This window comes from Coptis chinensis, chromosome 3 (genome assembly GCF_015680905.1).
Source record: "Coptis chinensis isolate HL-2020 chromosome 3, ASM1568090v1, whole genome shotgun sequence".
NCBI lineage: Eukaryota > Viridiplantae > Streptophyta > Magnoliopsida > Ranunculales > Ranunculaceae > Coptis > Coptis chinensis.
Window position 1 is genome coordinate 92,153,900 of NC_141458.1, and position 71,117 is coordinate 92,225,016.

The 71,117-nt window shown below is 37.5% G+C and overlaps 5 protein-coding genes and 1 long non-coding RNA gene across 14 annotated transcripts; 5 read left to right on the forward strand and 1 right to left on the reverse strand.

Moving 5' to 3' along the window:
- The first annotated feature begins 1,170 nt into the window (after nt 1–1,170).
- Nucleotides 1,171–10,816, forward strand: LOC147511654 (ABC transporter G family member 42-like). 5 transcript variants are annotated; one of them, XM_086603305.1, is made up of 22 exons: nt 1,171–1,552; nt 2,552–2,761; nt 2,887–2,971; nt 3,264–3,423; nt 3,497–3,573; nt 3,677–3,730; nt 4,076–4,166; nt 4,432–4,733; nt 5,095–5,693; nt 5,836–5,996; nt 6,074–6,183; nt 6,388–6,541; nt 6,756–6,905; nt 7,031–7,206; nt 7,286–7,618; nt 7,745–8,035; nt 8,109–8,192; nt 8,306–8,439; nt 8,558–8,785; nt 8,909–9,080; nt 9,818–10,072; nt 10,241–10,816. In XM_086603305.1, the coding sequence occupies exons 1-22, from the start codon at nt 1,203–1,205 to the stop codon at nt 10,508–10,510; spliced, it is 4,446 nt and encodes a 1,481-aa protein (XP_086459431.1). In that variant the 5' UTR covers nt 1,171–1,202; the 3' UTR covers nt 10,511–10,816. The 5 variants fall into 5 exon arrangements, with proteins under 5 accessions (XP_086459431.1, XP_086459432.1, XP_086459434.1 ...); XM_086603306.1 differs by having other exon boundaries at nt 7,031–7,179; XM_086603308.1 differs by having other exon boundaries at nt 1,450–1,552; nt 2,565–2,761.
- Nucleotides 10,817–28,405: 17,589 nt separating this feature from the next.
- On the forward strand, nt 28,406–29,293 carry LOC147511655 (zinc finger BED domain-containing protein RICESLEEPER 2-like). Its single transcript, XM_086598530.1, has one exon. The coding sequence runs from the start codon at nt 28,406–28,408 to the stop codon at nt 29,291–29,293; it is 888 nt and encodes a 295-aa protein (XP_086454656.1).
- LOC147511656 (zinc finger BED domain-containing protein RICESLEEPER 3-like) lies at nt 29,279–30,960 on the forward strand. The gene is made up of 2 exons (XM_086599402.1): nt 29,279–30,525; nt 30,652–30,960. The coding sequence occupies exon 1, from the start codon at nt 29,312–29,314 to the stop codon at nt 30,377–30,379; it is 1,068 nt and encodes a 355-aa protein (XP_086455528.1). The 5' UTR covers nt 29,279–29,311; the 3' UTR covers nt 30,380–30,525; nt 30,652–30,960.
- Nucleotides 30,961–40,308: 9,348 nt separating this feature from the next.
- Nucleotides 40,309–44,675, forward strand: LOC147511657 (NADP-dependent malic enzyme-like). 5 transcript variants are annotated; one of them, XM_086603311.1, is made up of 13 exons: nt 40,370–40,499; nt 40,620–40,724; nt 40,825–40,890; nt 41,117–41,211; nt 41,330–41,401; nt 41,568–41,601; nt 41,694–41,792; nt 42,805–42,852; nt 43,116–43,214; nt 43,302–43,391; nt 43,472–43,549; nt 43,867–43,957; nt 44,130–44,675. In XM_086603311.1, the coding sequence occupies exons 3-13, from the start codon at nt 40,828–40,830 to the stop codon at nt 44,306–44,308; spliced, it is 948 nt and encodes a 315-aa protein (XP_086459437.1). In that variant the 5' UTR covers nt 40,370–40,499; nt 40,620–40,724; nt 40,825–40,827; the 3' UTR covers nt 44,309–44,675. The 5 variants fall into 5 exon arrangements, with proteins under 5 accessions (XP_086459441.1, XP_086459436.1, XP_086459439.1 ...); XM_086603315.1 differs by having other exon boundaries at nt 40,309–40,724; nt 41,518–41,601; XM_086603310.1 differs by having other exon boundaries at nt 40,362–40,724.
- A 2,676-nt stretch (nt 44,676–47,351) lies between these two features.
- LOC147511658 (uncharacterized) lies at nt 47,352–50,002 on the reverse strand. Its single transcript, XM_086598532.1, has 6 exons — nt 49,879–50,002; nt 49,558–49,752; nt 49,124–49,509; nt 48,788–48,943; nt 48,031–48,492; nt 47,352–47,624 (listed from the first exon to the last, which is right to left on the reverse strand). The coding sequence occupies exons 1-6, from the start codon at nt 50,000–50,002 to the stop codon at nt 47,352–47,354; spliced, it is 1,596 nt and encodes a 531-aa protein (XP_086454658.1).
- A 10,635-nt stretch (nt 50,003–60,637) lies between these two features.
- LOC147511659 (uncharacterized) lies at nt 60,638–62,200 on the forward strand. Its single transcript, XR_015217047.1, has 2 exons — nt 60,638–61,536; nt 61,617–62,200. It is a non-coding gene; the product is annotated as an uncharacterized LOC147511659 (long non-coding RNA).
- The last annotated feature ends 8,917 nt before the right edge of the window (nt 62,201–71,117 follow it).

Consider the following 71,117-nt stretch of genomic DNA (forward strand, 5'->3'; position numbering starts at 1 on the left):
TGTTTGGTAAAATTTTTTAGAAACCATTATCTCATTCTCAAAATGAGATATTATTAAAACATAAAAAAAAAAAAAACAAAAAAATAGTTTAAAGAATGAGAAACAAAATTTATGGACCTTTCCTCTATAAACGAGTTACCATATTTTACTTCTCTTTAGTTTTTGGCAATTTCTATTCCTATTTTTGGTTTAGTCATAAAATAAAAAATTAATTTATATTTGATTGTTTGGTATCATCATTTATTCCATAAAAGTTTATCTCAAAAATATTTAAGTTAAAATTGATTTTAAAAACATAATTGTTTATACTAATAATGTTTGTAAACACCCCTTAGAAATTAGTAGTTTTGAAATTGATTTATCGTTTTTGAAATTAGTAGTTGCTAATAAAAAACCAGAATATAACACTCCCACATGGGGTGCTAGCTAGAACCAGTCCATAGTTCGAAGGATAAGCTCCCATATGTAATATGCTAATATGCCCGTCTGGCCATGCCATCATTTCCCAACAACTTGGCTCCCAAAGAGACTCGAACGTAAAACCTCCATGAGTGCTAAGAAGTCGACAAGTATATATTCGAAGGTTTTTGTTTCAACAATAGATTTTTCTTCGTATCATTGCAACACTTGGACAAGAATATATGTACCGTGATAAGGAAATCAATTCAAAATTTGAAGAGGGAAACCATTTCATAATCTAATGGCATATTGGCATTAACGCAAAATCTTTGAAAATCTTACGGCATAGCAACACTTGGACAAGAATTGTAGCAGTGAGCACCTAATATATTTTCAAAGATTACGTAAAGATTCACACTAAAATCTGCCGTGTATTTCTTTCTAGATTAAATTTTTGAGTGCAAGTGCATCTCTTCTCTTCTTTAATTGTCAAGATCATGGAATTGAAATACGCATCTGTGAACCTTCAAAACTATCGCAATAATTTTTATTTAACACTTTAATCAAATTAAGAATAAATGACCACCCAAGTTAATTTCTAAAAGTACAAAGTATCTCTTACTAATTTTTCCCGGCCTATATATTTTGTGGAACAAGCAAAAAGAAAGACACTTTTACCTTTTCACCTTTTCACTTTCAAAACATATATAAGGACTTGTATCCCACTCTGTTTTCTCTAAGCTCTACACCACTCTGTTTTCTCTCTTTCTTTTCTTTCCTTCTTTTTTTGATCATTTTCATTAATGGAGGGGTTGGAGAGGATGTGGGATTCAGAGATGAGAATAAGTAGGAACTTAAGTAACAGGAGTTGGGGAATGGAGTCGAGACAAAGTCGACGTGTTGATGATGATGATGACGAAGAATCACTTAAATGGGCTGCTTTGGAAAAGTTGCCTACATATGATAGATTAAGGACTGGTATAATGACTTCCATTTTGGAAAATGAGAACCAGAGGACTAAGTTAGTGCACAAAGAAGTTGATGTTAGAGAACTTGATGTAAATGATAGGAAAGCTTTTATTGACAGAGTTTTTAAAGTTGCCGAGGAAGATAATGAGAAGTTCTTGAAAAAGTTTAGAGATCGGATTGACAGGTATACTTCTTTCTCAATATGGATGTCTTTTTTTCAATGTATCTGTGGAACATTTTGTGTTTGATTGTCTACATAGTATCTACCTTCATAACATATCCCATTTGTGTGTGTGTGATAGCGGAGTGGGGGTATAGTGTTTGCATTTTAACTTGTTTTACCTTTGGCTTTGGCTTTGGTTTCTAATTATGTGGTTTATTTAAGTGTAATTAGTGAAAAGTTTGTTTTGTCTTGCTTTTTTTTTTAACAAAAATATAATCCCTAATTAACTGTTGTACTTCATATATTCCCTCAAATTTGCAATGGAATCCTTAAATGTTCTTCTAACAAAAACGATTTGAAACAATGAATTGGTTAGGTCCTAGTTTAAGTATTTAGCCTTTTGCTCCTTGACAGCGCGGTCTTTTAGGGAGCGTTGGCCGGTTAACATTTGGTATCAAAGCTGTTCTTTTGAACCTTGGGAAGGATGGTGCCAAGTGACCAACTATTAAAATATTCATAGGTAAGGTCAAGAGGAACAGTACCATGGAAGCGTGGTGGAACTTTAGAAATTAAGATCCTAGGTTACGCAATTAGCTTTCCACACAGGGACAACTCCATATAACCTTATGATTCTATATTTCAAAATTGAACTTATAATCTATATTTCAAAGATTTCAATTAGCCTCCTTTGACAACTTACTTTAACCATGTTTGAAATGATCATGCAGAACTTTCCTATTTAATATCTTCCACTCTGTTTTAGACTAGCTCAGAACCCTATGACCACTGATCCCATTGATAGGTCTCCTAATCAAAATTTAATTTTACCCCTCTTTTGTTACAGATTTTTGGCTTATTTTGTGCTTTTTGTTTGAACTTATTGCTGATGAGCCTCTACTGTTTCCCCTCCTCCAACTCGAGGGAAGCATATGGGGTATAATGGAACAAGTCAAGCCCAGATACATTTTTCATTAAAATATATATGCGCTGATGGTTTTTTTTTTGGGGTATTCTTGCAAGGGTTGGAATCCAGCTTCCTTCAGTTGAAGTAAGGTTTGAGCATCTAACGGTTGAGGCAGATTGCTACGTTGGAAATAGAGCGCTTCCTACGCTCCTAAACAGCACTCGAAACATAGCAGAAATGATACTTGAATTATTTGGAATCAGACTAGCCAAGAGAAAAAAGCTCACCATCCTAAAAGATGCCTCTGGAATTATAAAACCTTCAAGGCATATAAGCTCAAAATCTCTCTAAACTTGTTTACTTTCTTTATTGACTGCCAATTTTATCGAATATGCATTTCTCTTGCACATGTTGACACTGGTACTTGATCGAACTTATGCTCTTGTTATAGGATGGCACTTCTATTAGGACCTCCATCATCCGGAAAGACAACCCTATTGTTGGCTTTAGCTGCAAAATTAGATCCCAGCTTAAAGGTAACTTTGCAAACCTGATCTTCTCTTATTATTTGAGTTGGATAAGTTGAAACTAAAAATAGAACGTGTTTTGCATTATGATCTGAAGTCTTAGTCTGATTCATTGAAAAGTAAAAACTAACAATGTGATGATGTGGCTCTCTTTTCGATTCTGCTAAACTTTGTTGCATTTCTATGGGAAGACTTTATGGATTAAAGGTGAATGAACTCACTGCTTATGTTGAAGTCAGCTCGGTTAACCACTGGCATGTTATATATGTTTTATGTTCCTCTTTTTCTGGTTGTGAATCAGGTGAAAGGAGATGTAACATACAACGGGCACAAGCTGAATGAATTCGTACCCCAGAAGACATCTGTGTACATTAGTCAGAATGATGTTCACACACCAGAGATGACTGTTAAAGAAACTCTTGATTTCTCCACGAGATGCCAAGGGGTTGGAACGAGATACGGTAATCTAAACGAAAGTTTCCACATATCCCCTTTTCTCAATTCGGTACACTAGTAAAGATGTTACTATAACAGATTTGCTAACTGAGCTTGCAAGGCGAGAGAAGGCTTCAGGAATTTTCCCCGACGCAGAAGTTGATCTGTTCATGAAGGTACACTTTCTCTACTTGTGTTATCTCACCTTCTGCTTCAATGCAAAATGTTTAAACCTTCAGATTCCAACTCCATCTTTGTCTTCAATTTGTCGTATTTCAGGCCACCGCAATGGAAGGAATAAAAAACAGTCTTCAAACCGAGTATATTTTAAAGGTACATCACGCTTTTCAATTCTCATAAGCAAAAGTGAATATAACTATGTTGTAATCTCAGAATCAAGATGCAAACTTATCATGTTCTCAAGACTCTGTGACATGGCTGCATGGATGTCATATTAAATCAATTCAGCCATATATTTACTAACATAGTATTCACATACAACGGTGCATGTTAATGAAAATCCAGTGAACGATCACTATATTTTGCGATATCTGCCGATTTTTTTCCGTGAGCGACATATAGTTATATTATAAAGGGTTGAAATGTATCCTGTTAAAACTTCGTTGGCATTTAGCTTGCCGACACTATAAGTATGTAACTTCTGTTGTTCACAAACAGATACTTGATCTTGATATCTGTAAGGACACAATCATTGGAGACCAGATGATGAGAGGAATATCAGGTGGACAGAGAAAGCGTGTCACAACAGGTTGATTCTATCTTTGGTTGAAAATCTGTAAGGTTGTTCAGCTATTTCTGTTTACAGTCTTTTATGCAGTAAGATAATTTATTAGGAAAAGGGTGATAGTCTTCATAAGAAGTTCATAGGATACAATAAGATAGTTGTTGGTTATCCATGCACTAAGTGTAGATTTATGGATTTAATCCAGGGGTGCCATGTGTAATGTGTTGACACATAATGGAATTCAGTGGTTATTCCATACTTGTTATACTGAAACCTTTTCATTAACACAGGGAGGTGATCGTCGGCCCCACCAAGACTTTGTTTATGGATGAGATATCCACTGGACTGGACAGTGCTACGACACATCAGATAGTCAAGTGCATGCAGCAGATCTCCCACCTCACTGAGAGCACAATTTTCATGTCTCTCCTTCAACCTGCTCCAGAAACATTTGATCTCTTTGATGACATTGTCCTTCTTTCTGAGGGTCAGATAGTTTATCAGGGTCCACGAGAAAATGTCCTGGAATTCTTTGAAAGCTGTGGGTTTCAGTGCCCCGAAAGAAAGGGCGCTGCTGATTTTTTGCAAGAGGTAAACATATATATTAGTCCGACTCTTGTATGAGCCATGGCTCTGAGCTATATCTAGCCATAAGTTTAAGGACAAATTCACTATTCTCAGTAGGTTTAAGAACAAGGTTTCCCTTCAACGCCTCCCTATTCCATCATCCTTTCATGAGTGCTGCCACCATTCTCCGTGACCAAGAATACTCAGAATAGAGTATGTTATGGGAATATCGGTGATGCATATGCTTATGTCATATCTCTCGCATGTTATGTCTAAAATTATGCCAAAGTAGGTCTAATATATGGTTTCAAAAAACTCCCACATGATGCACATATCTTCTTTCATGACTGGATAGAGGAATCAATAACATTTGTATTGGTTCCAGGTTACATCAAGGAAAGATCAAGAGCAATATTGGGCAGATAAGAGCAAACCATACCGATACATATCAGCCACTGAGTTCGTCTACCAGTTCAAGACATCCCATATTGGGCTACAACTCTATAGCAACCTATTGATCCCATACGATAAAAGTAAGAGTCACAAGGCCGCTCTTGTGTTCACTAAGTATTCCATCCCGAAAATGGATCTTCTCAAAACTAATTTTGGCAAAGAGTGGCTCCTTATCAAAAGAAATTCGTTTCTTTACATTTTCAAGACCATCCAAATCGTTGTTGTGGCATTCATTGGATCAACATTATTCTTGAGGACCAACCTACATGCTCGGAACGAAGTAGATGCATTCATCTACCTTGGTGCACTTACGTATAGTTTGATCACCAACATGTTCAACGGCTCTCCAGAGATCAATATCACCCTTTTAAGGCTTCCAGTGTTTTATAAGCATAGAGATCTACTCTTTTATCCAGCTTGGGCTTTCACCCTTCCAAACTTCTTACTCAGGATCCCGATTTCAATAGTTGAGACTTTTGTTTGGATGGCTGTGACGTATTACTCCATTGGGTTCGCCCCAGAAGCTAGCAGGTAGCTGAGTTCGCCAGGGAATTCTTTGTGTGTTATGAAACAATCTATATAGTAAACAACAGCCAGTTTTCATTTTACTTGGTATTTTTCTTAGTTGAGCACAAAAGGGAAGATTTCTACAATTCCCCCTCTTCTTTTGCAGGTTTTTCAAGCAATTTTTGTTGCTGGTTTTGGTCCAACAAATGTCTGCTGGGCTCTTTAAGTTCACAGCAGGACTTTGTAGGACACAAACAATCTCCAACACAGGCGGATCACTCGCTTTTCTTGTTGTGTACTTGCTTGGTGGCTTTTCCATCCCTCGAGGTTAGCCTTATCTTTGTATTAAATGACAACTTATATGTCGTCTGATACCCTGATGTAATCAAATATGTTTGTTGCAGATAGAATACCTCCTTGGTGGATCTGGGGTTATTGGTGTTCACCTCTGTCGTATGCTTACAATGCTATCTCTGTCAATGAGTTGCTCGCTCCAAGATGGATGGACAAAAAGGTCTGGTACTCATCAATTTTTTTTTAGTCATTCACTGGGAAGAATTAGAAAACAATTCTAAGCTAAACTTGTAAAAATTCATCCCCCAATATGGTTCTATATGTTTAATTTACTCTTATACTGTGACGGTTAAATTTGGTCTAGTTGTCCTTTTCCTTATAACGCTAAACATGCATGTTTACCAGGGTTGTAATTGTATTACAGGATTCCAACAACGTTACGACCCTGGGGGTTTCTGTACTAAAAACAATTGGTGCCTTTCCGCATAACTACTGGTTTTGGATAGGGGCAGGAGCTCTTTTGGGTTTCACTATTGTTTTTAATGTTCTCTTCACTATTGCACTTATGTACCTAGATCGTAAGTTATTTATCCATATCTGTTTTGAGTATATAGATTATTCACTAGTTTGTTGGTTATGACGATGGTACTTGAACAAAATTTAAGAAAGTCCATTATTACCACCAACTGCCGTCTACTATAATGTTGTTTCCGTTGTTCTCTCCTTTTTTTATATATATAATTTTTTTAAGAATGGAACTTCTCAGAATGTGTCTCTGCTTCTTTGTTATAGCACTGGGAAAACCGCAAGCAGTTTTATCTGAGCAAGTGTTCAATGGGATGGAAAGAAACCAAGAAGTAATGGAGGAGGCAATGCTCGAAATGTCAAGGCCGAATAGACAGGACTCTCGATCTTTAACTTCATATGAAGATAACAACATAAGTAAGAATTAGAAGTGTTTCCGGCCACTATCTTTAATGCTCATTAAATTGTACGAAAATGTTGGTTTCGAATTGGATTCTGGTTCTGATTCACAACCTTTCTTTCATAAACTTGGACCCTCTTAGGAGACAAGAAAATCCAATACCTGGGCAGTAAAACTTATTCTCGTGGACTACTTGGAAACACTGATTCATTTCATGAGGCCGGAAGTGGAGTTGCTTTAAATAGAGGAATGGTTCTTCCATTCACACCTCTAGCCATGTCCTTTGAGAATGTAAATTATTACGTCGACATGCCTCCAGTACGATGTTCTTAGTCTTTTCCATTAGTTTTTGTTTTCAATTAGGAATGAAGAACACTTACTTATTTGAGTTCGTTAGGAAATGAAAGTACAAGGAGTTGCAGAAAACAGACTTCGGTTACTAAGCGAAGTGAGCGGAGCTTTTAGGTCTGGTGTCTTAACTGCTCTGATGGGAGTCAGTGGCGCTGGAAAGACCACTCTACTGGATGTTCTTGCTGGAAGAAAAACTGGGGGATACATTGAAGGAGATATTAGAATCTCTGGCTTCCCCAAAAACCAAGCTACCTTTGCAAGAGTCTCAGGGTATTGTGAACAAAATGATATCCACTCACCTCAGGTTACTGTGAAAGAATCAGTGATATATTCTGCATTCCTTCGTCTCCCAAAAGAAGTCCGCGATGAGGAAAAGATGGTAGGACCATGGTCTTCTCATTTTTGTGTGCATTCAGATTTCAGAATTGCAATGAAGTAACAGAATTGTATTAGCTATGGTATAAAGTACATAGAAAGAAAAGTGAATGACTAAATTGCATTGTAGGTTTTTGTGGAGGAAGTTCTGGAACTAGTAGAGCTTCACAACCTCAAGGATGGTTTGGTGGGGATTCCTGGAATTAGTGGTCTGTCAACAGAGCAAAGAAAGAGGTTGACGATAGCTGTAGAGCTTGTTGCTAATCCTTCTATAATTTTTATGGATGAACCAACATCGGGTCTTGATGCAAGGGCAGCTGCCATTGTCATGAGAACAGTGAGGAACACAGTAAACACTGGAAGAACAGTAGTGTGTACAATTCATCAACCTAGCATCGATATTTTTGAAGCTTTTGATGAGGTCAGTTATCTCTCCCCCGCTCACTCCAGTGCTAACATGAAGTTGTTATTAGCTAAAATAATTCTCTCGCCAGATTTTACTAATGAAAAGAGGAGGACAAGTTATATACATGGGGCCTTTGGGTCATAACTCTCGCAAGATTATCAATTACTTTGAGGTAATCATGTCTTTCATTTTATTTGTGAAAAGAAAAGCTGGTACTTGTTTGGAGCATATATATTTGATGAGAACATAAGCTGACCCTGTATGTCATCTGTTTACTCGTTGCAGGCAATTCCTGGTGTCCAAAAAATCAAAGACAAATACAATCCCGCGACATGGATGCTGGAAGTGAGCTCAATTGCAGTTGAAGTTCGACTTGGGATTGATTTTGCTCAGCACTACAAATCATCCGCTTTGTATCTGTAAGTTCAGCTGTTCAAATTTATCAATTTAAAAAGCTCCAAGGGTGACCAGTTCCCTCCTTTAGTTGTGGTAAATTTTGTGGACTTCAGCTAACATTTGTCTGTCGATTATAACCAGGAGAAACAAGGAGCTAGTTAAGGAGCTGAGTGCCCCGGCCCCTGGAGCAAGAGATCTTTATTTCCCCACACATTACTCTCAACCAATGTGGGGACAGTTTAAATCCTGTTTTTGGAAGCAGTGGTTAACTTATTGGAGAAGCCCTGATTACAACCTTGTTAGGTTCTTCTTCACTTTGGCTGCAGCGCTCCTGATTGGAACAGTCTTTTGGAGGATTGGCACCAAAAGGTCAGCTTTGAGTTCTCCTACTCAAGAATTTTGCTGGACTTATATTCAGTAGAAACAAATGCTCAATGGTTACCTTTTGTTAAAATTTTCTGGTTAAAGGCATGCTATCTGTTTCTTGCACAGGGAGACCTCAGGTGAACTCCAAATCGTGCTTGGAGCCATGAATGCTGCTGTCCTTTTCATTGGTATCAATAATTCTGCTACTGTGCAACCAATTGTTGCCATGGAAAGAACCGTATTCTATCGAGAAAGAGCTGCTGGGATGTACTCTGCCTTACCCTATGCCATTGCCCAGGTAAGCTTTACTAGGTAATCCAAGTAAAATATATCAATGTCAGAAATTGTGATTCTAGCTCAATTCAGTCATTCAAGTCTGATGTTGATTTACCTAAATATATTGTTGAAAGAAAAAAAAAATCCACTTTTTTAAAGATTCATTTATATATGAGTTTTTGTAGTAACTTAGTAAGTCACTAAATTTACAGACTCATAAGTCTTATTCCATTTATACATTTATCCGGGGTTTAGAAGTGACACAAAGGATATGCCTCATGATTTTACTTAAGATGAAGTATGACCAAGATGTCTATGAAGCGTACCCACAAGGCTGTATACTTTGGACCGATGACTGCTTATTGTAACTGTAAGATTCCAATGCTTTTTAGCATTTAAAACATTATTTTATTCTTGTTTAAACTAATCTCAATTCGTATCCAAGTCCTAGCTAGCTAGTAAATTGTGAGATAGGGTCTCAGGTCTTAGTTCAAACTTATTGTGAACCTCTATAAATCAATCCACCAGAATAGCTCTCATCTTAACATTAATGTCTGGCTGTCAGTCGTACTCCTGAATTCTACCAGTATTCTGGAGCATAAATCATAAAGACTTGTATCCGTTATATTCCATAACAGAACTATATATGCACATTACATGACCATCAAAACAAAATTTTACCTCTGCGAGCCTATAAAACTTGTATTGTTAAGTGTATTTTCTACTTATTGGTTTTTGAACAATGATATTGTGATGTAGGTAGTCACAGAAATACCTTATGTGTTCGCCCAGACCACATACTATGCAGTTATTGTATATGCTATGATGAGTTTCCAGTGGACAGTAGCGAAGTTTTTTTGGTTCTTTTTCATCAGCTTCTTGACCTTCCTCTACTTCACTTACTACGGAATGATGACTGTTTCAATTACACCAAATCTCCAAATTGCATCCATCTTTGCGGCAGCTTTCTATGGATTATTCAATCTCTTCTCAGGATTCTACATTCCTAGAACAGTAAGATCATCTTCCAGTAGGCAGAAGTTTTTCTTGCTTAACGTTTTTCTTAAAACTTTTTTTGTTTAAATATAGTGTCTGTGACCGATATAACATGAGGCTAATAGTTATCTGATGCACATTTATTTCATCAGCTTGATACTTTTCCCAAATTTTAAAACAATGCAGAAAATACCGAAGTGGTGGATCTGGTATTACTGGATTTGCCCAGTCTCATGGACAGTTTATGGCCTTATAGTGTCACAGTATGGAGACATAGAAGACGTGGTCAAGGTACCAGGGTCAGGAGATCAGAAAATTAAAGATTTTGTAGCAAACTATTTTGGTTACGATAATGATTTCATGGGACGAGTAGCAGGAGTTTTGGTTGGTTTTACAGTCTTCTTCGCATTTTTATTTGCATTTGGCATCAACTCATTCAACTTCCAAAGTAGGTAGAGATATAGAACATAGAGCCTATGTGTTTATTGTCTAATTATTTTTAGTAAATCCAAATTTGCTATAAACAATCAATTTTCGTTTTTATTCTTTAAGCCTAATTTGGAAGTGTCTAGAAGTCCAGTTTGTGAGTTCTTAGAAAGTTACTATTATTATGATATAGATAGATTAGGAAAGTATTTCATAGCTAGTGTTTTAGTAGATTTCTAAGAATGATTTGATGGAATTCTCTATATAAAGAGCTTCATGGACGAAAATTGTAATCAATTCTTAAGTTTTAATTTATCTCGTTAATGTTTTAATAAATTTTTAATATCGCTTCCGCTACGTCACATATATATATATATATATATATATATATATATATATACACGGATTAATGCTTGTAACAGGAGAAAAAAAGAAAAAAGAAGAAAAGTGCCCCCCATCCCTTTGTATCATTATTTTCGCATTTTGTACGTATCCAAGTATCAAAGCCAGCCTATTCTCGTATTTAAAGGATTATCTACAGAAAATGACCAAAGGAAAGTTGAAGAAGAGATTAAGTGAACGTGCAGTTTATGTTGTTTTCTCATCAGACGAAGAGATAGCCCCTGTAGTGTCCACACGACCACACTGTTTGTTATCATCAACTAAATAGCAGTATACCAGCGCGCCTGCTTTGAGCCCAACCTTTAGTGGGGCATGAGCACATGACACATGTACATTGAATGACAGTAGAAGCAGTAACGATTGAGGGTCTGAGGCGTCTGTGTATGTATGTGGAAACTTCCTGCTTTAAAGCATAGTTGTGGTCAGTAAGGAATTGAATGAAATTTGAAAGAGGTCTTTCCTTGGAACGAAGATCATTGGCACCATGACCAAAAAGTTGAATTGCTGAAGAACATTACTTTATTAGCTTGGAATCGTAGGTGCTGTATGTTGTTGATGCTTCATGCTTGTGCCTTTACACCATCAGAGTGCAAATTAGATCTACATACAGGACAAGTAATTTTTCTCTCTTCACCCATGCAATAGTACATTTCTCGTGAAAGATGTGACCACACCCCGTCATTTTGCCTGCTCTACGATCCACCTTAATATGATCAGCCAAATAAATCGACGGAGCTCCCTGAAGAATGAATGATTTGATTAATTTGTTAAAACTATTACAATCCTATTTATATATAATTACACTATCCTATTTATAAGTGACAAGTGTCACTTTGTTACAACAGAAAAATAAACTCTAACAAACTCTGTAACTGACTATCTTCCAGAAGCTTTAGCTTTACATCATAACTGTCTACAGACCCCTCAAGCTGAAGTACTCTTTGAGAGTATTGAAAGCTTGGATTGCAAGTAAATGTGTCTTTGTCTTGATAATCCTTTAGTGAGTATATCTGCCAGTTGATCTTGACTACAAACAAATTGGATTTTGATTAGTAATCGAGAACTAACTCTCGACAAAGTGGTAATCAACTTCTATATGTTTTGTTCTCAAGTGAAAAACTGGATTTGAAGCTAAAGATATAGCACTCAAGTTATCACACCACAAGATTGGTAAGTGATACATTGGTAGTTTCAAATCCTTAAACAATTTCTTGACCAAGATAGCTCAGAGTCGTGTGTGCTAAAGATCGATACTCTAATTCGTCTTTGGACCGAAGCTACGGTTGGTTGCTTTTTGGCAGACCAAGAAATAGGTGTTGAACCATAGTAAACAACATATCCACTAGTCGACCTTCTATCGGAAGGAGAACCACCCGATCGCATCGAATAACATTAATCTGGAGGCGAACCTTTTGTAATCGAAGACCATTTGAGATTGTACCTTTCAAATATCTAAGAATCCTTTTGCAAAGTAGCAAAGTGTGGTGTTCTTGGACAATGTAAGTACTAACATACTTGATTAACCGAGTATGCAATATCCGGTCGAGTCCATGTGAGATATTCCAAAGCCCCAACCATTGATCGTAGATTGAGCCATCTTGTAGTTCAGTCACCGATGTAGTATCAAGCTTTTCGGTAGATGATTTGGTGTTGACATAGGCTTTGCTCCCTCCATATTATATTTCTTCAATAAATCCAATACATACTTTGGACCGACAGATAAACATCCTTTCTTGTGATCTAGTTACTTTAAGGCCCAAAAAGTAACATAACTCACCAAGATCTTTAATGGCAAACTTGCTGGCTAGAAACTCAATACCTTGTTGACAATGAGAAGGTGAAGATCCTGTAATGATATCATCAACATACACTAATAGATAAGTGAGATTACCTTTTTGATCTTGAACAAACAAAGAGTTATCTGCACTTGTTGCATAAAAGCCCATTGATAACAACACAGCCATGAGAGAAGAGTACCAAGCTCGAGGTGCCTGTTTCAGGCCATAGAGTGACTTCAGAAGCTTACACACATGAGTAGGCTTTTCTTTATTTTCAATTCCTTGTGGCTGAGTCATGTACACCTCTTCTCTTAAGATTCCATGTAGAAACATATTAGAAACATCCAATTATTTTACCTTCCAATTCTTTTGAACAGCAAGAGTTAGAACAAGTCTAATTGTAGCAGCTTTGGCTACAAGACTAAATGTTTCAAAGTAGTCCACTCCTTACAATTAATCTAGCTTTTAGTTTGTCAAGTGCACCAGTAGGTTTCTGCTTAACTCAAAAAACCCACTTATTCTTAACCACATGCTGATTTCTGTAAGGAACTAGAACCCAAGTATTGTTCTTCTGTAAGGCATTAAACTCTTCTGTCATGGCTTGTCTCCAACCTGAGTCTTTAATGGCTGGACTAAAACATGTTGGTGTAGATGGTAAGGTATGAATATTAGCTTAATAACATTGAGGAAGAGGATGTTTAGTGTTGTTGAGGGTAGCCAATACTGAAAAGATTTTCTTTTTCCTAATAATACCAGCCTTCCTTCTTGTTTGCATTGAGTGTTCTGTAACAGTTGTAGTAGATGGTTGCATTGGTATATTATGGATGGAAGGATTTGATTCTGAGGTTGATAAATGTTCAGACGAAGTTGATTCTGGTATTGGTGAATTAGGAAGAGATGCAAAATTGTTGTTTATTAGTAAGACGGAAGAATGACTTGAGTCTGATGTTTGGACGAATGAATTTTCAGAAGGTATGAAGGGGTTGAACATTAATGTTGAAGAATTTGAAGAAGATTGAACTGAAGGAGAGAAGAAAACAAGATTTTTGAAAAGGAAAATGGTTTTCATTAAAAACAACATGCCGTGAGACATATACTCTCCCTGTAAGACTGTCTAGACATCTATAGCCTTTGTGATTAAGACTATATCCTATGAAAATACATTCTTGGCTTCTAGCTTGAAACTTGTTTGTTGTGTAGGGTTTTAACCAAGAGTAGCATGCACAACCATAACTTTTAAGGAAAGTATAATTTGGACTTGTGTTGAATAGTTTTTCATAGGGAGAAATATAGTCAAAATGTTTGATGGGTAACCTATTGATCAGGAAAACTGATGTTTGGAAGACTTCAGTCCAATAGGAGTAAGGCATATTGCTTTGAGAGAATAGAGTTCTACTAAGGTCAGTGATGTGTCTGTGTTTTCTCTCTACAACACCATTTTGTTGTGGAGTGTGAGGACATGAAAACTGATGTTTAATACCACTAGTGATAAGAAAGTCTTCAAAGGCAATGCTAGTAAACTCACCTCCTGAATCTGATCTAAAAATCTTGATTTTCTTATCAAGCAAATTTTCTATTTGAATTTTGAAGTGTTGAAAAATAACATAAAAATCAGACTTCACAAACAAAGGATAGATCTAACAGTAATTTGAAAAATCATCCACAAAGCTAGCATAATATTTGAATCCAGAAGTAGATATAAATGGTGATGGACCCCATAAATCCACATGTACAAGTTCTAGAGGACAAGTAGCTCTAGTTTTGGACCTTTCAAAAGAGAGTTTACAACTTTTGCCAAACTGGCAGTTGCTACAGAAACTTGACTCTGAGTCTTTATTCAAAGGAAGCTGAAACTTGTGAATAATTTTGTTGAAGACATAAGATGCAGGATGACCAAGTCATTGATGCCAAAGGATAGGAACAGCTCTTTCACCAATAAATGCTTGTGTCTTGTTACCAATGAAAGCAGGGGAAGGAAATGTGCTTGATGCAGTAGTTGGTAGGGAAATTGGATATAGGCTATGCCTATGTGGTCCTTGAAAAAGGATCCTCTGTGACTTGTTGTCCTTCACAAAGAAATGGGATGATGTGAAAGTCAAAGAGCAATCATTATCAGACGTAAACTTATGCACAGATAAAAGGTTTTGGGAAATTTTTGGTACATGCAACACATCTTTAAGTAGAAACTTTGAAGAAGGTGTAGATAAAGTAATGTTACCAGTATTAGCTATGTTTATAGCTTGTCCATCCCCAACAGTGACTTGATCAGATCCATTATATGTATGAGGAAATTCCATATTGGTGTAATCAGCAGTCATGTGATTAGTCGCGCCACTGTCTGCATACCAGCTTGTATTCTGCGAACTTGATGCTTCATTTCTGTGAGCAACCATTGCTTTCAGTTGCTTTGGTGGAATTTTACCTTGAAAGGCATAATTCATCCTATCAAAGCAGTTTATGGCATAATGACCCACCTTGCCACATATTTGACAAACAGGTCTGGTTCCTGGATTGAAACCTTGGCCTACTTGACTGCCATTGTAACCACCACTTGCTGGTCCAGACTGAAAACACTTATTTTCACCATTATAACCACCATCTCTTCCAGCAGTGTTTCCAAAATTGTTACTTCCACGCCCATTGTTATAAGAATTTCCATTGTTATTGTTATAGTTCCCATAACCTCTTCCATTACTTCTTCCTCTGCCAAATACTCATCCTCTGCTGTTATAACTGCCTCTATTATTTCCTCCATTGTTATTATATTGATTATAACTTCCTCTGCCAGCTGCATAAGCTTTAACGTTCTCAGATTGAACAAGTGTTCTATGAGATTCTTCCACACTCAATTCCTCACTTAACAAAAGACCATGTAATTCATCTAAAGACACATCCTCTTTTCTTGTTCCTATCGAGGTACATAATGGTTTATACTCAGCAGGTAATCCAGCCAAGATTTAAATCAAAATATCAGCATTATCAATATAACAACCTGCTTGAACTAGATTATCAGACACTTCTTTGATTTTTTGCAGGTATTCTGTCATGCTTGATGTTCCTTTCTTAATGGACTGAAGCTTTAATTTCAATTGATGAATATGCGATCTTGATAGAAGAGAGAATCTCTTCTCTAATGTTAACCATAGTTCTCTTGCTGTGGAAGCACCAACCACATAAGACAACAAACTCTCTGAGATCGTAGCATTCAACCATATCAGCACACATTGATCTTTTTCCATCCATTCACTACACGCGGGATTCTCAATCACCGTAGTAACACCATCTTCAATACCAGAAACATATTCATCTTAACATGATTTTGATCCATCAATATATCCAATGAGTTTACACGTTTTAATAATGGGTAAGAACATTGATTTCCAAAGAACATAATTGTCTTTGTTTAGTTTGATGGTAACTAGATTTGACATATTAGAAAAGGACTTATTAAACATCTTTACTTTCAATTGAAATCACAATCGAGTATCAAGAATCAGAATACAAATTGAAATCAAAAGCTTGATTTCAATCAAATTCAAGATATGAAACACAAACTAGAATAAATTTGACGATTACTTGAATCACTGAAGAATCACTACTTGAATCACTGAAGAAGACGAAGATCATTAGGATCAATTGTCACGAGACAAAAAATGCTCCGATACCATGAAGAATGAATGATTTGATTAATTTGTTAAAACTATTACAATCCTATTTATATATAATTACACTATCCTATCTATGAGTGACAAGTTTCACTTTGTTACAACAGAAAAACAAACTCTGTAACTGACTATCTTCCAGAAGCTTTAGCTTTACATCATAACTTTCTACACTCCCCACTATTTTCGACATGAACCATGGTTCATGCTTCAAGCGCAATCCCATGTTATATGTCGTTAATGATTGAAGAGCGACAATCGGTGCTACACACGTTTCCTCAAATTGAGATCTCTAATACGTTGTTGCTCATTCTAGACTTCTAGTAATGTTATCTTCTTTGTAACTTGTGAATTATATAAAAGAAGATATAAGGTGTAGTCACTTCACTGCTTCTTAACGACGTAAGCTAGTGCTACAAACGAAGATAATTAAAACTAGCAAAACAAAATACGAAAATTCTAAGGCAACATGTTAAACTGAATTTGTCAAACAAACTGACGTGGCTGCTAGCCTGCTAGTTCATGTGTTCTAGAAAAACTGATTAACAATCAATCCATTTGTTTGTTTGTTTGTTTGTTCTTGATATGTGTCAGTACCCTTCACTCTCAACCACTCGTAGCAGACTACGTATCCAGACTACAAGCAGGTCGTAGATACGACCTAAGGTCAGGTCGTCCAAACGACCTAGAAAATGTAATCGTTGCAAGCTAGTCAACAACATCATTAATGAGAGATCATTACTTCGTAACAGAAGGAGTAAAAATAATCATCAAGACAGCACAAAAGGGGGATCTACCCCTATAAAAGGAGGCGTCTTCTCTATTCTCAGGAGAGGCCAAAGCTCCATCTTCTCAATCATCTATTTCCATCTCCTATCCAATCAACCAATCAAAAGCTTGAACTACGTCCAACTTGATTCAAGTTCACTAAAGAACTCGATACGTAGGCAGCTCGACATAACCAAATTCAATCAAACAAATAATACCTAAACATTGGCGCCATTCGTGGGGTCGAAGTTCTTGAGAAAACTACACTTTTCACTTGTTATTCTCAAGCCCACGAAGCATGGTGTTGGCTGTTCCCAAACAATCAATCAAAAAGCTTGCTTGCCATGGAGTTAATCCGTACAAGAAATTAAAGATAAGTTTTTCTTTATCGATTTGCTTAATATTTCATAGTTTCATACTACAGAGCCTTTTGAGTTGGTTTTGCTTATGGTTCATGTGGAACACCAAAAGTTCAATTCATTTGGGAACAATCTTGTTTCTATTCAAATATTATACCCCTTCTTATAAAGTAACAAGTATGTGAACCGTGGTATGCATCGGTTTATTTTAAGTCTTAAAACCCATCACTTGAGATCGATAGGAAGCATGGTTTTTCAAATTCTAATTCAAGAAGTATGAAGTGGTATACAAATGTTAGGGGGTTAGGTTAGTTAACTAGTATCCCCCCCAAGATGGAAAATTAGAGTCTTCCCCCAAATACACACAAAACACACACAGTCAACATTATTAAAAAAGGTGCTTCTAATTTGTACAAAAAAGAAAGAAAAAAGAAAGGCTATTTGATAGTTATGTGGGTGTTGTGGGAAGTTCAACCATCATTTAGTGGAGAGAAGAGATAAAATACAATGGGAATGATTATATGAACTCCACTTTATGGTGATTTCAAAATTACTCCACTCCTAAAAGTGGACTTACAAGTTATGAATTGAGGGCTAAATGTTTTTGTGGAGATAGACATCACATGTTGGAGAACACCCCCCACAAAAAATCAGTTCAATTGAATATGTTTAACTTTGTCAAAAGTTGTTATTAAATGAAAAAAAAATATGGGCCGTTGGATAATCTCCAAATAAACTGATTTTTTGTGAGATGATCCTTATTATATCGAGAACATCTCCACTAAAAATCAGTTTCTAATTCATTGTATTTAGTAGCTAGTGGAGCAACTTTGGAGTCACTTTAAGTAGAGTTCATATAACCATCCCCAAATACAAAATAATAAGCTACTTACTATAGCAGAAATCATCGGCACAAGTTCCTTATAATTCCCTCACCATTTTCCCACCAAAAACTCAAAAAGGCCGTACACAGTTACACTTTACAAATAGAAACCGTAAATATATAAGCAAGCAGAAAAACATTGACGCCAAGCTGCTTGGGGTGGGACCAAAAGTTGTTGTTTGCTAAATGAACACCATGTGTCTATGTCCATCAGGTCAGCGTCCAGTCGATCTATGGTGCTAGCTGCTTGTTCTTGATGCTTGCGTCTTAAGCCATTGTATTATATAGTAGCACAAATTAGATCGGCAAAAAGGACAAGTAATTTTCTCTAGACTCACCCACGACGAAATATAACTCGAGTGGTAAGTGTGATTGCATCCTGTCTTTTTTGCTGCACCCTTAATTTCTTCCAAACAAATTGAGCATACCTCCCCATTATCTGCCACATGAACCGTTATTAACCCTTCTAGAGCAATCCTTTGTTGCCTGATTTTTGTGGAGTTTGCTTCGAGAGCTACAACAATGGGTGATGTTGAGTGCACATGCTCTCTCCACTCACTCAGTGCTGGCTCATCCATTAGGCGAGTTAGGCGGCCGCTTAAGGCCTCAGATTTGGAAGGCCTCAAAATTTCCTTGTTTCTCCTTGCACATGTTTGATATTACCATTTTTTTAAAAGGCAAACAAAACACAAAAAAGACAATGTCGTCTATTTGTTTTTTCCAATTCTCCCCACCGCACTAAATTTCTGGAATTGAATTGGTTTAAAGGAAATAATATCCAGTGGTCCACTACATAATTTGTATCTCAAAACTATATGCCAAATCTGATGGCTAAAAACACGTAGTAGTCTAATTTTTTGTGGGAGTGTCCTCATCTAGTTAGACCTCTTAACTGGAAAGAATAAATGGAAATAGAAAATCCCACGGTTAATGCAAAATCTCCACATTCTATGGCACCTTTTCCACTTCTTCTTAAGTTAATTAAAGACAAATTTAATTATCTCTTTCTCAACGTCTCTCTCTCTCTTACTACTTCCATTTTTCACTCCCAAACTATTGATATCTTAAAATCACATTCTCACAATCTCACAAATTGGTATTTAATACTTTTGTATTTGGAAGGTAATCAATTTATACTCTTTAATGTGAAATTGATAATTTCTTTTTTGATATGAATCTATTATTTACATATTATTCTCTGTTGTCAATTTCAGAAATTCTTTGCATTTTGGCGCCTATTAACAGAGTTACACACTAAAAAGAAATTAAAAGGGCACTAATTTTCTCGTAAAAATCGGTGATTTTGTTCTTTTCTCTTTGTTCATTATTTTTTGATGTCCTTTTATTGTAAGTATGTCAAGAAAATTTGATTCTGGATATACCAAACTCAAAAGAAAGAGAAAAGAGGAAGAATTGATTCAATCGCAAAAAGGGGCTCTTCTTAAGTATGTCACTAAAACTAAAGAAAATGTGCCAACTAGTTCTACTGAAGAGTTAGTAAATGAGCCACCAAGCAATTTAACACAATTAGAAAATAACGAAAGACCGGAACAAATTGATGGAGATGAAAATATTACTGATAATGAAATGCATAGAAAATAACGAAAGACCGGAACAAATTGACGAAAGAAGCAATTGCGGAGCTGGATACTCTAGGGAGGAGTCATACAAGGACAACACTTTAATTATGCAGCTCCTGAGAGATAACCTCACTTTGTAGACCTCTGACATGTAGGATGATGGGCCAGACGAGATAAGGAGGTAGTTTGTTGTTTTTATGTGCTTTGATTGTCAGAAATATAAAGCATATGTCTAGTTGAGCTGCTGCTTCATTCTTCCAAGCTATTGCTCATCAATACTTGTCTTTTATTGGAATTATTTGTGAATGTATTGAGACCGTGAAATCAGCTTATTATGATTGATTTATGGTGTTTGCATGAATTGGATATGAAATGTTGGAATAAAAAAAAAAAACTTGTCAATGAGCTTAGAAAAAAAGGCCTCACTTTGGATCGTCGCCTAAGGCCACATCCACCCTTGAGCCGGCCCTGCACTCACTCCCTGGAATGTTTCTAATCTCCGGTGTGCTGCTCATTCTAGTCTGAATTCCTTCGTAAACTATCTTGTTTGAGTCACTTATAGGTAGTAATATTTCTGTTCTCAACGTATGAAGTAAGTTACATAGATTTACTGTGTGCGTGGCTTGGAGAAGAAGTCAATTGAAGGTGTTCGTAAATAAAAACAGGCTAGATTTATTTATGTCCGACACCAAATTTAAGTCCTGTACTCCTGTTTCTCAGCTGTTAAGACAATTGGTCTAAACCCAATTACAGGTTTGGAAAAAGAAAAGATAGATGCATTCGGTATATAATGGAGAGTATTTTCAATTTCCAAATGCACGGTTTTCTTTGCATTCCAACTTTGGGCCACAAACTTAGTAAATATTTTGGTTTCAAACTCCAGTAGTTCTATGGAGACAGGCATTTTGGCCTGGTTTAGTGACCGGGCTGACCTGTCTTGTAATTTTCTACTCTCTCAACTCCACTATTCAAACAAAAAAAAAAACAAAATTATTCTACTACCCTTCTTACTCTCAATAATGGAAACCCTCTCTTCTTTCTTCCACATCCATTTACCTACATTCCAAATTCCTCTCAAATTGTTGTCATGCCGATTTCTCATCTAATACTTGAAAAAACGAAACACAAAAATCTCATCTATAAACCAAAAAAATAACATCAAATTAAAAGAAGGGTTGTTCTATATGAATAAACAACTTTGAACAAATTATTGTAAACAAACTGACGTGGCAGTGCAATATTCATGTTGCAGTGCCAATTACCATTGTCATATGGATATTGTAGTGTTAACTCTCATTGCTATGTTGCACTGTTTATAAAAAAAAAATGTATATAAACGATGAGAATTTATCCAAATCATTGCACTATCAAATCTCAATGTTTACCTCTACAACATAGATGTTGTACTATCAAATCTCACTGCAACGTTGCACTGTCAAATCACACTATTTACCTCTGCAACATGGGTGTTGCACTATCAAATCTCACTGCAACATGGATGTTGCACTGTCGAATCCCACTGTTTATCTCTACAACATGTGTGTTGCACTATCAAATTTACCTCTGCAATATGGATGTTGCACTATCAAATCCCACTATTTACTTCTACAACATGGGTGTTGCACTATCATATCTCACTGCAACATGTTGCACTGCCATATCAGTTTGTTAAAAATAATAGCCATGTTGCCCTATCAAATACTACTACAACATGAATATTGTTGCACTATCAACTCCCATTGCACGTCAGTTTGTTCACAATTGTTTGTTCAAAGTTGTTTATTCATATAGAATTTTTGTTAAAAGAAAAATTGAGGTGAGAATTGGGTTGGCTAGAAAAGAGGATTTCAAGAATTGGTGCCATTAATGGAACATCCCTCTTCTTTGCTTTTTTTTGGTGTTTGTCTTTTTTCTTAAACCGGAAATTGGTACTGTTCGGGTGAGAGAGAAGAGATCAATGTTTTACATACAAAGAGGGGATGGGGGTTTAACTAAGGAGTCCTTTATAATGGGCATTAGGACTTGGGATGTGTGTGGTCCTCCAGTGCAAGGCCCAAAATATCGAATTCGGTGAATATTTCGGTGTACCTAATAACCTATATATATCGGATATATCAGAAATATCAGATATATCCATTTTTTTTGTGACCAGTCCAAACTATCTAAAATATCAGAAATATCGGTAAAAAAATATCATAAAATATCAAAAATATCAGATATTTATATTTAAAAAATGGTCAAAAAGTCAAACGATATATATCGTAAATATCGCATATATAAGTTATATCGGCAATATAAAGTTTTATATCGAAAATTCCGATATATATCGAAAAAAAAAGATTCAATATTCGGTGGATATATATCAAATATATCGATATCGGTGTACCAAAAAAATGATATATATATCGAATATATCAGTGATATATCGGATATATCGGCGATATTAATTGGTGTATCATGTAAGTGAGTTTCTCTCTCACATTGTATCCTCTTTACATCCTAATCAATACAAAGAGGGGATGGGGGCTATTTTCGGTTTATTCAATTTTTTGTCATGTAGTAAAATGTTAAAGAGTCAAAACTAATTGCCACGTCAGCCCTGTCACTAAACCATGCTAAAAATACAGTCGCCCTAGAATTATTCTTCAAACTCGTCAAAGGAATGACTGCACAAAACTTGATTTAACAAAAAAATAAATCAAATCAAATCAAATCAAACAATCTTATACTATTTTAAAGAGAATGGTTCAGTGAATAGTGACTTTTTTCTGTATACCTTTATCCGATTTCAATTATTACAATCATGGTCAAAAGGACATTATGTAATAACATAGGTGAAGGAGAGATAAAAATGTCAATTTGTACAGTGAAATTTAGACAGTTCTCTCCAGATTTAGCACATTGCCCTCAATTTTACAAACAATTGCGAGATTGACACTGGGCTTTAGAAAAACATGTCATAGGCATACACAGTTTCTCTCATTTTTGTTCACCTTTTAATAATCACATGCAACTACTCGTGCCAGTATACTTTTACTTAGTAAATGGTAATGAAGGGGTTAGTTAAACAAACTCCATCTATTGTGACTCCAATCTAACGCCAAATCTTGACCGTCCGATTGTGAACTATCGCATGGATTTGTCCAAACTACTAGGCTAATTATAAGCAGGGGTATTTTCGTCTTTCCAAACTTCCTTTTAGGCAATTAAAAAAAAAACTCACGCAACCACTTCGTCTTCCCAACTCCACAACGTGCCTCTTCTCTAGAGCAAAAGAAGGAGGAGCACTAACTCCATCTTCTTAATATGACGCCAACGTCTGCTCCACCATCTCTTACTCATTTTCTTTGTCGCCACCAAATCTTCATTCCCCCAAAAGTTCGTGCTTTACTTATAACTAAGAAATACCAAATCAGAGGTGAGGTTTTTTTAAAGCTTTTTGTACAACTAGACTAGATTAGTGGTGTTTAAAATTAGAACTTGTAGACCTAGGGATGTCCAAACGGGTACCCAACCCAGCCCGAATCCGACTTTTTGGGTTTTGAACGGGTATAGGGTTACTCGGAACCAGGCTGGTTTTCAGCGAGTCGGCTTTGGAGTCTGGTATTTTGTTGAGAAGTGTGACCAAACCCTACCCTAACCCTATATTTCAAGTACCCATCAGGCTCGCGTTTAGGTTTCGGGTAGGATAAAACCCGATATAAATGAAAAAATAAGATAATAAGAAACCTCATTTGAAATATATATCTACATTTTTTTTTTCGGCTATCCACTAATCATTCAAACAAAATAAAACTTCTAATGAACTTGGAAGTAATTATCACCTATACTTGGACATAATTCTTTCATATGCTTTAAAAATAGATGGACTCGGAAGGAACTATAAACTATAAACACATGATCGATCACGTGCAATTGGCGAAAAAATAGGAAATCCTGACATAAATTTGTCCATAATCCAATATATTAAATAACTAATCATTGTAAACATGAATGAGATCATAATCCAAATATTTCTCTAACTCATTTTTTTATATGAGATTAGTAGTAAGCAATTTAAACTGGATTTGGGGTCCGGTTTTGGTTCGGGTTCAGTGTTGGGCTTTTTAGCCCTTTTAACGGATTTAGGGCTAAACTATTGGGTCGGGCTCGGGTTTAGAGAGTGTGACCAAACCCTACCCTATGTATTTCGGTCTGGGTTCGAGTTTGGGTTTTGTCGAGTTCGGACAGGGTTCAGTGCGGGCTTTTTGTTCGGGTTTCAGGCAAGATAGACATCCCTATGTAGACCTGCAATCAAATTGGTTCTATGTTTCATACAAAAAAAACTATTTTGCTGGTTCACAATGCAACCACATTTTCCCGCCTAAAAATTTGTTTTCACGTTGATTTTTTTTATTACGCTTTCAATTTATTTTTTCTAAATGCATCTCAAGTGTGCTTAATTGACTTACATATTGCATTTATATTTCGTAGTCCGACATTTTTATTGCTGCTGAATTTTATTAATAATTTGTATTTTTTTTTTATACTTTTCATTATTGATTTGTTCAGAATGGACGAGGAAGTGGAGGAAATGATCTTGTATAATTGATGGAGTAGTTCCCAACAATGAATTTCCTTCTTTATTCGTTGAAACTCCAAATGAAGTGTTAGAGAAATTGGGTGTACCAAAAGTGGGGATGAGTTATCAAAGTCTAGAGGAAGCAAAATCATATTATTTGGAGTATGGTAAACAAAATGGTTTCTTAGCTCATGTTCGTAGTACCCAAAAAAGATCTAAAGACCGTAATGATGATGAGGTGACAGTTTGTGATATGGTTTGTGCCCAAGCGCAATAGTGAGTAGTGCACAAGAATCAGAGGTGTTAAGACTTACACATAGTTTCTTTGTGGCCAATCAAGTAGTTTATGAAGCAGCGAGAGATAATGAGAAGTTTAAAATGTTCATTGATGCCATGACCACACGACACTGATTGAAAGTTATGTTATACTCGATGCAACTAGAAAGGTGCAAGTGCCTTCACCAATTGATGCTAATGAAGAACAAGAGCCTCCGATTGATGCATGTCTCCCGACCAATTATTGCTTTTAAACCCAAATATTTCACAAAGAAAAGGGAGGAAGAAAGATACAGGTAGACATAAAAAGCCAATCGAGATCTCTCAGGAGAAAGGTTTGAGGGCATGTGGACAATGCAAGCAGAAAACAACCCATGACAAAAGGAATTGTCCATAGAATCCATATAAGAAAAATAAATGTTTAACTGAAGTTATAGAACAAAGTAAGAACCTTTCTTTTTTTCATTTTTTTTTCAAGTTCCTTTTGTCATCACTATTATTTAATATGTGCTTAATAGCAGGTAGTGGAGCTTTGAATTGAGATGGCGTTACTATGTCGGCAAGCTTTTGGAGCAGATTTCTTAGGAGTGACTTTGTGGTAGTAGATTTTGGTGGCAGATTTCTAGAAGAATGACATTGGTGTATAAATTTTGATAGCAAGTTGTCTTAGGATTTTGTATTAGGCAGTTTGCTTAGATTTTTTTTTGGGTACCAATTTGTAACTGAGGATTGCAACAATCGTAATTTTGATAAGTTAATGTGGTCTCGTACATTTAATTCAATAGATAAATTCAGCAGGTTTGTTTTGTTAAGTAGCAACTCTATTATTTTCTTTAGTATTGATAGGGAGTTCAATAACATTGTTTTGTGTAAGGCATGTTGTTCAAGTTGATAAATGAGAGTATCCTCATTACCAAGCATTTTTCCAGGTTGCTTGGGTGTTTAACGCATTCTCAAGGCGACATTATCATTCATAAGATTACCAATTGCAACATGACGACGCTAGCAACTACATTCCAGCACCACCATTCCCACACGTTACTAGTTCTTGGACAGAAAATTTAAATCATTCCAACACCAATCTTGTTAAAATTTTGTTACTAATTAAAGGATCTTGGTGGATTTGAACCACCATCATCTTTGGATGTCTCCAAAGTGCTCTGCCATTTGAGCTAAAGATCCACCAACTAAAAAAAACATCAAAGAAAACAATCTCAACTTTGCAAATAAGTAAAAACTCCATAAAAATCACTCACGGGCATTTGATCAAGCACATACTGCGTTCCCTATATGTCCAAAATCCATGTGGCGTTATTTTGTGCCACTTCATATTCATATCCAAGTTCATGTGAGTACAGTACAAATGTTTTCCCCAAGTAAGACTCCAACGCCCATCTTGATAAGAAACTCCAGGGTATAACACAACCAGTAGAGATGAAACAATCATTACAAATGAGAGCACTAAAACAAAATAAGTCACCTGAATGAACAAATTAATTTACCGCCGCACCTTACGAAGTGTGTTTGAAAGCTTGAAATCAAAAAATGGTTTTACCTAATAATCAACCATAACCTCTGAACCCCTAAACTCATTGTGAAACTCATGTAACCACACAATTAAAACACAAATTGAACAAAATTTGCTCGTAAATCTTGAATTCTAAATTAAATGAAAAATAAAATGGTATTTTCTTGTTTATATTTAACCCGAAACGAGAGGTGATTAAAAGAGGGAGACTACGATAAAGAGTTTGGAGACGACTTTAGTGGTGCTCCAAAATAAGTTGGAATTAGGAAATTTTATTTGTCGCCTCTTGAGATGGAGATGAGAAGAGAGTTGGAAAAGATGAGTGCCTAGTGGTTCTTTGAGTGTTTTCTTCAATATCGAAACTGTCCCGGCTAGAATTCTTTGGGTGCATAAAATAGATCTCATGCGTTGGATAGTTCACAATCGGACGGTCAGGATTTGGCATTAGTTGGAGTCACAATAGATGGAGTTCGTTTAACCAACCCCAGTAGGGGTGTATCTTTTTGCCGAATTTCCGATTTTTCCGAAATCCGACCCGAAATTGGTCTGGCTCTGGGTGTAGTTTTCATGGGCCGATTTTCCGATTTCCGAAAATTCCAAAAAAAATTTGGATCGGATTCGGATATAACTCTAAAAACCGATCCGATCCAATATCCGATCCGAAATTTCCGATATTATTGCCGATTTATTTCGAAAATATCACTATCCACTTGATTAGATCTGGTCAATCTTGACCGTTCATTCATTTTCTAAAACAAAAACATAACTTGATAACCTAGCCGCTACTTCCCCACTCTTCCCCACTCACCACTCCTCTCCCTCACCAACTCAGAATCTGATTTCTAATTATCAAGAATAGATATGTTGCAAGTTAGAAGGAGATTATGATCAAGTAATGTGTTTTTCTATAGCTTGTAACTAACATATTTAATGTCCTTTATCGAAAAAAAAATATAATTTTTCTAATGATTTTCCCGTTTTGATCTTTTTGGGCAGTGGTATTATTGTCCTTTTGTTGTTGATGAGTTGATTTCGTTCTCTTTCTCGAGTTTCAGTATTCACTATTCAGTATAAAAGGTATTTTCGTTTATTTTTTTGTTTATTATAGTACAATCTTCATTATTTGTTATAGAAGATACATAGCTTTGTAGATATAGTATTCCGGAAATATAATTATTAGTAATTCCGTAACTGATGACTTTGAATAAAACAAGGTTGTTCAAGTTTCACATTTCGTGCAAATTTACGCAAAAGTGTTGTATGTATGTATCGTTAGACACTGGTTGTGATGCGAAGACAAAATATTACATGGAATGATGGATTTGTGTTCCACCTTGCATGTTTTTGGAGAAATGACAAGTTGACAACAAATGCATAGGTGTGCTCCTATTTTCATGTATTACAGTTTTATTAAACAACTTTCATGGCTCATTGCCCGTATTCTTCTCATTCTCTCTATGACTTCAAAGGGAATCCATTCAAAGTCACTGTGGATACATTTTCCTATTTTTCCACAATGAATTCATTAGTTCTCTCGTTCTTTTCAGTTTGTGTTTGTGTTCCTTCAGTAAAGTAAGCTTGTCCATACCTCTCCGTTGGCATTCTAAAGCTTTATTTTTTTAAATGTCAAAACTACTTTTTAGTTTGTTTGTACCTGAATCCTAAATAATCAAAACTAGTTTTTCTTAACAAGCTAATAATACAACAATGTACAGCTCTAGTTTCTAGCTATTGTGAGGTCATGGGCCATGAGATGGACTCAGCTCACCAACCAACCAAAAGAATTCGACAATGATGTATCTTATGTTATGATGTATCTTATGTTATGTTATGTTATAGATGAACTAACATAAGTACAATGATGTATCTTATGTTAGTTCGACAATGATGTTCGGTGTTTGTTATAGAAGACATTGAATAAATTAAATGTTTAATTGTTTGAAATAATATATGCTTGTGCAGGTATATATGTCAGTCATGGGTGAGAACAATACTCCCGTAGCTAGTAGTGATGAAGTTATAAGTCAGAAGAAGCAAAACTCAGGTCCAGTAGCTAGTATTCCTAGTAGTGGAGTTAGAAGTCAAAAGAAGCAGAAGACAGGTCCAAAGTCTGGGTTAGTTGGACACCATGGACCTTCTGCTGTATGGAATCACTTTGCTAAGCAGCTATCAGAGGGAACCAACAAATATAGTGGGCATGTGTATGTGCAACTATTGTCATAAACCGGTTACTGCACCTTCATCTCATGGAACCAACAAATTATGGAATCATCTTAAGAAATGTAGAGAGTTTCCTGGTTATGAAGGAGACAAAACTCAAACAACACTTACTTTTAAACAAGGTCAGCCTTCTAATTGGAGGTTTGACCAAGAAAAGTGTCGCAAAGCCCTTGCAGTAATGGTAATTGTCGATGAACTCCCGTTTAGTTTTGTAGAAAATGAAGGTTTTAAGTTGTTTTGTGAAGAAGCTCAGCCTAAGTTTCATGTGGTTGGTAGAACAGCCATAACTAAGGATTGCTTAAAGTTGTTTTATGAAGAAGGAATCAAGTTGAAAGAGTGTATGAAGTTGGTGCCTTCTAGGGTATGCATCACAACATATTTGTGGACTTCAATCCAAAATATGGGGTATATGGTCTTAACCGCTCACTTTATCGACAAGGAGTGGAAGCTTCACAAAAGGATTATCAATTTTCAAGTGCTTCCACACCCACACACTGGTGAAGCCATTGCCAAGGCTATAGATGGGTGCCTATTAGAGTGGGGTATAAAAAATTTAATGACCATCACACTTGATAATGCAAAAAATAATGATTCATGTGTTGAGGACTTGAAAAGAAGATTGAACAGGAGAAATGGGTTGTTGTTTGGTGGTGAGTTCTTTCATGTGAGATGTTTTGCGCATGTTATTATTCTTGTTGTTGTTGATGGAATTGCGGAGGTTCAAGATACAATCATACGCCTTTGTCGAAGTGTCAAGTATGTAAGGAGTAGTCCTTCACGCTTGCAAGTGTTTTAATAGTGTTGTCTGGAGGAGATGGTTACTTCTAAGAAGTCATTGTGTTTAGATGTCAAAACAAGATGGAATTCAACCTATTTAATGATAAATGCCGCAATGGATTTTGAGAAGGTCTTCGATAAGTTTGATGAGTGTGATCCAAATTATAGGTTTGATTGTAATGTAAATAAGCAGGGTGTAATAGGGGATATTGATTGGATGAAACTAAAGGCTTTGCATGCTTTCTTAGAAGAATTTTATGATCTAACAAAACGTATTTCCGGTTCCAAATATATTACTTCTAACACGTATTTTGATGAGTTAACACAAGTTAAAGATCTGATCATGGATCATTTAGCTAGTGATGATGTGTTTTTTTGTGATATGGCTAGGAAAATGAATTTAAAGTTTGATAAGTATTGCAAGTTTGAAACTCTAAATCAGATTTTGATTGTTGCAATAGTTTTGGATCCACGGTATAAAATGCAATATGTGGAGTTTTGGTATGAGACTTATTTAGTAAGAATTGGTCATGATGATGATGATGCAAGGAAGAAATTGGTGGAGACATTCCGTGATGAGTTAAAAGTTTTGATGACTCGTCTTTATAACCATTATAAACTAGAATATGTTTCCAATGAAGAAATTGAATCATCTAGCATTTTAAATGATGAGGGGAGTAATCTGATTGGGAAGGTGAATAAGCGTCTCTTGTCTAAAGACGTGTTTAAGGGCAATTTGAAGAAGAAGGATGCTAATGTAGGTTTAAATGATTTGGATAAGTTCTTGGATGATAGTGTTGTAGAAGGGGATGAAAATGTTTTTAATGTATTAGCTTGGTGGAAAGAGATGGTTCCAACTTATCATGCACTTGCTATGTTGGCACGTGATATTTTAACCATTTCTATAACATCGGTTGCTTCCGAATGTGCTTTTAGCACTGCCCGCCGAATTCTAGATCCATTTCTAAGCTCTTTGACTCCAAAAGTTGTAGAAAGTTTGGTGTGTGCTCAAGATTGGCTAAGAACCTCATTGTCATCAATTGAGGTTGAAGAAAATCTTGTTGCACTTGAACAAATTGAGGAAGGTATATTGTGCTCAACCTGATTTTGGTTTTTGTTCTTGTTCTATTATTGTTTACTAAAACTTATTATGTGTTTTGCTTTGTCATTATAGTAGTTTTGCATGAATTAGGATCTTTGTCAATTGGATCAACTACTTGATTATATTTTGGAAGGGCAGTCATCTTAATTGTAAGTTTTATAACTCGTTTCTTTAATCTCTATATTTACTTTGTATAGTTTTTTATTTTAAGTTCAACATTCAGATTTGTTTGGTTTGTAGATTCTTATACAAATTTTGTGTGTTCAGGACTTTAGGTGCTACACTAATAGGAGTAATAGCTATGGAGGTCATTGGTGCTGCACTGCTGCTGGATGCTTTTGATAAATAGGAAGAGTAAATGAATTGGAGTATCATACATTGGCTAATGAAACACTGTAATTTTGTGATGGTTTCTTGGACGTTGCATTGGCTGAATAGGTTTTAAATTTGTGTACAATATCATACTGCCATAGTAGATATTAAACTGATCCAAAATTGTTAAGGTGGATTTTGATATTGCTTTTGGTATTTTGAAGTTATGTAAAGGCTAGCATTCCTGAATGGGTTTTTTCTCTAAATGGTTAACTTCAACTTTAGGTGTAGCTCAAGACTAGGGGGTCTCTTATTATGAATTCTACATAGGACCCTTTATACTATATGCCCCTTTGTGTTTTTTCTCTTATTATGAATTCTACACAGAATTGAGCGCTGCAGTGACTCTATGAAGACTTTATTATATGTCCCAAAAACGAATAGCACCATCACACGCACCACGTCTGTCATAACAACAATGATTTGAAAATTTATCAAGTATTTTGAAATTTCCAAGTTATTCCGAAATTTCTGAAAGTTTCGAAATTGGAAATATATTTTGAATCCAAAAAAAAATTAGATCGGATTTGGCTAGTATATTAGGTTGATAGGTTCCGAAAAAAATTCAGAAAAATTCCGAAAGAGGTTAATCCGATCCGATCCGAAGTCACTTCTAAACCCCATTAATGAATGCACACAATTGAACTTAATATATAGATGATATCCCAAAAAAATGAATGCAAAAGCTACAACCAGTTGAAATTTGCACACAATCAACACATGCATACAACAGACGATAAGTTCGCAATAGGCAGATGTACAACAAAACAATTATATATTTTATTTTATTTACACGGGTTTACATCGTGTCTCAAAAAAAAACAAATTTATATTCCAAAATAAACAAAAGTTCAGAACTCATTTTCCAACCAATCTAAGTAATAATCAAAAATGAGTAGTAACAACATAAAATAGACAGAACTGATAGAGAGGTCAAACTTCTTAACTGATTTTTTTGGCTTAGGTGTGAAAAAAACTGAGCAAGGGCACAGCACAAACGGCTAACTCACAAAATTATAGTGCTTTTATGTGTCAAAAAAATGAGCAAAGGGGCAGAATAATTATATTATCATTTTAAACTCACCCACGCTGTTTATAATAAGTAAATAAAGATGAATGTTTTACTAGATTTGGTTAAAGAACATTTGAATCAAACAAATAACTAATAAAATATAAAGAACAAAATTCTCTGCAACAACTATCAAAGTTGTGAAGTTTATTGAAATACCGATGGGCATCAAGAATACAGTAAAAAATTGTTGGCATTTATCATGTATCAGCTAAATTTGTTAACAAATTAATACCTTGTGGCCATTTGACAAAGACGTGACAAAGCCTGAAAAATCACCCACATGATACAGAATGTATTTTTGAATCAAAGTACCCTAGTCTCCGCTTAAATGTTTTCAATTCACTTGTGTTGCATGTGTTTCCCCCACACGTACTCTTCTTCACAGTTTCACAAGAATATATCAGTCAGAAAAAGGGAGACAGCAAACAAGGGAGCACAACTGTACACTCTCTCTCCTCCTCCTACAGTCTTACGTACACACCTATCACCTATTTACTGCTAGACCGACCCATTTATTTGACTTATTATTTGAACATACTGATCTGTCAAAAAACATAATCATTGATTTACATAGAAATACTTGTCCGTGTGTAGTTATCCAAATAGTGAGTGGCAATAATAGGTCTAATTACTTACCAATTACCCCAATGTAACCGAAACTCTCTCTCATTTTTTTCATTCTTCCTTGTTTTTTCTTGTCTACATTTCATTCACCATGTATTCAGTAAATCTTCAAAGCCATAATCTGGTAAGTTAATCTAAACCTATTTCTTAAATCTTTATTGTAACAAACCCCAAGTCATCAAAATCTTGGAATGACTCATTTTACTGTGGGGTACATACAGCTGACAATGTTCTTTTCTTTTTTTGGAAAATTTCTATATTTGGTTGGCATGAGAATGACTGTATTATTTGTATAAATAAAAGTGTTGGATTGTCTTACTTTTTATTGATTTCTTTGTTCTTGTATGTGAAAAAACAGGCCAACTGCCCTACCACATTGTGTGGTCTTTCAAGCTTCTCTCATTTACAGAAAAAAAACATCTTCTTGTTCTTCAGTTTTTGTTATTGGGGTTTTGATTTTGACTTTTGAGTTCTAGTGAAGAGAAGAATGTTAGAGTTGTAATGGAAAGTACATTGAAAGAGACTAGAGAAGGACCCACTTCTGTTCTTTTTGACATGGATCCTAAATCTACTATTGGTGTTCAAGACCTGTAAGGTGATTTAATCGGTTATATCCGATATATATATATTTAACATTTTCAAAATATATAATAGTATAATCATATCAAATATTTCTAAACAGTGATTCGAGATACAACAAAAAATATCAAATTCTCATAATCACATCTAACTAGTTCAATTTTGGAGTACTACAGTTATGTCAAACACAAAAAATACGTTAAAAATATTTAAAATAATAAAAGGATTGAAAAGCGATAATATTTATTAGAGACATAATATAATAATTTGTATATTTAATTTTCGGTAAGGAGGGGAAAATAAGTAAACTCTTAGCTCTGTGTATTGATTGAGTTATATTATTATTAATACGGTTTAAGAATCCAATTCGTTAATTTTACGTATTTTTTTGGATGGAGAACTAATATTTTTAATAATTTTTTTCTCGGTTTAGTAAAAAATAGGCCATCTCAGCCGATTAATCGGTCAATTCGGTGATTAAATCGGTTAAGTGAGAAAAAATTAAAAAATCGGTAAAAATTAATCGGTTTACAAGCGATACGCGATTAATAGGCCGAGATATCCGATATTGATAGCATAGCCTTGGATATGATAGTCCTTGGTTATTTTGTTATGAGAATCTTAATGTCCATTGGATGGTGCACGCACTGACCAAATACATATTCACACAATTCCACATATTGTATTTGTTTAATTGATTAATTCTCTCTCTCTCTCCCTGACCTTTGGAGGAGGACTATTATATTAGGGTCTAGACCTTAGGTGGAATACATTTCCATTTTATTTTATTTTAATTTGACAATGTCCAGCTATTTCCATATCTTTTTCCTGACCGTCAGAGATGTGTTTTGAAAGGAAAGTTTTGCTTTGTGAAGTTTTCTTGTTACACAAGTTTTCCTTTCTCCATTCTTCTAGTTCACATTCTCTTTGTTTGGTGGCGACATATATATATTAGTGTTTTGGGCAGGCTTAAAATGCATTGGACTACTTGAGATTTTCTTGCTTGCTAAATTTAAGTGTACATTCTAAGGAATTGAATCAATATTGAGAAAAATGGAATATACATGTGGTGCTTTTTGAATTTCGAGATCTATTTGTCCAAGTTCTAATCTTAGTTCATCTAGGAGAAACAGAGCTCCCCTTCTTATTGATCATTTTGTATTATAAACTTTTTGCCATCTTTCTCAGACTTATTGGTAATGTTAGCAGTGTAAACGAGTCATACGACTAGAAATGTTGCAAGGTTCAATTTAGTAGGGTTTATTCTTTGGGCATGTTGAGAACGCCATTCTCCGTTAGAATCAGAACACGACTCAATCACCTTTTCCCAATATATATAATTGTTTGTTAGATTTTGTGTTGCATAGTATATTGCAAGCTTGCTGGTTCTTGATTGTCTTCTTATCTCTTGGCAAAGGTCAGAAAAATGGAGGTCGTTACATTTATCTTTTGCAGCTACGAAATAGGCAATTATAATATTGAAATTTTGCTCCTATATGACTATATCGATTTCTAATGTTTGACGTTGTCTTTAATTCTTTTCCCCTTATAGTTTTATCGACTACTGGGTAGATCTCACTTTGTAACCTGCGAAGTTATAACTTATATTAGTATACCTATTATGGCTGCAGAGTTACAACTACAGAGAAGTATTTCATTGTACTCAAGTAGTTGCATTTGGCATTTGTTATAATAATGTGACATTCGGCATCTTAATTCTGATTTTGTGTTTGTAGTGGGTATTCATTGTTGAGGGATCCACACCATAACAAAGGGCTCGCTTTCACTGAAAAAGAAAGAGACGCCCACTACGTGCGTGGCCTTCTTCCCCCAACAGTTGTCAGTCAAGCACTTCAGCTTAATCTACTGATCTACCCGATTTAAACTTTTCACATTATACTTTTCCGACAAGTAACTTTTCTGACACTTGTTTTCATTATACCATTTCTTAGGCGAAAAAAATGATGCACAATCTTCGCCAATATCAAGTTCCATTGCAAAAGTATATGGCCATGATGGATCTTAAGTAAATGTCCTTGGCCACCAATTATTTCTTACTGATTGTGATATTGGGTTGTTGATTGGCTTCTTAAAGACAATTCTTCCCTTTGTTTTGATCTGATTTACAGGAGAGAAATGAGAAGCTATTCTACAAGCTACTCATGGATCACGTCGAGGAGTTGCTTCCTGTCGTATACACACCAACGGTTGGTGAGGCTTGCCAGAAATACAGGAGCATCTTCAGGGGACCTCAGGGTCTTTATATCAGTTTGAAAGAGAAGTATGGTTGTTTGATCTTGGTGCTTTTACAGTTTCTCATTATATAATAGCTATATTCAAAGACGCACATTGTACATATAACTGTTACGTAAACGAATGCGGAAGCGTGACAATTAGACAAAGAAGATTGAATGTGGTGATAGAAATCGATAAAAAACAAATCAATTAAAACACTTACCAATGCAAAGGGAATAAGTAATAGAAGTGGAGACGAGATTTACGTGGTTTGGCGTTAGCCTAATCCACCAAGCAAAAGAGGAGAATTTTACTAATCAAGAGATAAACAAATAGAGTACAATCACTCACAAACGAATCCTAAAGAATTCACAAACTCTCTCTCACAAATTGAACCTTACAAATCCCACCAACTGGTCTCGTATTTATAGAGGTGGGTATCAAATTAGAATCCTATTTAGAATAGGAAACCAAAACCTTAACTGTGTGGTTTATCCAAATCTGAGTCGCATACCAACAATTCTCCACCTCGGTGAAGATTTATCCAAATCTGAGCCGATCAACCGAATAGCAAATCCCCTCTTCAAAGCACAAATGTCCGAAGGACCAAACAAATAACAAAATATCCCGAATGACCAAACACGCATTTGTACCACATAGTGGCTGCCCTCGCATACCCTTATTAAAAGATCAAAGCCGACCAGTAGTTCACCAATGCCCTTAAGAGCCAAATCATCTCAAATGAAGGATATGAATCAAATTCAAACAATGTTGAAACTTGATTCCATAAACCACTTTGGTTAACATATCAGCTGGGTTCTCCTTGGTGTCTATCTTAGTGAGTAAGATATCACCCTCCTCTAAAATTTCTCTAACAAAGTGAAAACGCACATCAATGTTCTTCGTACGGGCATGATGAACTTGGTTCTTGGCCAAATATATAGCACTCATGCTATCACAGTGAATCTCGAGCTGACCCTGCACAATACCCAAGTCATCTAACAAACCCTGCAACCAAATAGCCTCTTTCATAGCCTCAGTCACCGCCATATATTCTACCTCTGTCGTAGACAATGCAACTGTAGACTGCAAAATAGACCTCCAACTTACCAGAGTACCAGCTAAAGTAAATACATACCCAGTAGTGGACCGGCGCTTATCCAAATCACCTGCATAGTCAGAGTCCACATAACCCACACAAAGCTTACTAGTATCCCTCTCAAACATCAAACCAACATCTACTAGCACCAAGAATGTATCGTATAATCCATTTCACAGCTTGCCAGTGTTTCTTCTCAAGGTTATGCATATATCTACTAACAACACTAACAGCTTGTGAAATGTCTGGCCTAGTACACACCATCGCATACATCAAACTACCAACAACACTTGCATATGGAACATGAGTCATGTACTCACGTTCCTCATTGGAACTCGGAGACATAGTAGCACTAAGTTTAAAATGAGGGGCAAGAGGTGTACTCACAGACTTAGTGTTCCCATCAATACCAAACTTATGTAGTACCTTCTTCAAATATGTCTTTTGAGACAAACAAACTATGCCTTTTGCTCTATCTCTCTGAATCTCTATGCCAAGAATCTTCTTAGCTTCACCCAAGTCATTCATCTCAAATTCTGAGGACAAAAGCTGTTAAAGCTTATCAATCTCAGTCTTGCTTCTTGAGACTATAAGCATATCATCAACATACAAGAGCAAGTAGATGAAAGAACCATCATGTAGTTTGCGAAAATAGACACAATGATCGTAGTGACTTCTTGTGTACTTGAGCCCTAGCATAAACCGATCAAACCGCTTGTACCCTTTGCGCGGGAGCTGTTTCAAACCATATAGCAATTTTTTCAGTTTACACACCAAATCCTCTTTGCTTACAACTTTAAACCCCTTGCCACCGAAGTCATATAGATCTCCTCTTCTAAATCACCATAATTTTTTACATCGAGCTGGGCTAGCTCCAAATCATACTGAGCTACCAAGGCCAAAAGGATGCGTATGGAGGAGTGCTTCACAACCGGAGAAAACACCTCATTATAGTCAATCCCCTCCCTCTGAGCGTAGCCTTTAGCTACCCATCTTGCCTTGTAACGTAACTCATTACTTAGAGATCCTTCTTTCAATGCAAACACCCATTTCCCGCCAATCGCCTTCTTACCCGTAGGTAACTTTACAAGCACCCATGTATCATTCTTATGAAGAGATTGCATCTCCTCATCCATAACTGTCTTCCACCTTTCTGACTTGGAGCACTAGATTGCTCCATAATATGAGGAAGGAACATCTTCATCAAGACTTTCAATAACAGGAAGTGTATAGGTAACGTAGTCGTTTAGCCAATACAATGGGGGAACATTTCTCTTAGATTTACCAGTTGCAATAAGCTCATGAACCGGAGCCAAAAGACCAACATTCATCTGCTCCTCTAATGGAGCCATATCCTCTGCATCATCATTTGTTCCATCACCTGTAATCACTATTTCTGTGTCTTCAACTGGAACATTAACTGATTGACTATCCATGGTTGCCAATCTACTAGATACAGAACCATCTGGACTAGGTGAAGATGCATCAATCTCCACCTGTTGCAATACCTCTTTGGCCATACTCTCCACCTGCTGAGAGTCAGCAGACTTCAACATAGAAGCCCTATCAAATGTCACATCTCTGCTCAAAATGAATTTCTTATCTTTCGGATCCCATAGCTTATAACATTTAACTCCACTTTTCTGACCCACAAAGATAGCTTTCTTTGCTCTAGGATCCAACTTACCATCTTTGACATGAAAGTAAGCAGGACACCCAAACACACGAAGGGAATCATAATCCTGAGCATGTTTGCGGACAAACCTCCATAGGAGTTTTACCTCCAATTGAAGCCGAAGGCAACTTTGTTAACAAAGGTAGCATGCATAACTTCAAAGCAAATTTAAAACGCTTTTGCCCAATCCAAGATTGGACAACATACACCGCACTTTCTCCATTAGAGTACGGTTCATGCGCTCGGCTACCCCATTACATTTGCGTACCTTTCTTTGTGAAGTGCCTCTCTATTCCCTCATTCTGACATACTTGCAAGAACGGATCACTCGTATATTCACCACCATTATCAGTTCGGAGTCTTTTGATCTTTCTGCCAGTCTGAGTTTCAATCAACTTCTTCCACTTCACAAAGATATCTAGGACTTCATCCTTGTTTCTCATGGTATATAACCACAAACGCCTAGAGTAATCATCAACAAAGGTCACATAATAATGTTTGTTCCCTCCAAGAGATGCATTCCTAGAAGGACCCCAAACATCCGAATGAACATAATCAAGGGTTCCACGGCGACGGTGGATAAGCGGTGCCAAACTTTACCCTTGTCGCGCTTGCCGAGAACCACAATGCTCACAAAATCCAACTTACGGGTCTTAGCACCTTTCAACAATCCTTGCTTTATTAACGTTTGCATGGACTTCTCTGCATGTGCAAGACGATATGCCATAATCTGGTGGCCTCTTTAGCAACTACCTCTGAATACTTCGAATGACTACTTCTCCACTAAGCGTACCACCCTTCAAATAGTACAAGTTATTACGACGTATGCCTTTCATGATAACCATTGCTCGAAACTATCTTTAGAACACCAGCTTTGTCAATGACTACCTTGTAGCCCTTAGCTTCTAAAGTACCAACAGAGATAAGATTCTTCTTCAAAGCGGGAACATATCGAACATCTTTTATTTCCTTAACTATTTCATCATACATCTTGGGGGCGAATATTACCCATCCCCATAATGCGGCCGGGGTTGATCATTCCCCATCAACACATCACCACTTTCAAGCTCCTTGAAACTTGTAAACCACTCCTTATGGGACAAACATGATAGGTAGCACCCGTATCCAAAATCCAATGGTGGAATCAATGAAACAATACTTTCGATGTAACAGAAAAGAGAAATTTGAACTATCGAATCATTACCTCCTTTAGCAATGTTGACATTAGACTGTTTCTGTTCAGTATCTTTCTACTTATGTTTCAACTTCTTGCAGTCCTTCTTCCAATGTCCAACCTCATGACAAAAAGCACATTCATCACGGGCTAGATTTCGCCCTCTCGACTTGGAGCGAGATTTACTTCTTCCACCACCGAGTTTGGGCCGGTCATTAGACCTCCTCTTACTACAAAAAAAGCGCTTTCGTCGACTCTCTTGACTCCTTTTCATTGTTGTTCATCATATCCCAACTTGTCAACGCAGACTGCATCTCAGAATAGTTCAAAGCTTTCTTCCCGAACATAATGGTGGTTTTTATATGCCCAAACTCCTCCTTGGGAAGAGATCTCAACAAATGGATAGCTTTGTCTTCATCTTTCATTTCTTCTTCAATGTTCAACAAGTCGGTAAGTAACTTATTAAACTCGTTCATATGCTGGGACAATGAAATACCTTCTTTCTTTCTCATATCATACAACTTTGATTTCATAAAGACACGACCTTCTATTGTCTTATCTAAGTACTTCTCTTCAAGGATTCTCCAGATTTCCTTGGCCGAAGTCTCATTGAGAACAAGGTACTTCACATCTCTAGCCAAACACGATCTTATGATACCACAAGCTCGCCTATTTTTCTTAACCCAAACACTCTCCTCTATATCTGATGGTTTTTCATCTAACACATCATCCAAGTCTTGTTGGCATAGTGCATCTATAACTTCACAACGCCACATACTAAAATTGTTAGATCCATCGAATTTCTCCACATCAATCCTTGCATAGTTAATATTCAAAGTCGTAGGAGGTGATTTCTCCTTAGACGTTATAGAAGTAGTACCCGATGGAGGATCCGTCGCCATACTTTTTCAAACTTTCATATACCACAAAATAATCAATAAACCAACAAAAGAAGCCCTAGGTAGAACCTTGGCTCCGATACCAATTTGTTACGTAAACGAATGCGGAAGCGTGACAATTAGACAAAGAAGATTGAATGTGGTGATAGAAATCGACAAAAAACAAATCAATTAAAACACTTACCAATGCAAAGCGAATAACTAATAGAAGTGAAGACGAGATTTACGTGGTTTGGCGTTAGCCAAATCCACCAAGCAAAAGAGAAGAATTTTACTAATAAAGAGATAAACAAATAGAGTACAATCACTCACAAACGAATCCCGAAGAATTCACAAACTCTCTCTCACAAATTGAATCTTACAAATCCCACCAACTGGTCTCGTTTTTATAGAGGTGGGTATCAAATTAGAATCATATTTAGAATATGAAACCAAAACCTTAACTGTGTGGTTTATCCAAATCTGAGTCGTATACCAACAACAACGTCATTGACAAGGTCATTGGGATTTGTAGGGGTAAGATCTTTGAAGGATTGAAAACTGGCCTAAGAAAAGAATCTAAGTTATTGTTGTCACTGACGGTGAGCGTATTTTGGGACTTGGGGATCTTGGCTGCCAGGTATAAAGTTGTTGCTGTATACCTTTTGTAAAATGGATCAAACTTGAGGATTCTTCTTTTCTAGACCAGTTGTTAACTCCTGTGACCAATATGTTCCCAGGGGATGGGAATACCTGTGGGAAAGCTTTCTCTATATACAGGACTTGGCGGTGTTCGTCCTTCATCAGTAAGCATTCCCATTCATAGTGCTAATACTTTTTGTTTAATCAAATTATATGATCGTCTCTTGAAAAAGGTAATCGTTGAATGCCGCTTGCTTTCATTTGCATATCATGCAACTTAATTTTGACTTAAATTATTAGAGTTATTACGTTACTAAAGAACGTGCGCCAAACTTTGGAAAAGGAAAAATACAAACCTTGCTCACAGACCATTTTTCCTATCACTTTCAGTGTTTGCCTATAACAATTGATGTGGGCACGAACAATGAGCAGTTGCTGAAGGACGAGTTCTACATTGGGCTAAGGCAAAAGAGGCTACTGGACAGGTCTGGCTGGCCTAGCAAACATCCCTGTAAATTTCATGTTTAGAAATTTGCCTCAAGTGTAATTATTGACTCTGTGTAATTCTAAACGGTTGTTTGATACATGGGTGTAATTCCTTAGGAGTATGCGGAACTTCTACATGAATTTATGTGTGCAGTTAAGCAAAGCTATGGGGAGAAAGTCCTCGTACAGGTCAGTCATCAGCCAACCCTTCTGGGGTTGTTTGATAAACTTATGACTCGTTCTGAAGTATGATTTTGTTATGTTGTTTGTGAAATGGCTTTGAATCTCTTGTTCAAACTCTGCAGTTTGAAGATTTTGCTAACCATAATGCTTTTGAGCTGCTTGCTAAATACAGCATGACTCATCTTGTCTTCAATGATGATATACAGGTTGGGATTGAGTTGTTTTTGTCTTTAAGCTTCAGAAAGTTCAATTTTTCTCTGAAGATTTTTCAAGTCATGTTTATTTTCTTTTGGTGCAGGGGACAGCATCTGTTGTTCTTGCAGGGCTTGTTGCATCCCTCAGAATAGTCGGTGGAACCTTAGCTGAGCACACATTCTTATTTCTTGGTGCTGGTGAGGTAGTTTTCACTTGCCTTTTGGCTGAGATATCCTTCTTTTTCATACCTGCTGATTGTTCGTTGTGCCTATTGCTATGTGAATGTAATAAAAATAAAAATAAAAATGGAAAATGAAGAATGTAAGTGAAAGTGAAAAATATATTGAGAGCTCAAACTATTTTCTGCAGTATAGTCTGTGATTCTCACCAGGGCAGAATCTCACCCAAAACAAGGTCCACCCTTGCAAAAGAAAGTATATAATTACAAGCCCCTTAAGCACCCAAGAAATTATTAGCTGCTCAAAGGGTACTCTCCATATCAGCCCACTTCTCATGTCAAAGGGAGAGTAACCTGATTTGCTAAATTTGTTTTGTAATCCGTGAGCGTAGCGAACTCTTGAGATCGCTTTTCTAAAGTCACCCAAAAAACCACTTGCTTCGTGTCACCCTCTCCTTTGTTTGTCCGTATCCCCAAAAACACTTCTTTTGTGTCTGACCGTATCCCCCCCTCCTTTTCTTCTCCAATAGTATCTCTTGCCCGAGTCTCTGCTTGATTTCATATTCCACCTCAAACCCAAATTGCCAAATGATAGTGAATGGAATGATACTCCATAACCTCTTTTGAGATCAAGTATCCCCTAGGGAGGGGCAAATAAAAAGAGAACCCCCAGCAATCTTTGACAAGTCCAAGCTAAGGATCCTGATTAAGTACCCCAAGAATGTTTAAGCAAAGGTATAGTGAACCAGAATGTGACAAAAACGACATAATCATCAAAGACATTTCTTTTGCTCATCATGATACATACTCTGTTGTTCTGTTTATCCTTTTCAAGTTCAATATGCTCTACTACTTTAAATATCATCAAAACAGTACGTCATTAATTATTATTCCCCTGCCTGTTGTGTGTGTGTCTACTCTCTTCTCAACTGCCGTACTTTTAGCGTGGTGTTGAGTTTTCTGTATGCATTTTGAAACGTCTGAGTAAATCGAGCATCTTCGCCACCATTTTTTGTTTGTTATTTGTTCTATGCAGGCTGGAACTGGTATAGCCGAACTTATAGCCCTAGAGATAACAAAACAGGTTTTGACTTACTCTTAGACATACCATGTTTCTGTAGTAGCATTTCGATCTAGCAACTAAGCAACCCATTAATGCAGTGAGAATCTATGTTTGATTCTTATTGCGGACAAAAGCTCCTCCTGAAGAGACTCGTAAAAAGATTTGGCTTGTGGACTCAAAGGTGCTACATACTAGAGCACGTAAAGCCTACGAAACAGGCAGATTAGCGACATACATCCTTAATACCTCCTTTCAATAATCAACTATGTTATACATGCTTTCAGGGATTAATTGTGAATTCTCGAATGGAGTCTCTCCACCACTTCAAGAAGCCTTGGGCTCATGAGCATGAACCCATTAAGAGCCTTTTAGATGTTGTCAACGTATGAGACATCGAGCTGTTTCAACCACACTAGGCTGTTCTGAAGTACTGCTTTTATTTACCTGATTTATTTTCTCTATGTGGTTAGGCCATCAAGCCAACAGTGTTGATTGGAACTTCTGGAGTTGGAAAAACGTTCACAAAGGAGGTGGTTGAGGCCATGGCCTCCTTCAATAAGGTATATCCTGTATTCTCTCTCTTGAACATACAGTATGTAAGAACTGAAAAATGAAAATGACGTTAACTAACGGTGTGCAGAAACCGGTTATTCTTGCATTATCAAACCCAACTTCCCAATCTGAGTGCACAGCTGAAGAAGCTTTCACATGGAGTAAGGTAAGATAAAACTGAACTTCATCTAGTTATTAATCCTAGAACAACATATCATGTAAAGCTTTTTTTATGTTTTCCTTTCTCCTATTCCAAATTTCTAGGGCCGTGCGAATTTTGCTAGTGGAAGTCCATTTGATCCTATTTTAGATTCTGTTAAGTCAGATGAAATGTAATATTATTATCTCTCTGTAACACATTCTTTTATTCGTAATACTACTCGATATTTCTAGAACGTTTTTGTGCCTGGCCAAGTACAAACTCGATATTTCTTATTATTTTGCTAGGATATAGAATTGACTTAGATATTTGTGTTAATGCAGGCAAATAATGCATACATCTTCCCTGGCTTTGGTCTAGGTTTGATTATGTCGGGTACAATCCGGGTGCATGATGACTTGCTTCTCGCAGCCTGTAAGTGCTCAATCTGTGAAGTAAAATCTATTTCTACTGCCGGCAAAAAGTGAATTAAATAGATGATGAGTATTGGAGTTTGACTCTGTTAATGCAATTATTAGTATGCGTTTTCTCATACTACTTTTTAATTGTATAAAAACCTGCAACACTTCCCGCTGTCATTTTGCAGCTGAAGCTTTGGCTGGGCAGGTGACACAAGAAAATATCCATAAAGGCCTTATTTATCCACCATTCAACAATATCAGAAAGATATCAGCAACAATTGCTGCTAATGTAGTTGCTAAAGCTTATGAACTTGGTAACCTTTCAAAAAAATTATTGGATTTAAATTATATGTACCTCGTCTGAGTGATTTTACCAGATGTCGTTTAAAGTATTTGTATTGGTTCTTTCTACGCTGGTTTGGCAACTCGTCTTCCCCGCCCTGAGAATCTGGTGAGTTATGCAGAGAGCTGCATGTACAGCCCCGACTATCGAAGCTACCGCTAAATGGTTGCTCCAGTATTGTAGTTTGGCCAGTTTCATGGGAACTTTGAGAAAAGGAAATGGAAGAGCAATCGCATGTGTTTTTCTCCCCATGTGAAAGCTGGTCCACTCCAGCTTTGAAGATAGAGGAAACTTGATTTATAGTCCTTACTAATTTATCAACATTCACAAATTATAAACAATATCAAATTTGTATACACATGCAAAGCAATCATAATGTTTTGGCTTCTGGTTGTTGTCTTGCGGATTTGATTCATTGATAGCAATTTAATTGAAAGAAGCAGTTTTAGCCAAACAATTATCTTTCTTCTTCCTCCTTTTTCTCTTAAAACTCGTGAATTTGCTATAAAAATCATTGCAAGCGAAGTCCTCTATTTGATCAAATAGTCTGTCTCTAATGCACCACTCTCTTTCCAAATTAGAAACGTAGCCAAACAAGTGCATAAATCCAGGCTAGCACGTGTTTTCTATCCGAATTAGAAAAGGGTATTGAATTAGAAAAAGTACTTTAAAGTATTAAAAAGCTGGCTTATAAGAACAAGGGTATTGTATATGCATTGAGCATATATATATATTCAAACAGAGAAGTAGAGAACACAGTCCTCCAAGAATTTCCACATAAATTGAGCCATGAGAGACATTCGGATCATAAACCGGTTGATCAAAGACAAACACTATGGTTTGGTCGAACCGTTCCTTAGACAACGAGCAAGAAAGTATACACGTGCTCAGAATGTAGAACTGATTGATGAGATGTTGAAGCAGTTAAAAAAGGATAAAAACAATGGAGTTTTCGGATTCTTTTTTGTTCTAGTAGTACAAGAATACATATTTTACCAGTTGGAGATTGTGAACGTCGATGGAGAAGTTTGCGCAATTTGTTTGGACAAGATGAATGAAGCAAGTAAAACTAGGTGCTCTCATACTTTCCACACTAGCTGTCTTATGGACTGGATGGTTCGCCTTCAGAGGAGTTGTCCTATGTGTAGATCTGATTTGTTCTCCACGGGCGCAAAGCGAAATCCAACAAGTTGATAACTTCGATACATTAGTTCTCTTTTTCTTTTTGAAATTGTTTATTCAAGTGGTTTTTTTCCTGTCAATATTTTCCAACTTGAATACTTGATGATATGGTGTTTAGGTACTGTTTGGATACTTGGTTAGTTGAGAGAGTTGGTCTCAAAATCTAGGGAAATTAGGCAAAAACCTTTTTTTTTTTTCTTCATCCATTGGACCAACTTACTTAGCGAATTGATCAATTAAGGTGTATCCGTCAACACACCTTTAACAGAGCGCATACTTTGCAGGTAAATTTCTCCTTATTTGAGAAAATTAGTGAGTGACACCCACAAAATTAACTAAATCAGAATAATTAGCAAATTGGTCGTTTCTTTTTTGTTTATTTTCCTCCGTTTGATAGAAATCGATTTTGAATTATAATAAAGTCCGTGACAAATAAGAAAGTTGGAATGCATATCTATTGTGCGTGTTTACTACAGTAGTTATTATTTTGTGCAACCTACATTATTAGTTCTTGGGAGGTACCATAGGCAGGGCCGGCTCAACCCCCTAGCAAAATAGGCAGCTACTTAGGGCCCCGCAGCCTAAGGGGCCCCAATATAATTCAGCCCAATGCTTTCTTTTCAGCCTACAATCGTTTTTCTGACCCTTATTTAAGGGTTAGATAACGTACATTGGAATCTATGAAATAACGTTAGATAACCATTTGTTTCCCTCGTTTTCTCCAACGTTTCTCTTGCGTTCTCTGACCAAAAAAATTCCTCGCATCCATTGGCATTTGAACTTTGCCTAGGGTCCCTGATTGTCTTGGGCCGCCCCTGACCATAGGTGAACCTGGGAGGGATCATTATCAAAAATAAAGTTCTTGTAGGGTGATAATGTAGCAGCTAGTGCACTACATAGCATGCGTGTCCTTAACAACACTAGGAACGAGTCGGAATTTGTAGACAGACTGATCCACAAACAGCACATTTTTATTGGTCAAATCCATTTTCGGGCAGTTTAACAGTTTTTTTTTGCAATAAAACAGTTTTTTTAGGCAGTCACTCCACCAATCAGCAGTTGAGGTTTTATGGACGGCAAACAGTTATCTGTCCACAAACTTATTCTGACTATGAACCATCTACAAATATGTAGAATTGTTAAACCATGAAGCACTTAGTTATTTTTTAAGCTTCCCTAGTGACAAATAAGATATAGGGTTAGATAGAGTTTCCTCCCACCCACCCCAACAAAAAAATATTATTACTTGCAAAAGCGTTGGTGAAATCGAGATTGTTACCAATTAAGATTGTTAATTGTGATGTGTGTCCAATTTGTCATGAAGATATGGAAGAAGGACAGGAAGCAGGAATGTTGAACTATTTGCACATGTTTCACATAAACTGCATATATGAATGACTAGATTGTAAAACATTATTTAGATCTTGAATCAAGATTTTTTTTTTTTTTTTTTTTTAAATAGGGATTTTATAAATAATGAAAAAAAATATACAATAATTAAAAGTTTCACCTGCTATTAGAGCTTACAATTCCAAACTTAACTAAATCTATAGTAAGGGCATTCTAGTTTTGTGATATAGCTTGGTCTTGTATAGCTCCATAACATGTCTTTTGGAATGAGTGTTGCACCCTTCTTTGCTGTGGCATCCACTCCGAAGTTGGCTTCCCTATATGTGTGAGAAATGTGTCAGTAGTCAAGCTTATGAATAGCTCTCTTCCACGTAGCTTGCAGTTTCCAAGGAATTGTGCCTTTTCCGAAGGCCAAGCCCGCAGACTTTAAATCACATTCTACCCATAGCTGTTTCCAGTTCTTGCCTCCAGCCACTTTAGTTGCGAGTACAATGGTTGTGCATTCAGCCTCATAGCTTGTAGTCATCCCCATTCAATGGGAAAGAACTCCCAGCAACTCCGCATTGTTTCCTCTGAATATTACTCCCACACCACCAAGACCTGGGTTGCCAAGAGCCCAACCGTCAGTGTTTGCTTTGACAAACCCCGTTAGTGGAGGGCTCCATGATGCTTCACTGATTCTTGTTGCTGCCCTCACCCTTCCTTTGATATTTAAAAAGTGAAGAATAGATAAGTCTTCCACTGAGTTGTATATGTGGCCAATAGACACCAGACCAGCAACTTTAATACCCTTGATGACCTCCTTCTTTAAATTCCATTCATTCAGTTTGTCATCATCGAAGTATATTCAATTCCTAGTTTTCCATATTTGTGACATAAGATGGATTGCAGCTGCATTCCAGAGTTCCTTTCTAATAGGGCTCAAGTCGATCGATGCTCTCATGATGCCTTGAAAGTTCCAACTAGGAGGAGAGACTTTGAGCAAGTTAGTAAGACTAACCAATAGGTTCTTAGTTATGTTACATTCCCGTAGCATATGAACGATGTTTTCCTCCTCCTTGTCGCATAATCTGCATTTTGAAGCAAGAGGTATACCTTTCCTCTTAACTCTATCATCCGTTGGGACTGCCTTTTGGAGCAGTTTCCACACTAAACCAGCTGCCCTCGGGTGTATGTGCATGCTTTGACCAAATCCATTTGTGCCAATTAACCGTATTTTCTCTTTTCCTGACAGCATTGTATGCTTCTTTAACTGTGAACTTCCCATCCTTAGCAAACTTCCAAATTCTAGTATCATGTGCTTCACCTGAAGGGGGCAACAACAAGGTAACATCAATTCCAGCTCTTGTAAGAACTGCAAAGACTTGAGGTGGAATTGCCCAGTTGTTATCAATGATAATGTCGAAAGCTCTTGCTGTAAATTCCTTCCAATTCATCCCCTGGACTCTATCAGCCACTGCAATGCCTGACCAATCATTTTGCCATAGCTTGATATCTCTCCCTTGTCTTACAATCCAACTTAAGTAGGGAGACATTCCTTGAAGAGCCAACTGAAGCCCAGGCCATACTGAAGATTTTTTGTAGTAGGAGATCCAATCTCCTGACCTCATAGTGAATTTGCTCAACATGTACTTACTCCATTCAGTTTTGCCATCTAAGAAAGACCAAGCAAGCTTCATAAAAAGATATAAGTTTATTTCTCTAAGCTTCCTCAGCCCCAGGCCACCCTCTTCTCGAGGCTTGCAAACTTTTTTCCAGTTGAGAGTAATACCCTTTCTTACAGTAGGGTCCCCCGACCATATATATGAAGTTCCTTATTGCAGCTTCACAATCTTTGATTCATTTTGAAGGCCATTTATAAATTGACATGTTGTAGACTGGAAAACTGTTTAAAATGGATTGAGCAATGGCAACTCTACCTTGAAAGGATAGCATTCAATCTGCCCACCCGCTTGCTCTTTTCTTTACCTTCTCCAATAGCACCTGAATGTGACCTCTAGTAACTTTGCCTTTGAAAATGGGAGCACATAAATATTTCTCAGGCAGAGTTCCTTCTTGAAACCCAAAGAGAGTAGATACTCTTTGTTTCTTCGCTACAAGCATAGCCCCCATAAAAAGCTTGCTCTTTGAAGAATTGAAAAACTAACCAGCTGAGCATCTGCAAATAATATGTGAGTAGGACTAAGGCAATTCCATGATGTTGCCATGTGTTTTATCTTACCAACACTAAAGAGCTAGTTCATGCTTCTAACAAGCACGTCTTTAGCTATATCAAAAAGGATTGGGGAAAGAGGATCCCCTTACCTGAGCCCTCTTCCCACATGGACCACCATTGATCATAATGGAGATATTGGTACTTTTGAGAAGAGTTAACATCCAAGAGCACCACACATTGTTAAAGCCAAATCTATTCATCACTTCCAGCAAGAATTCCCAATTGAGAGAGTCAAAAGTTTGTGTAATATCCAGCTTTATACCCACATTCCCACCTCTAGCCTTCTGGTCAATCTCATTCATCATCTCAGAAGCTAGAGCAATGCCTGCTATTCTAGTTCTCCCTTTAACAAATGCAAGTTGTTCACTACTAATAAGATGACTCATAATGTTCTTCAGTCGTATGGATAGTAGTTTAGTAATAATCTTGAATAAGAAGTTACTTAAACAAATGGGTCTAAAATCATTTACTATTTCTGCATTATCAATTTTAGGAACTAGAACTAAGAAGCTCGAGTTCATACCTTGAGGAAGAACATTATCCTTGAAGAAAGATATGATGGCAGAACTGACATCAATGCCGATGATACTCCAATAGTTATGGTAAAAGATGCCTTGGTAGCCATCTGGCCCTAGGGCACTATTTGCATCTATTGAGACAATTGCTTCTTGAACTTCATTTCTTGTAGGAAGTGCTGTGAGGCTAGCATTTTCCTCATCTGAGATCACATGGGGGATTAGATTAAGGAGGTTCTGATCTAAGTTCGCATCTTGGCCTTTGTATTTCTCTTCATATGCATTGATGATGTATTCTTTGATTTGCTCTTGTCACTTGAGGAGGCTGCCATCATCGTTTTGAATCTCCAATATTTGTGATTTGGACAATCTCATCTTAGTGGAAGCATGGAAGTATGCTATGTTTCTATCCCCTTCAAGCGCTTCATGAATCCTGGACTTCTCCTTGGCCATGCATGCATGCTTGAACCTTTAAAGTAGCTTCGAGTTCAGTTGCTTTCTCCAATTCCATATTATGAAGGTCAGCATCAAAGGGGTTAAACTCTTGGTCATTCAGAATGTGCTCAAGATCATCATCGAGATTTATAAGGTGTTGTTTGAAATTCCTGTAGGTGTTCCAGCTCCAATCCTTGAGAACCAATTAACTTCAGTCTTTTAAGTTTTTTCACCACCTTTCGAATAGGTACATCATGAAGGGGTTCAGTCCAGCTTTGCTCGATCACTAATTTCAAGTTTGCATGCTGAAACCAAGCTTTTCTGAATCTGAAAGGGATATTGCTCGGTTTTGGAATTTTGGTATTCCATCCTATGATAGGGCTATGGTCAGAGAACTTTATGTTCAGAATTTTACTTCTCCACCCTACACTGGCATCAATCTATTGTTAGTTTACTAACATTCTATCTATCTTTTGAAACATTCTTCTTACACCCATCCTCTTATTGCACCACGAGTACTTGAAACCCATAGGCTCTGCTTGGCATTATGAAATTTTGTAGTACCTGACCATGTTTAGGCTATGTATAATTTGTGGTGGATACCCCAAAAGTAATCAGTCTAGAGACTGTTTGGTCCCTCAGATTTGTCTGATACTGTTCTTCATTTTTTTTTCTTTTTTTTTTATCAATTCTCCAAATTGAATGAAAATAACATCAAATTTTCCAGAAAAAATAACCATAAATCAACCAAAAGATAACCTGGATTAGTAATTTCAAAATGACAACCAAATTTCAATTCAACATAATTTCAACATAATCTCCCTATTACTTGAAGTCCAACAAAAAAAAAATCAAAAGCACTGCACTAGATTGTGAAGATAGAGAGAAGATTGAAAGTATAAAAAGAAGGAAATTGTGAAGATGGTTCTTCTTTGAATACCCAAATTCTATTTATGGGTAATGCTTTGGTTTTTTGTTTTTTCAAATACACAAAAGAGAAGATGGTGGGAGTTATAACTTAAAACGGAAGAAGTGACAAATATTTGCGGTGGTCGGTCGAGATCAGAATGGAGACGATGGAGAAGAAGAAGTCATAGAGTGGGTGAAGAAGAAGGCTTTCTTCTGCAAGTTCTCGATTTTTTTTCCTCGCATGATTAAGTTGAATGAATATCGTTATCTTACCTTTCCCAAGAGATAACGTAATCCTTGTTATTGGACCATTTTTATTCTCCTTATTCATAAGTTGTGGCCCATATTCTGAAAATGGACTGGACCAAACAACTAAAACACCTTATAAGGGGTCTTATACATTATACAGGCTACCCAAACCATGCTGCAAAACAGGCCCATAGTGGTTGAGTCAGTCAGAGCATTCGAGCATTCGAGTGTATGAAGTTATTGAAGTCGTTGATAGCTGAGATACATGGAGAACCCCCTCCTTTCCTTTTAGTGAGTGCGGTGACTATGTTAAAATCACCTACAATAGCCCATACAGCGGCACCAATACCATTGTGAGATAAGTCTGCCCATAGCTCTCTTCGAATACCATATGCACTGCTAGCATGCACAAAAAGAGAAGATAATTTCCAGTTTTGACTGTTATCTGCTGGTGTGACAGATTAATCAAGTTAACTGCTGAATCTTCTTTCCAAAAAACCCATATGTTGCCCACCCTGTTGGGTGTATCATTATGGACAAAAGAAGAACCAAATCCCATCCTACTAAGCAATCGAGGAAGCCTGGTGGGTGGTCTTATTAGAGGTTCCACAATACACAGAAACTCTGGACTAAACTTATTGACAATTTCCTCAAGATAATTCCAAGGATCTTGTCCTTTTATTCCCCTAACATTCCAAAAAACTGTATTCATTTCTTCTTATGGGGGTGTTGTTTAGCCATGTGTGTAGGTGAGGTTTGAGCTTGCACGTACTTCGTAGGCTTATTTCTCTTCCTTGTTTGGCTCTGCCATTCTTCTTCTTCAGCGTGGTCAGCCCAAGATCCTATTTTAAGCTTTTCAGCTTCTTACACCACTTGTGCATTGGAGGGAGTCATTGAGGAAGTAGAAGGGCTTAACTGTGATTCCCCCTCTACACTTTGGTCACCTTCCAATCTGCTGAAGCAACTATTACTACTATCAGGATTTGGAGTTCCCAAAATAGTAACGTCTTCATATGCAACATTTATAGTATTTCGTTGTTGTGAGTGGGATTCAGACTCTTTGTTGGCCAATGGCCTGTTCTACTTCAGTCGTTGCGATTTGAATCACTAGAGCCTCAGCTTGAGGAGATTGAATTGGCATTTCAGATTTAGTTGCCAATTCAGTTCAAATTGGCAAGATCACCATTTTAGTGCTCAACTTTTCCATTTGGTCTTGCTGGGCTGCATTTGCCTGAGTCTCAGCTTGCTCTTCCCGAGAGTTGCTCGTTGTTGTAATGTGAACTTCATTACATGTAGCATCTTTTGCACTACTAACTCCAGCATCAGTTTGCTTAGTATGGTTGTTCTTCCTCCTCAATCTCTTCTTTTGGCTCTTAGAAAGGTCGATGGTGATTGGAACCTCCTTAGATCCCTCCTTAGCTTCCTAGTTCCATTTTCCTGAGTTATGTACACATGTCTGGAGTCCTCCTTAGCTTTTCCAATGTCGTTTTCCTGAGATTTGTGCACATGTCGGCATTCGCTAACCAAATGGCCTACAAGTTTGCAGTTATTGCAATATTTAGGAATTTTGCCGACTTTCACCTCCTACCAAAACTCGATGTTCTTCTCTACAATTTCTACAAGAAATTTGTTAAGAATCGGCTTAGCAAGATCAATGTGTGGGCTTTTGTTCTCCTCGTTAGATAGATTTGGATCTCTAAAAAAAAACTAGTTACTTTCCTATGTTCTTGAGTTGAAACAAACAACTTCACGTACGTATGGAAAATGTACCTTTTGGCCTAGGCCAAGGTAGGAACCAAACCTTCTTTGCTGGTAAACAAGCTGGTTTAGCAACTCCTCTTACAGCTGCACAAGCTCAATAGAGTAAAGCGACTGACTTGGTGCAAATTAAAAGAAGGCGACTTATGCAAAAAAGGCTAAGCAAACAATGCAAAGGTCAATCGACCTAACTAGTTTTCCCTCTCCTACTATACTCGGCGAGGTGAAACTTCAGCAATTAAAATTCCTTTTAGTTCAATCCAAAAGGGATTAGACTACCTCAAACATGCCCTTGTTGGAAGGGTGGACATGCACCAGCTGAAAGTTGAGGATGTGAGAAGAAAAGTAGCAACTGAATGGGGTGTTCAGGTAAAGATTAGGAAAAGGCTACCTTTTGTTTAGATTTGAAAAAGATGAAGAGTATAACAAAGTAATGTATGGAGGTCCATGATTTTTTAGCAAACAGTTGATGCGATTCAATAAATGGACTCTAACCAGTTTGCCCTCTCCTACTCTGCGAGGTGAAACTCTAGCAATTAAAATCCATTTTAGTTCAATCCAAAAGGGATTAGACTACCTCAAACACGCCCTTGTTGGAAGGGTGGACATGCACCAGCTGAAAGTTGAGGATGTGAGAAGAAAAGTAGCAACTGAATGGGGTGTTCAGGTAAAGATTAGGAAAAGGCTACCTTTTGTTTAGATTTGAAAAAGAGGAAGAGTATAACAAAGTAATGTATGGAGGTCCATGGTTTTTTAGCAAACAGTTGATGTGATTCAGGACTCCAAATTTTAATGTGGAGAAACACAAAATTTCTTCGGCCTTAGTGTGTGTTAAATTCCCAAATATGAGCATGGAATATTGGGAATGGGACATCCTCATGTCCATGGGAAGTACCTTAGGAACTCCAATTAAGGTGAATCAAGAATATAATCACAGCGTAATATAAATTAAAATACATACCTCGATCTATAGTTTTAAGCTCGCGAATGAAAAACACTTATTTCTCTTTCTAAACTTTCTCTATTCTTAATGTGTTGTAACTTAAAACTCTTCATACACACTTATGAAATAACGTGTATGTATAAAGTAAGGAGAGAAAGGACAGTTTCCCATTTTAATCATGATTTCTAATTACCCATAATAATTAGGTTATTTATTCTAATTGCTAATATAATATATTCTAGATGGACTGAATACATATTAATAATAAGCCCATATTTTAGTAAAACATAAAACCTAAGTATTGTAATTACTTGGCCCGTGTCACATGCTATAATAAAATCATGCTGGTTTGAGAGAAAGATGAGAAGTCCAAATTAGATTATCTAGATAATTTGTGCAAATCTAGAAATTAGAAGTTATCTGAGATATTTTTTTTGTAATTATTCTTCATGATGATTTTGATCAAAGTTCAAAGAAACAAGGAATTTATATTGTTGAATCACTTTGAATACTTATTTTGTAGAAAACATTTTTAGTTAAAAAAAAAATCTTAAATTGCAAATTACATGCTGATTAATAGTTTCTTTGTCTTGTATTTAATTTGAGGAAGTATTCATTTCAAGTAAAAGTATTGATTTCAAACTATACCGAAATAGAGTTTGTGATAAATATATACATTAGAGAATGCAGGGGACCGAGTAGTGCTATACGGACCTACTTTTTAGACCTACTATTGCGACTCACTATTTAGATAACGTTGGTTTGCACTGCAATACACACGGACACGTATTTCTATGTAAATCAATGATTAAGATTTTTGACACATCAGTAGGTCAAATAAGTGGGTCGGTCTAGCATTACTAGCAGGGGACCAGGGGTGGCATCAGCCCAAATGCAATTTCCAGTGCGGCATTCGCCCTATACTGATGGTACTGATCGAGGGATGTAAATGAACCAGGCTACTGATAGAAAAATATTGTAGACGTTTGGTGTTTACTGGACAACGACCTGATGATTTATGTGATAGGGAATGGCTGCACTCTCCTTGGGATAAGAGTTGCCTACGTATCAAGTTTCTTGGGGTAAACTTGAATCAAGCCTTACGTAGTTCATCTCTCTCTATTTATAAATGTTTGAGCTGACCTTCCTTATTTGCTCCAGGCCGTTATCAAGTTTAGATCCATGTTTTGTGCTATCTTGATGATTTGACATTACTCCTGTTGTTACAAAGTAAATGTCTCATTGATTGGTATGTTGACTGAACTCCAAGATTGCGCTAGATGATTTGCTTCCATAAATAGCTGTAACTGCTGCTTGGGACGACCTGGGATCGGGTCGTTGGTACATTCTGCTAGAGTGGTACGAGCTGATGGAGAACGACCTGGTGTATGGACACGTGTATTGTAGTGTAGAACGGAGGGTACTTACACAGCCTCCTTTATTTGATTCGTTCTTTGGATAGTTGTGATGTAAAAAGGAAGGGTAAAATAAAGTTGTTTAAAACACGTGTCAGATAGCTGGTAGGTTTAATTGTCTTTGAAAAATGTGCTGGAACTGTTGGGCTGGATTCGTGGGCCCGAAATCACTGCAATTTGTGGGTGAGCAATGATTGTGTTATCTGGGAACACGAAACGTTTTGTTTTCTCTCGAGGTTTTGGCAGCTGAGGGGTTTTGACGTGTTAAGGTGTTTCTCTTCCTCATTTCATCAATCTAGGAAAAAGCCGAGCGAAAGAAAGGAAAAAAAAAATTTCCCATCTTTGGTATCAGGTGCGTCTTTCAATCTTGCAAAATTTGACCTTTTGTTTATTTTTGAACTCGTAATGTCTGCTACTAGTGATAGTTTGAGTGGGAAAGTTGAGGTTGATCAGTGGAGAGAGAGAACTTTGAGTGGAGATGATGTTGAAGTTAGGGTTCGTAGTAGAGATGGGGCTTCATCGTCTTCTTCAATAGAGATGATAGTTAAGGGAGTAGGGCCTAGGTCGATTTATGCTGATCTGAAGGAGGAGCTTGGTTGAGTGAATGTCGACCTGGCCATATACAACCTAGGTGGAGAGAGGAGGTTATATAATGCTGACTATGTCCCTCCGGATGGAGGAGTGGTGGTTTATTATGGGCAATTGAAGGCTGGGATGAGGTTGCCGCTTTCTCGTCTTGCTGTTGAGATACACTTCTGTTTTGTTCAACGACCATCATCCATCTACATCATCTATCTACATCATCCATATGCCATCTCACACACAAAAAGGAAGCATGTCACTTGTCTAGATCGTCCTCCGTGAATGTTATGGAGGTCGTTGACTAGAGCTGGTAGGAGTGATGACTTTAGCCTTATGGGATAGATGGTAAATCTCATGAAGCGCTCCTACACTTCTGCACTTTTCCCGACCTGATGTTTCGTCGTTGGAGGTATCAGTAATCATGTTGATTACTTTTTCCTCGTCATTGTCGGAGGAGTGCTGCCTCCTGTTATGTCTCGACCGACCTGGAGATTTAGATCGTCGGACCATTCTACTCCTACTTCTGTTGTTGGCAGGTCGTTTGTGGCTGCGGCTCCTGCTTCTGTGGCGTTTAGCATCCAGTTTATGCCTGAGGTCACTTTCTAGTAGGAACTCTTTTAATTTGCCCTCCTCGACTAAGTCTTGGAGGTAGTGCTTGAGTCTCCAACATTCATTGGTGTCATGGACGTGGAGCTTGTGAAAATGGCAGTATGGACGTTTTAGTATGGCAATCACCTTATTGATGTTGGGTTTGAAGTACGGTGCTGTATAGATCTTTTTCAGGATCTGGCTCGGTGTCCTGGAGAAGCTGGAGAATTCCCTTTTTGTGTAAGAGGGCTTGTGGGAGCTGGGGGCCTTGTTATTGTTGTTGTTATTGTTGTTGCCCGAGTAGTGCTTGTTTTCTCTGGGTTCTCGCTTGTCGCTTATACTGCGAGAACTTCTTTGCCTTTGCGTTGTGCCCGCCACTCTTCCTACTTGATGTACTTGGCAATTCTGTGATACAGGTCATCTAGGAGTTCTGGTTTGTTGCGCATCAGAGATCATACTAGGTCGGAGTCATCCAGGAGAGCGTTGGTGAATGCAGAAGTTGCAAAGCTATCCTTTAAGCCTGGCTCCATTGAGAGGAGCTCCTTCTTGAAACGTCCTAAGAACTCGCGAATCATCTCGTCATGTGCTTGCTTTAGTTGAAACAAGGAGTCCAGGTCGGCTTGTTTCTTCCTGTTGTGGACGAACTCTGCTGCGAACGTCTCAGCTAGTTTGTCGAAATTGTTGATTGAGTCCGGGGTGAGCATGTAGAGCCATTCTAAAGCTCCGTCCTTCAGGCTGGCTGGAAAGAGTTTGCACTTCAGGTAGTCATATTCTGGAGCGCTGTAGAGTGTGAGAGTCTGGCTTAAACGAGCTACGTGCTGACCTGGACACGAGCTACCATCGTACAGCGGGAATGTTGGTTGGATGAACTCTGAAGGAGGCTGCTTGTGGCTGGACTGATCTCCGTTGTGAATGATGACACCTTGTACGTCTGGAGTATCTTCGGAGAAATCTAGACCACGCTTGTCATGTCGTTCGAATTTTCCAACCTTTGTATGAAGTCTTCTAACCTTTGATTGGTGGTGGTGGTGAGAGCTATGACAGGAGCAATCTGGATCGCGCTTGTCTTGTCGTTCGACTTTTTCAACCTTTGTGCGAAGTCTTCTAACCTTTGATTGGTGGTGGTGGTGAGAGCTGTGACGGCGTTGTTCTCCACTGCGTCTGGAGTGTCGTTGTTGGCATTGGAGGTGGCATGCTCGTGCATCGTCTGGTTTTCCTGCTGTAACACGATAAAGGCCTCTTGGAGCGTCTTCATCTGTTCTGCTAACATCTGAAGTAAGGGGTCCATGGTGGTTTTTCTGACCAGCTTTCTGGGCTTTAGAAAAGATTGTGTGTTCTTTTCTTAAGGAAACGAACTGGCAGACGGCGCCAATATAGAGGTTTTGTGTTTACTGGACAACAACCTGATGATTTATGTGATAGGGAATGGTTGCACTCTCCTTGGGATAATAGTTGCCTACGTATCAAGTTTCTTGAGGTAAACTTGAATCAAGCCTTACGTAGTTCATCTCTCTCTATTTATAGATGTTTGAGCTAACCTTCCTTATTTGCTCCAGGCTGTTATCAAGTTTAGATCCATGTTTTGTGCTATCTTGATGATTTGACATTATTCCTGCTGTTACAAAGTAAATGTCTCATTGATTGGTATGTTGACTGAGCTCCAGGATTGCGCTAGATGATTTGCTTCCATAAATAGCTGTAACTGCTGCTTGGGACGACCTGGGATCGGGTCGTTGGTACGTTCTGCTAGAGTGGTATGAGCTGATGGAGAACGACCTGGTGTATGGACACGTGTACTGTAGTGCAGAATGGAGGGTACTTATAAATATGAATTCATTGCGTCATGGAATTAGTCCTCGCAGGCTTATTGGAAATTTGGATCCATACATCCCAAACGATATAGCAACACCAAAATTAATTTATATGGTGAGATTATCAGGTTCTAACCAAGGTCATGTAACATTTTCCTAACAGCGCAAGCAACCATCAAAATCTGCAGAAAAAAAATTCTTAGTTTTCACTACTAATATAACGAACCAGAAAAAAACAGCTGATAATAATTTTAGAACTAAGCAGAAATAATCTATTCCCCAAACTGCGTAATTGACTGATGTTGTCCACTTAAAGATCAAGTGCTCAGCTCTCACGGCGGTATTTCGAAGTAAGATAGCAAGGTTGGTTTGGAATATCCACTGCTCTAATTTGAAGAATTCTTCAGTCAAGCCAGTTTTTGTCCCAAAATTGTCTTGAGTAGTTAACGAGAACAACATCCCAGCGTTATTTCGCATGCATTCTTGATGAAATACTTCAGCTGTTCACATGCATTATCACCGGGGCAAGACAAACTGAATCATACTCTTGTTTGGGTAAGAACTCGCCCAAACACACCAATGGTTTTGTAAGGGAGGTTGTTGTAATGAATTGTTGAGACTGTACTATTTCGACCAAATATGATCAAAACACTAAGTGATAATGAAATAGGTGAATAACGTAGAAGAGTAGTGAGGAAAGTGACGGTGATTGAGAGAATGATGAGACTGTACCTTTCGGTTGCCCACGTATCAAATTATCGATGGGATCAAGTCTCAAGAACGTAGTTTTGAATGAAAAATAGTTTGGTATTTATATAGGTAGAGTAGAGAATCCTTGTAGCTCAAGTATTCTTGTAGCTTGAGTAATTGTGATAAAATATAACTCTCAACTGATAATTATCTCTTTGATAAGAAACGAATCTGGACATAAATCAACGTACATTAGTGGCAAGTCATGTGGCTAAGGTTCAGCCTTAGACACATGAGTTAATGGGCCTATACATTGATCCATGATATTGTGAATTGGGCTTTAGCCCTGTCGATTAAATGAATAAAGTGGAGACCCCTACGAATGGACGTTTGCCATGTAGGTGGGGGTCGAAACACCACCCCCTCTTTGACATGCGAACAAAGTTCATATGGCAAAGAAGAAAAGAAAAATGTAAAAAAAAAATCGTAAGAAAAAAGAACGAACACACGATTTGCAAAGCGGTAGACAAACAGAATGATTTTAAAGCGGTAGACGAACAATAATATGAAATGAAAAATTAAGAACCGTAAAGTTGGTCACTCTGAAAATTAAGTATATAAGGCGTGCAACTAGAAACTGAAGTTGGAAGCTGATAACCAAATCTTAAAAGACCTTCTTTTTGTTGTGTACTGGTGTTCTGTTGGTTGAGTTTGAGTAGTCGACACTTCTTTTATAAGTTGACGAGATTCTACAAATTGGCATAAAAATAAAAAAAGAGTTGCTTCTGTGCAGCTTGTTACTTCTTGCTAACCATGGTCAAATTAATTCGAGATGTATTGTAACTCTGAACAAATTTCAATTTACAAAATAAAAAATTTCAAAGTCTGAGCGATGTATAAAGTAGCAAAGTCATGGAAATGGAATTCACACGTGAATGAATAACAGCTAAATAAATGCTAAACTACTCAAAATATACTTTCACTATCATATTATCGAAAAAAAAAAAAAATACTTTCACTATCAAATTGTAAAAGAGATGGCGCTATTGTCCAAAAGAAGTTGGACTTGAATAGGAAAGACACATGACTAGAATATGGGCCCCTAGAATATTGGACTTACACGTTGAAGAGAGAAATTGGAAGATGAGGATAATAGAATTAGATAAAAGATAAACCAGCGAGTCTCCCATGGTACGTTAAATTGTTTTGGATAACTGGATAAGAATTGGTACGTCAAATATGAACTGGACCATTTTCATAACTGGATAAGAATTGCACAAATATGAACTGGACGTTTTCAATTATATTTAAGTATCGATTTTTGGCAGTATTTTCAGGAGGGTTACTGTAAAGTCTCGGAGCTTGATTGATGTGGTGACTTGATGACAGTCGTTGGTGATGTAGATAGCAGCAGTAGCCATTTTGCTGAATTTTAGAAGATAAAGGTTTATCTTCATCAGAATCATATGGCTTCTTAACAGATGCACCTGCACTGGACTTCAAATGGAACTTTGACGACAAAGTCACATCATCTTCCGAATCTTCAGACTTAACATTGCTTTTCTGTGATTCTTCTTCAGGGTCATCATCGTCATTCCCATATTCCATGAGTTTGATCAAAGTATCTGGAACAGGATCTGATATTGATTTGGTAGGATTTGAAAATCTTGTGACCCGGCTTAGAAAATTGGCTTAACATTGCTTTTCTGACATAGAAGAACTAGGACCAGATGAAGTAAGCTCCTTCAAGACACTCGGGGAATTACTCTTTGGTGGTGCTGCCGAACCAGCTAGAAGTCTAAAACTCAATGGCTTTTTGTCATCAAAATTAGAAGTGGGCTTAGCATGATGCTTATTGAGATACTCTTTCTCCAAATTATTGTTTCCCAAAGTTGTTCCTAAATGGATTGATTTATCATCTACTAGAGTTGAAGAGTCTGTGTGATGAGGTTGAGCGCAAATAAGGGACAGGAAGGGCCGAACTTCTCAAGCATGCTTTGGGAGGCAATATTGACTCCAATGGGAACAATACATGAAGAAAATAACCACACGAGTCAGACTGACTCTGCTGATGCTAAATGGAAGTGGCTCTAGTTTGCAGACCAAGCCGAAAAATCCATTTTCCAGTTATGAGAAGAAAGATGAACCTTGGAACGAAGAAGAAATCGAGATGTTTAGAAAATGGATGCTAGAGTATACTGAACCTGTGGCGAGGAATTGTTTGGGTTTGTTTGCTTTTAGTTAATATAATTGTTGACTTGTTGACTTTGGTAGGAAGAACTGATCTGACGATTTATTTTATTTTATTTTATTTTTTGACACTCTAGGTAGAAACGACCATATTATACGGGCGAAAGATAATCGAGAAGAAGAAGATGCGATGACGATCGTAGACTTGGTGAGGTGGAAAGAATGTGACAGATATAGCGACTACATGAGGCTGCGGCATAATCTAGCTCAGGATCGAGCAGCTTCAAATTGGATCGGCTAGGATATTAAGCTTAAATTATTGAGTTTCAATAAAAATTAAATTTGGCCTATCGAAGAAGACGAAGAAAACGGAGAAAAGTGCGGAGAATATGACAAAGCGGAGTCGGAAACAGATATGTTAGTATTTTTTTATCAGTTATCGTAAAATTTTGGTTAAGTTTGAAAGACTGACGAAAAGTTTATTCTTGTCGTCACAGGTAGAAACGGCGGTACGACGGGAGAAAGAAATTCACGAAAAGACCGCGAATAAAAGTTTCGCTCTGTATGATCTCAATGCTTGGAAAAAATAAATAAGGTGAAGATAATTTTCAATCCGCTCGGAAAGTTAACGTAATGCGAATTTTTTGCCGCACGGAGAAACGGCGGTAGTACGAGCAAAATATATTCACAAAGAGTCAACGGAGAAAAGTTTTGCGTAACAAGGTGTCAATTAATGTCGTAGAAGAATGAAAGAAGTTTCGTTGAGAAAGATCAGCTCAATGTCTTATATCGCTGTCGGAAAGTTTAACTCGGAAAGATTCGCCCAGAAAAATCGGCTCAATGCCTTAGAAAAAATAATGAAACTGTTGGAAAGGTTCAATTCGCTCGGAAAGATTCGCCCAGAAAAATCGGCATGAAGCTGTTGAAATTGTTTGCTCGAAAAATTTCTCGTAGAAAGATCAGAACAATGCCTTTGAAAAAAAAAATTAAGATGGCATATAGTTTCGCTTGAAACGGAAAGAGTTGTACGAGTTGTATAAGCAAAAAACTGATAAGGAACCATTGGCTTTTCCCAAACCAATGATTATGTGATTGTGTGAATGTAATATCATAGAGCTAAAAATTCTTGTAATGAAAATAAAAATAAAGTATGTGTTTGCAATTAAATATCGTTGTGATGTCAGATAACATACCTGTGGAAAACTGACAATGTTGTTGAGTTATGTAGATGAAACGAAATAGAATGAAACACCCCATGTGGAGAAAAACGCCCCCAATGCTAACTTAACTTGGCAAAATTAGACTAAGCGAGCGTAAAAACGTTCAAACTTAGATTGACAAAGCTAAACGTGGTAACTTCGTCAGATTTTGCAATAGTGATAGTAACAAACTAAGCGAGCGTAAAAGCGTTCAAACTTAGACAAACGAAGCTAAACGTGGCAACTTCGTCAGATTTTGTCGTAGCGAAAATAACGAACTAAACGAGCATAAAAGCGTTCAAACTTAGACTGACGAAATTAAACGTGGTAATTTCCTCAGATTTTGTCGTAACGATAGTAACGAACTAAGCGAGCGTAAAAGCGTTCAAACTTAGACTGACGAAGCTAAACGCGGTAATTTCGTCAGATTTTGTCGTAACGATAGTAACGAACTAAGCGAGCGTAAAAGCATTCAAACTTAGACTGACAAGATTTTTTCGTAGCGATAGTAACGACTAAGCGAGCGTAAAAGCATTCAACTTAGACTGACGAAATTAAACGTGGTAATTTCGTCAGATTTTGTCGTAGCGATAGTAACGAACTAAGCGAGCGTAACAGCGTTCAACTTAGACTGACGAAGCTAAACGCGGTAACTTCGTCAGATTATGTCGTAGCGATAGTAACAAACTAAGCGAGCGTAAAAGCGTTCAAACTTAGACTAACAAAGCTAAACGCGGTAACTTCGTCAGATTTTATCGTAGCGATAGTAACGACTAAGCGAGCGTAAAAATGTTCAACTTAGACTGACGAAATTAAACGTGGTAATTTTGTTAGATTTTGTCGTAGCGATAGTAACGACTAAGCGAGCGTAACATCGTTCAACTTAGACTGACGAAATTAAATGTGATAATTTTGTCAGATTTTGTCGTAATGATAGTAACGAACTAAGCGAGCGTAACAGCGTTCAACTTAGACTGACGAAGCTAAACGCGGTAACTTCGTCAGATTTTGTCGTAGCGATAGTAATGAACTAAGCGAGCGTAACAGCGTTCAACTTAGACTGACGAAACTAAACGCGGTAACTTCGTCAGATTATGTCGTAGCGATAATAATGTTGCGATGAAAACATAATTATACCATTATAACTGAATGAAAAAAAAAACTTTATTGATCACCAAATCTTGAAAAGTGCAAAGATAATAACAGAAAAGAAACAATTGAACTGGAACCAGATTAGCAAATTTTTGTCCGGTTTTTCATTCAACTTGTTAATTTTGTCCGCTCACTTAGTAAAATAATTTGTTGCGACGAGCAAGAAATGAACACTGTCAAGAGCTGTCGGAAATAAACCAAAAATGTCAAGGCCCCATTTCGCAAATGACCAAGGTTTATGGATTGGATAACGCTTCATCGCGAGAAGTTGACCCATATCATATATCATGTGTTTGACAAGGCACACACTTCTTGGACAAACGCTTAACATCCTTTGGCATGTATGGCCACCAATACCATTGGGTCATTGCTATGTGAGCGAGACTTCACCCCCGGGAATTCATGAGCATCGTCAGCTGCATGATCGTCGTCGGTAGATACCGAGATATTATCAGTGCCAAGCTCGTTGAAATCATCTGACAGCATAAGTGGTTAATCCAGTGTTGTCGTTACAGTGACGACTTGATTTTTCACGGACAAGTATGCGATAGAATCAGGATGTCTTACATCATAATGCGGATACTGTACAATACTGATAGATGTAAAATTTCATGCAATTCGTTGAACGAAGTCCAAATAAATGCTCATTCTATCATTGCGAGCCGCATATTATCATTCAAAGTGGCTAGCGACTAATTTAGAATAATTAATCGTGAACTTAGTTAAGCCCTAACTGAAGAGTTATGCATTATACCGCCAAATGACAGTTTTGTACTCGGCCATATAATGTGAAGCGTTAAAAACTCAAACGCAGAGACCTCACAATTATGTCTTCATTCAGCTTCAAGATGACAAAAACAAAACCGGAGGTGGACTCATTATGCGAACTATCGGTGTAAATCTAACAATCAGCAAATATATCCGATAAATATTTCAAGTCATCGCCCCCGGGAGGTAATGTCAATTAGGGATTGACGTTTTCCTCATCGAGTAATGCGTTCGACGTAGGAATATTGTCAATAAGAAAATTAGTCATTAGCGAAATCAAAGTTTGTCTCTGTTTAATTGTACGAGTGTCAGAGATAATGTTGTAAGCGCTAAGGTAACTTTTCCATTCTACGACTCAATTCGTAGATATTGCAAAAAAACTTGCACAACGGATATTGAGTATAAACTTCGACTATGCCTTCCTGGAAATAAGCTTAAAACGTCTGGCAGCATAAAACAAGGCCAATGCAATTTTCTTAATGCAAGAATGCCTCGATTCAGCTGATATAAGAGTCTTGCTAACAAAGAATATGAGAGGACTATCGGTACTATGAAACGGCAATGGACAAATATGAATTGGATATGTTTTGCTGAGATTCGTGAAAAGTAACCATTGCGAAGTCTGTATGTATCGTCTTGAACTCGTGGGTAACCATTGTGAACAGCGAGAATCTAATCACCACCACGTAAATGATTCCACATGCAACTATGTTGTTGGTGTGTGTTACGTTGTGGTGTGACAAATACAACACCATTTGTGAGAACTCATGGATGACGTACATTGCGAACAATAGGAATTTCATCCTCACCATGTAAACGATCCCACATGCTATGATGTCATTGGCGTATGTTACATTGTGGTGTGACAAATACAACATCATCTTTGAGAGAAATGGTTTGTTTTAGATGACGTTTGTAGTAGTTGTTATATTTGTCGTACACTCGTGCACTTTTGAAGAAGTGTTTCTCGAGACATATGACGGACATTATCCGCAACACATGACGAAGAATCGTCAGAGACAATAACTTTGTGCCGCAACGGTAGCCGGGTCGCATGCAATCGGGTGTTAAAAAGGAATGGGAGGGAGTAGTCCTATACCGCTAGGTTGACTTTGAACCTCACATTCGTGATGATCGTCAGTAAGTGCATCGAGAACTTAGGCTCGTCGAGTATTCGTCATAATTTTTGTAGAACGTGATCGTCGGTTTTGAATAAGAACCGCAGACGGCGCTAATTATGTTTCGACCAAATATGACCAAAACACTAAGTGATGATGAAAGAGGTGAATAACGTAGAAGAGTAGTGAGGAAAGTGATGGTGATTGAGAGAATGATGAGACTGTACCTTTCGGTTGCCTACGTATCCAAATTATCGATGGGATCAAGTCTCAAGAACGTAGTTCTTAATGAAAAATAGTTTGGTATTTATATAGGTAGAGTAGAGAATCCTTGTAGCTCAAGTATTCTTGTAGCTTGAGTAATTGTGATAGAATATAACTCTCAACTGATAATTATCTCTTTGATAAGAAACGAATCTGGACATAAATCAACGTACATTAGTGGCAAGTCATGTGGCTAAGGTTCAGCCTTAGACACATGAGTTAATGGGCCTATACATTGATCCATGATATTGCGAATTGGGCTTTAACCCTGTCGATTAAATGAATAAAGTGGAGACCCCTACGAATGGACGTTTGCCACGTAGGTGGGGGTCGAAACATGTACCTTCAATGGCTGCCTACGTATCCAAATCGTTCTCTGGAATCAAGTCTCTTAAATGAACGTAGTTCTTTGTTTCAAAGGACTGGGGTATTTATAGGATAATAATGAGAAATATCATTTCCTTAATTGCTAGAAAATCTTATGTAATTATGTAAAGTCTTAATATGGAAGCATATCTTGACAAATATGTTTTCTAAATCTAAACCTGCTATATCTAGCTTATGGCACCATAATTTTAGGCAGGGCAGGCATGCCATAATTTTGGGCAGGGCAGGCACGCCATAATTTTGGGCAGGGCTGGCATGCCATAATTTTGGGCAGGACAGGCACGCCATAATTTAATTTTGGGCAGGGCAGGCACGCCATAATTTTGGGCGGTTCGCGCGCCCGTATTTTTTAGGCGGGGACACGCCATAATTTGGGGGCGTAGCGAGCACACCATAATTTTGGGCGGCGCTGGCATGCCATAATCTTGGGCATCGTGCCTAGTAGTAAGTGGCACTATAATGGTACCCAACGATGGTTGTTTATAAGGGTGCAGATATGGTGGCACATACACCGCCCCCTCTTTGCCGGATGGAACTAGTTCCTTGTGGTGAAGAATAATAACAAAAACTGGTTCAAAAAGTATGCGACAGTGGAAGTTATAAACGAAGGTGAAGATTGTGAAAAGAAAGCAACCAAAGGTTGTTTGCTTGGCATGAATGCCTAAGGCTGTTTGTACGACCATGAAATTGATCGTTGTTTTTGTTCATTGTTTAGTTCAGGCAACACCAGTGGTATGAAAACACTCAACACTAATGAGATGGAGAAATTTTTTGGGCGTTAAACGTATCGCAGTCGCCCCCAATTGTTGGCATTTCACTGGAGAAGCAACCATATTCTACGGCAGTTGGATAGATATTCCAACTATTCAATGTCAACCAATGCTTACCCCCAGTTTTAAGTTGTGTATAAAATATTGGTGAAACTTGAGCTTTGTTGTAAAATTTGAGCTTTTGTGGTGCATGGATTGCAAATGCAAACTCCACGACTTTGTGGCGCATGGAGAGAGGTGTTGCAAACGCAAACTCCATGACTTTTTTGTACATTGAGAGAGGTGTTGTAAACGCAAACTCCATGACTTGGTGATGCACGGACTTTTTGGTGCATGGAGAGAGATATTGAAAATGCAAACTTCATGGCTTGGTGATGCACGGAGTAAGGTGTTGCAAACGCAAACTCCATGACTTTTTGGTGCATGGAGAGAGGTGTTGAAAACGCAAACTCCACGACTTTTTTGTGTATGGAGAGAGGTGTTGAAAACACAAACTCCATGAATTTTTGGTGCATGGAAAGAGGTGTTGCAAACGCAAACTCCATGACTTTTGAATTTGTATATGTTTTGTATAGTTGAGCCTTCATATCAACTGTTTGTCTTTAAGAATGGTAACTGAGTAATTGATATATATTATTTTTGACTAACTAACTGAATGGAAATAAATAACTATGGAATAATGCATTTTATTGATGATTGATAATCTGAAAAACAAAAGAAGATTACTTCAAGGACCAGTTCTAAGGAACTGTCGACCCAAACTACTAATTGTCTGGCTTGATAAAACACATCCTAATCCAGAGCTGGATTTGTTGTGTGAGCCGTTCGTGTAAACCATCCATGAATCGGGTGATGGGGCCGTAAGATTTGTTAGGCCTTCCTCGCCCCCAACTGCTGGCGCTTCACTAAAGATACCTTCGTCTTGGTTGACTTCAGGGATGAAACGTCGATAGGGAAATCTGCCATTTGGGATGCAAGTGCATGACCCTTTTCTGAAACGCGAGATTCAAAATTGATGCTATAAGCATTTAAGTAGATGTCCCATTCCGCGAGTCTACTTGATTCCTGGGCACTTCGGAAAACTTTGAGTAGAGGATATTCCGTGTATACTTTGACCAATCTCCCTTGGAAATATGGCTTGAGACGTCTGGCAGCATGAACCAACGCTAGAGCAATTTTTTCAATTCTCGAATATCTACTTTCCGCCCCCGTTAGTGTTTTACTAATGAAGAAGATCGGACGACCGTCTTCTCCATCGATGAACAGGACTGCACTTACTGCAGTATCTGTAGCGGCCAAGTAAGCTCTAACAGGTTGCCCTGTAGCTGGGCTTGGCTAAGATTGGTGGTGAGACCAGGTAGTTCTTGATTGATTGAAAGGCATTTTCACAATCATCATTCCACCTTTGCCGAAGTCTTTTAACGCCCGAAAAGAAAGGGCGACACCAAACCGAAAGTACTTAGAGATGAAACGATTTAGTCTTTGCTAAAAGCTCGTGGAGTTGTTGAATCTCCTTTTTTGTTTTTGGAGAGGGCATGGCTTGAATGGATCGGATCTGTTCTGGGTTAGCTTCGATGCCTCGATGAGTCATCAAATACCCTAGAAATTTCCCTGATATCAGTCCGAAAGCACATTTCAAAGGATTTAGCCGCATGTTGAATTCATCAATTCTGTCAAAAACTGATTGTAAGTCAGAGATGTGATCTCCAATGTGTTTGGATTTTACAACCATGTCATCAATATAAGCCTCCATTGTCTTGCCCAACATATCTCCGAATATGGTGTCGATCATCCTCTGGTACGTAGCCCCTATATTTTTTAAACCGAAATGCATAACTTGGTAACAAAAAATCCCTTGGTCAGTTATGAATGCAGTTGCTTCTTGGTCCTTCATAGCTAGTGGGATCTGGTGGTAACCCGAATACACATCCATAAATGATAATCGTGGGTAGCTAGACGTAGCATCCACCAATTCTGATATTCGTGGGAGAGGGTAAGGATGAATCGGGCAAGCTTTGTTAAGGTTTGTGAAATCAATGCACACTCTCATTTTATCCTCTTTCTTGGGTACTGCAACCACATTACACAACCACTGCGGATATGAAATTGGCCGTATAAACTTAGTTGAGAGTAAACGATCAATTTCCTCTCTGACTTTGAGTTTTCTTTCTGGGGCCATGTGCCTAGGCTTCTGCCGAACTGGCTTGATGGTAAGATCAATGTCAAGTGTGTGACATGCAACTTCTGAGCTAATTCCTGGCATCTGCTCGACTAACCAAGCAAAAATCTTTTTGTTCTTTCTGAGGAGTGTTACCATTTCCTTTTGTTCATTTTCCGTCAGTTCTGCCAATATGAAAGTTGTTTCTCCGCCTAAATTCTCAATCTGAACTTCTAAGAGGCGGTCTATGGTCGGCGGTCCTTCATTTCTTGAACTAGCAGTGTAAATATTGTGTGGGACTGATTCTAATTTAGATACTTGTTGTGAATTACTGAGAATTGTATTTCCCCGCATATCCAACTGACGATATTCCTCCAAGACCTTTTCGTGACAGCTGTGGGAAGCCATCTGGTCGCCGCGCACCTTACAAATTTTGTCAAGAGATGGGAACTTTATTGCCTGGTGAAATGTAGAGAGACTCACTGGCCCATCTTTCTTTGTGGAGCCAGTCTTTTCCTAGGATTGCATTGTAAGGGGATTTGCAATTCATAAGAAGGAATTCAATGTCGATTGACTTGTCTATTAGCGTGACTGGTAAAGAGACTCTTCCTACTGGGGTTGTTGTTGTTCCGTCAAACCCAATGATTGGATTATTTTATGCAATAATTAAATTTTCTGACAGCTGCATGTTCTTGTAGCAACCTGCAAAAACGACGCTGACAGAACTTCCAGTATCTATCATGATGCGCTGAACTCGTCATAATCCAACGAAAGCTAAGATGACGACAGCATCATAATGAGGATGATGGACGCCAATTAGATCTCTATCACTAAAACATAGGGGACCGAGGGCTCGTAGTTTTGAGGCAATTCCTTCAACAAAATCAATGTTATTGACGTGATAAAATTCACGCAAGAAACCGAACTTAGCTCGTTGTTCACACTTTTGCCTTGCTCATGAAATGTCATTGATTTTGGCACGACCAGCTAGTATGACATTGTGGCTAGTCATTGCTAAATTTTGCTTCACAGTTTTTGAAAGCAAAAACTCGTCTAATTGTCCCTTGTCGACTAGTCTCTGTATTTTTCCCTTAAGGGATCTGCACTCTTCTGTTTCATGGCCGAAATCATTGTGGAAGTGACACCAAAAATTTTTGTCACGTTTAGACTTAATGTGTTCAAGTAAGGGCATCGGAGGAAAAAGTAAGTTGCGTCCCTTGATCTTCTCATATATCGCATCATACTTGACATTTAATGGAGTGAGCTTCATTTTCTCACGAACTGTGTTAACATTTTCAGATTTCTATTGTTGCCCTTCGGATATGTTTTGCTTATGTTTTCCTTTACCTTCGTTTGAGTATTTACTCCGAAAGTCTTTATCTCTAGAAGCTTTTGATCTAACATCTTCCTCCACATTAATGAACTGTTGCGTTTGTGCAAACAAATCGGACTTTGATTGTGGGGGGTCCCGTACAAAGGAGTTGTAGATTCCCATTTTATCAAAATGAACTCCTTCCTTAAATGCATGAATGATCATTACGTCAGGGACATCGGTGACCTCTGCTTGTACTTGGTAGAAACGAATTACGAACTTTGCCAGTGCTCCATCCTTTTGCTGCTTGGTGTTAAGCAAGATGTTGACATCCTTAGGACGTGTCCAATTATGCTTAAACTAATCTGTGAACTGGTTTGCTAATTCCTAGAATGATGCGATAGATTGAGCTGGCAAGCTGGAAAGCCAACGTAGAGCTTCTCCTTTTAACGTAGACGGAAAAAGTTTGCATAAGAGGGGGTCATCTCTGTGCCAGAGAATTAGCCTACTTTTAAACTCCATAATATGATCGTTCGGGTCACCTCCTGCTTCTTTGAACGTAGGAAGTTCTGGTTGTTTGAATCCTTCCTGATGCTCTGCATTTTGTATCTTTAGGGAAAATCTCCCGACGACATCTTCGTTCACTGCAAGGTATTTCCATCGTGCATCAGCGACACCCACGTTGGTTATTGTTTTCTTGACAATGTCTTTGATTTGTTGTTCCGTGAATGGTGCGCCTGTGAATTCTAGATTTCTGATTTGAAAAGTAATTTCACCACATTTCATCTCACGGTGTTGTCGCCCCCAACTATTGCTTGCTTCAATATTTGGCTGGTTTCTTGGGCTGCGAGACCTATGTCGATAAAAAGG

Excerpts from the sequence above, each read along its gene's own strand:
- LOC147511655 (XM_086598530.1), top strand. The coding sequence starts at position 28,406 with ATGGACCTTCTGCTGTATGGAATCACTTTGCTAAGCAGCTATCAGAGG.
- LOC147511657 (XM_086603310.1), top strand. The coding sequence starts at position 40,828 with ATGGGAATACCTGTGGGAAAGCTTTCTCTATATACAGGACTTGGCGGT. Across the intron at positions 43,215-43,301 it reads GCCTTTTAGATGTTGTCAAC|GCCATCAAGCCAACAGTGTT; the intron begins GTATGAGACATC and ends CTATGTGGTTAG. Across the intron at positions 43,550-43,866 it reads AAGCTTTCACATGGAGTAAG|GCAAATAATGCATACATCTT; the intron begins GTAAGATAAAAC and ends GTGTTAATGCAG.
- LOC147511656 (XM_086599402.1), top strand. The coding sequence starts at position 29,312 with ATGGTTACTTCTAAGAAGTCATTGTGTTTAGATGTCAAAACAAGATGG.
- LOC147511658 (XM_086598532.1), bottom strand. The coding sequence starts at position 50,002 with ATGGCCAAGGAGAAGTCCAGGATTCATGAAGCGCTTGAAGGGGATAGA. Across the intron at positions 49,510-49,557 it reads GGATAATGTTCTTCCTCAAG|AAATAGTAAATGATTTTAGA; the intron begins GTATGAACTCGA and ends TTGATAATGCAG. Across the intron at positions 47,625-48,030 it reads TCAGGAAAAGAGAAAATACG|AAGGAGGTCATCAAGGGTAT; the intron begins GTTAATTGGCAC and ends TGGAATTTAAAG.
- LOC147511654 (XM_086603305.1), top strand. The coding sequence starts at position 1,203 with ATGGAGGGGTTGGAGAGGATGTGGGATTCAGAGATGAGAATAAGTAGG. Across the intron at positions 6,184-6,387 it reads CAAGATGGATGGACAAAAAG|GATTCCAACAACGTTACGAC; the intron begins GTCTGGTACTCA and ends ATTGTATTACAG. Across the intron at positions 8,193-8,305 it reads AGATTATCAATTACTTTGAG|GCAATTCCTGGTGTCCAAAA; the intron begins GTAATCATGTCT and ends TACTCGTTGCAG.